Raw genomic sequence first — 72089 nt, 5'->3', positions numbered from 1 at the left:
TCCTGTTTTATTTCAAGACGCTGTCTTCTTGCCGTCTCCAAATTGTTCCCATCCAGGAGTTATTAATTACTCTTACAAGGCGGGAGATTCTTAACTAATAACAAAGTTGTAAATTACCACCTTCCCTCAAATATTTCTCATTTGTCAACCCTGATTGATTTGATTAATATTCCACCGGCTGAAATCATTTCAAGTTGCACTATGTAATCAGCAGCACCAGGCTGCTCAGCAGAGCTTCTGCTTTCGGAGAAGGTTTCTTTATAACCCCTAAGCTGAAGTGTATTTTGCATTGGCTCCAGAGGAGGTAAACGCGCACCTATGGCTTAAAGGACTTTAAGGAGCAGGGGCTTAATACGGTGTCGGGAAATAAAAGGAAGTAAGCGTGTCTGTTTGGTTTAAAAAAAAAAAAAAAAAAGAAAAGAAAAAACAAGGAAAGAAAATCAGAAAGGAAAAAGAAACGAATGATATAAACCCTTGTGTAAGCCTGGAGGAAAACCCTGGTTTCAGCTCTGCCTGAACTCTCCCACAGTCCCTCCTTGCCTGACATCCAGACTGTCACATCGCCCGGAATAAACACCCAGCACCTCGATTTATGCTTTGCTTGTGGCCTCAGACACACCGAAATAATAATAATAGCGCGTAAATTACACTCACCTTCCCCCTCCCCCCTTGAAATGATAGACAATAAACTTGGCTTCAGCCCCTCTCCCTCTACCGCCACTGGGTTTCTGGTTCAAACCCCATCATATTGGCTTAATTACGGGACTGTAAATAACAGTAAATCCTCTGCTTTTAAGGAAAAAAAAAATAATAAAGAGAGTCATCTGGGTGAGCTTCCTGCTCAGTGCCAGAGCGGAACCTAAGTGCACCGCTGCGCAGCCGCGTAGCCCGCGCCTATCGACATGTATGTGGGCTATAAGGTGGAAATCATATTGCATGTATATATATATGCATATGTGTGTGAGTGTGTGTATATATATATATATATATATATACACCCCGCCAGCTCGGGCACCCGACCCCTGCTGCTGCCCTCGCAAACCATCCCCAGCCGCTCCCTCCGCCACCACTCCAGTTTTAATCTTAATTATATTAAGTGGAGTAGCGGGCTTGCCATGGGATTGAACATGATGCATGACGGCTGCCCCTTAACCGATCGATTGCGAATATCGCCTTTCTCCTCTCTATCGATATTCGCAATACACCTTATCTGCGGCAGGGGAGGGGGGGGGGGGGGGCGGGAAGCGCTGGAGTTGGGGGTGTGTGGGGTGTGTTTATTGTTATTATTATTATATTTTATTGTGAAAACGTAAAAATGAGAGACCAGAGTGAAATAACATTCCGCCCAGTCACCTGCAATTCAATATGCACACAAGAGACGCCGATGTATATGAGACGATTTTAATTATGATTAGAAGACACACTCTGAGCAAGAAAAGAGATTTGGAGGGAGGGGAAGGGGGGGTCGGAGGAGCATTAATGAAATCTTTCCCCGCGATACTAAAAGAAACAAGTGGTTGATACAACGGAGGTGATTTGTCACCCAGCTCCAAAGGGGGGTGGGTGATCGGATCGGAGCATCAGTCCCCCCCCCCCCCCCCCCATCTTTTGAAGCACATGATATGCCATGATGCCTGTCTGACAGGCAGAGCCTCACACCACGCCTTTGCCGGGCTCATCCACCCCGGTGGTACCGGTGCAGCCACCACCCCGTCCCCGCTTCACCCCCCCGCCTCCCGGCTCCCGGGCGCGGAGCGGCGGCGGCAGCTCCGAGTAGCGCCGGGCTTGGGCCTGTAGCAGATTGTATTTGTGCACATGAAACCTTTTGTCTCGGGCGCAGATCGCCGGCCTTTTCAAACGCGGCCCAGAAACAGTTCAGGGTCACTGGCAATTTCCAGCCCCGCACGCAGGAGCTGGGGAGCGGAAGGGGGGGGACGACGACACAGGCGAAAGGTGGCCTTTGCCCAGTGGTCACCTTTGGAGGTGGTGGAGATGCGGGGCGGCTCGGGGGGGGGGAGCTCGGACAGGATCCCCCTTACCCCGGGTCTGCAGCCCACATAACCCTCTCCCCGCTGCTGGGCAATAGAGGCTATTTTTCTCAGGATGTGACTTCCAAGTGGCATAATCTGTAGGAGTGTGAATCTGTTCTCGTTATGTTTGTCCTCTTCGGTATTTCTACAGGCTCTTCTTTTTTTTTTTTTTTTTTCCCCTCCTTTCTTCCCCCCCCCCTTTTTTTTTCGGTATAAATTAACTCCGACTGAAACCACCAGATTGTTCCGAGGAGACTACCTCCCTAATGACTTCATCTCCAAAAGTTGACTGACACTCTAGCGAACTGCCAACACCTGTTTCCCAGCACCCAGACTCCAGAACCCACCAGACCTCGTAAAATTAGCTTCTCCCTTCTTTCCTCCCCCTCCTTCTCCCTTAATAGATGACGTGAATATCTAAAGGGAAAGGGGGAGGGGGAGATGGAACTAGGTCACATTTGAAAGTTTCTTATTTGTCATCTCTTCTAAGCGAAATCTGGAGATAAAAGGGCCGGACACCTCCCGCCGCTGCCCGTGCCTGCGGGGTGCCCGGGGCCGGTGGCAGCCCCGGGGTCGGGCTCAAGGCTGGGGTCTGTCCGCTGGTCTTGCATAGGCGGGGTTAGGTACAAAGCTCAGCCCTGGCCGGCAGGTCTCCTGGGCTGTAACCACGACCCCAAACCCTTTCCTTCCCCCGGTGTCTTTTCCCGAGGATGCTCGAGATCTCGGGATCCATGGTTCCCCCCCTGCAGGCTCCTCATGGCCTTCGGCACCCCGTGGCTCCTATCCGGCCTCGTTGCAGAGATGGTGCCAGGCCGGGCCTGGGGACACGGACGGGAACGGGCAGAGGCAGCACTGGGGAGGGCAGCCCTGGGATGGGAGGAGGATGAGGATGGCAGCGGGGGTCTCACCCGGAGCCTTCGGGGGGGGATGTACGCGGCTCCAGCCTGTGGGTACCGGGGCAGAGAAGGTCGCAATGCCCTGTTCCCCCCGTCTAGGCACTGCCCGGCCCCTCGCGACCCACATTGCTCCCCGCACGGGTTTCGGAGGCTCGTTTTCGGGATGAAAAAAGAGAAAACGCGAGCAAAGTGCCTTGTCAAAGGGACAAAATCGTTTCCAGCTGCGGCCTCAGCCTTGCCGGAGAGCCCTCTCAGAGAACGGGCCTGGCCGGACGCCTGGAGGTCGGCCAGGACCGGGCACCCGGAGCCCCGCAGCCTCGCTCTGCTCCAGGGCGGTCGCCCCCGGGGCCAGGGCTGATCCAGACCCCCGTTATCTCCCCTTACTCATCATGCAGAGGGCTCTGCCCCCTCCTTCGGCCCTATATCCCTCTTCCCCAAGCTCCTACTCTGCCCTGGGGAGCCTTCGTGGCCGGGCCTAGAGCCCAGCGCGGAAGGAGGACGAAGAAAGCCCCGCAGTGCCCTGCGGCATCTCGGCGGGATGCTCCTTAATCCCTGCATCATCTCCCCTTCCCATCTCCCTCCCCATCGCTCCAGGGGGGCTGCACACCCGGGAGGAACCAGCCCGCTGCCCGGAGCACCGAGGGTATGGGTTCTGTGTGTCCTGGGGAGAGGGGAGAGACTCAGGGGGCTCTGGGCTAAGGTGACTTTGCAGCGGTCTTCATCCTGACTGGAAACCCCCAGCTCTTGGAGGATCCAATTCCCCCTCCCTTTCATTTAAAGTTGGAAGTTGTCTTCTCTAGAAAAGAATCTCCTGGAAATTAATAGGCTGCAAACATAATTAACAGGTGGAATATGCAAAACGTTTGCGGTGTTTAAAAGGCTCATGGCAGATCCGCGTGTGTGTGCGAGATACCGAGATTTTGCAAGTGCTGGATATTAATGGGCAGGTTTTACGTAGCCTAAAAAAAAAAAAAAAAAAAAATTAAAAAAAAAAAAAAAAAAGAAAAGAAACCAGGTTTTCTTTCTCTCACTCCTCGCTCTCCCTCTCTCTAATCCAGGAATCATTAGCAACCCCCTCTGGCTACATGTTTTGCATCAGTGAAACATTATGACATAGTTGTAATACAAACTCCGCTGACTTGCTCTGCATCTTGTGGTAGGAAGTGCAATAGCAATAAAAGCATTAGGAAAGAAAAAAAGAGAAAAAAAAAAAAGAGAAAAAGGACTCCGGGCATGGAGTTGTCTACCTGAAATACCCCCTTTTTAACCCCCCAAAACGGGGGGGGGGGGGGAGGGGGGGGGGAAAGGAGTCGGACGGGCAAGGGGAAAATGAGGCAACTCCTTAGCGGGATGCGCTGCCCGCACAGGGGGAATTTCTTAGCGATCTTTCCTCCTTCTTGCCTTTCCCCCCTTTCTTCTTTTCCCCTAATTCGGAGTATTCGTCATAATTTCTGGGTGTTGCTGCATCCCCCTGCGCTGCCCTTCGCACCCCGGCTCTTTACAATCCCGGACCGGGGACATTATCTCCCCTTAATATTAATTGTCCAAAGCAGCTTTTGCTCAATTATCTCCCTTCCACCTGTCGCAGCTGTTGGGTTATATTGTTCCCGGTAGAAATTCTCGCCGGAATTCAAAAATAGAGCGATTTTTCTCCTCTTTTTTTTTGCTTCCTTTGAACGAATCCAATCGCGGTACCGCCGGCCGGGGGCCCGCACCTCTCTATTTTCTCCATTACTCATTAACTAATATTCGCTACTTTCTGGTAAAGTCAAATGGCTCCTAATAGCTCTTTATATTCTCGGAATAACATGTGGATGCTCTTAATCAATACTTAATGCACAGTTCATGCTAAATAACTGCCGTATGCGCTGGTGGGCAGTTCTCTGTAAGAAGGAGGGCTAGGAGGAACCGGGGGGTGTTTGTCCTCCCTTGTCACCCAAAGCCAGCTCTGAGAGATGGGGACTTGCTTCCCCATGGCCCCTTTCCTCCCTGCCCGTGCCTCTGCTCCCTTTTCAGCAGGAGCAGAAAGAAGGAATCCCCCCCCAAAACCCAATCCCCGCTCAGAGGTCCGTGGGGTGCTTAGGAATAGCCTGTGACACTGCTGTCCCCATGGTGAGCCTGGGGGGCTCTCTTTCTTTTTATTTCATTTATATTTTTAACAATAATTTCCCCAAAGAGTCCTCCAAGTGCTAAAACTATTCCAAGACTTCTCCTTCTTCTCCTTTGCATTTATTTATTCATTTCTTATTGCTCCCTTAAGCGATGCGGGAATTTCGGTCTATATCAGCTAAGGCTGGTGGGCTTCTTTCACCGTTTACGTTTGTTATTTTTTTCCTAGGGAAAACCAAGCTATTAAAACATTTCAAAGCATCCCGAGAAATGCCATAGTTGTACGTGCTAGATGTAGTTATAGAAATGACTCTGCCTTCTACAACCCATTTTGTACATCTAAAATAAAGTAGTTAAATACCTTTATTTTAATTTAACATAATTTTATTTCATTTTTGTGCGGAAATTCTGCCAGGAGCTCCCAGAGCCGGGAAGTGATCCCTGTTTTCCTGATTTTAACTGAATGAACTTCTCTGCAGCAGTTTTCGGTCCTACAAGGGCGCTCCTGGGGTCAGTGTCCCTGAAGGGTTAGGCACCACCGTCAAAAAAGCCGGGGAAGAAATAAAAGCAAAGCTTTTACAGGGAAGGAGAGGAAAACTCCCCGTTATTTGTTTACAGCTTCCCTGAAACCCCGCTGCTCGTGTTACCCGGTGAAGCTGAAACCACCAGGTCTCTGCCCGAACCCCCTCCACCTCCAGCGCGGCCCCGGCGCGGTCGGCCCCGCAGGTGCTGGCGGCGGTTACGCGCCTGCAGTTACGTCCTGCGCAGCGAGGTGGCGGTAGGGAGCGCGGCCCGGCCCGGCGGCAGTGCGGGGTCGGGTGCGCGGCGCGCCGCGGGTGCGCAGCGAGGAGCGACTACCACCAAATAAGCATCACAGTCAAAACCATATATATTTTATTAAACAAAGCCCGTCCAGACACAGCTATCCGCTCCCGGGACCGCCCCACCTCCCCATTCCTGTACTTATTAACCCACCTTCCGCACCAGCGGGCACTCCGCGATGCCTGCCCTCCCCACTTCGGCCCTACTCCCCCTTGCTCAGCCGCGGACCAGCTCCCTCCCGGGACCCCGGCTCCGTTTTTACGGGGCCATTGTTATTTTCAGCCATCACTCCCAGGGAAAGCAGAGGCAGGGGAACAACCCGTGTAGTTTATTGGGAGTAATCCCTCCTCCTCCCCAGCTTTTGCGCCCCTGAAAGCGAACCACTGGCGCTGCACTTGGGTGGCGAGTTTGTTAATAAACTCCCGTTATTGGCAATAGTTTGATAGAGGAAAACACCCTGAAGGCGCAGGCAGAAAAACTGCCACAAAGGTGAAAGCAGAGTGGCCGGGTTTTATTTTGCCAGGGAACTTCCTGAACGCTGGGACGAGAGCTGTCATTTCGGATTGCATTTGTGAGAGTTATGGTTACCTTCTTAACTGCTCTAAAAAATAATAATAACAATAAAACAGATCCTTTATGGGTCTATCCTTTCCCTACAATACCCTCAACCTTCTCTGAAATGATCAGTTGGAGAGATGAAAATAAATAATGCCTTAACGGTGCATGAAAAATACATTAAATGGATCCGAGACACCTTTTCATTTTAAAATTACGATTTCATTTTTATTTCCCCCATATTTTAAGCAGCTGTAATAGGAATGCGAGATAAAAACGGAGACGAGAGTGATTTACTATTAACCCAGTGCTAACTTCCACCTCTGTAGGGGTGGGTCGAACACGTATGGTCAGACATGGTGCTATGGCAGTGTGTGTGCTGCATCCCTGCCCTGGTCTTCTTCCGTCCCCTCTGCCACTTTTTCACCTTGCCTGTAACTTTTGGAGCCTGGTGTGTTGATTTTCTTTTCATTATTGTTTTTAATCGCCGCGTTAGGCGCACAGGTTCCCCGCACAGGTCAGGTCATTAGGAATGTTAACGTCGAGACAAAGAATTATAAACACGATCTCCAAGTCTCTCTCAATTCATTTCTTCAACCGTTTTATTCGGTTTAAGTGATGAAAAGTGACAGTTCTGAAATAGACAGCTTTTAAAAGTAATGAAGTCAGATGACGCTTTAACCTGTCGATTGCTATAAATCAACTTTGAAAAAGATGAATGAACAATATTATTTGCTGGCTTAACTAGGAGTTAATACAGTGTCGGGGCAGGAGCTGCGGGGAGCGGAGCCGGTTGTGGGTGCTCAGCCCTTCCCTGAGCCTCCAAAACCACCCTTAAAGCAGCAAATATTCCACCTTGTGCAGAAAGCAGTGTCATTTTCACCCCTTTTATTATAGACCCTCGAAGGGGAAAAAGGGATATTTAAACGATCCCAAACATCCATCTGGGGAAGCGAAGGCAAGTGATATTTCCCCCTTTAAATTTACTTTATTATCATTAATAATTTTTAATTTTAGAGGCCTTCTGAGCTAAGCGCTTCGCAGCGTTACCGGTTTTTAAGGCCAAACTGATCCGAGTACTGAACTCACCACCTCTGCCAGGCAGTGCAGGAACGTTCTTAAAATAAATATGGGCCGTTCCTTCTCTTTTACCTGATCATTTTATTACCTGCGGGCTTAACAGTCACCGTGTGGGGAAGGGGGGGAAATAAAAAGGAGAAAGAAAGAAAAGGCAAGAAATCAGTCGGGAGCACTAACAGAGGTAAAGGTCGATTATTTTCGGGGGGAAAAAAAGAGGCAATTTTCCCTGGCGAAGCTTCTTTCCTTCCAAATCCAAGTGTGGGCAGGACAACGCCGGTCCCTTCCCGGGCTCGCCTGCAACCCGAAAAGTATTGCAGAGGAAGTAATTAACGCTTCTTTCTAATGAATTATTATGACTGAATTAATGCCTGTGATTACATGTGCGGAGGGCTCACTCCCGCAGGCTCCCCCGGCGCCCGCCCCCTACCCAGGGCTCTCGGGACGGGACCGGGCCGGTACAGAGCGTTGGTCTTTGCTCCTGGAAAATAGAAACGCTTCCCGAGGTTTTCTCGCCTAAACATTTTTATTTGAGGTTGTCAAATGGTTTTAAACTAAGTTGTAAATAGCGAAGCGAGCGGCGGGAGCCCCGTCTGTGATAGAGGGCCGGGAAAGATTTTTCTTATTGTTGTTTTCCCCTGTTTTCTCTTTCCTGCAGACAGCACAAATCAAAGGGCTGCTCTTCGGTTCCCAGCACTATTAACTTCCCTTGATTTTCCCAGTCCTGGCTATTTCCCCCCCCCCCCCCCCCCCCCCCAAGGTGGAGAGGGGCAGAGGTGCGATCGATGTTAGGGAAGTCTCGGCGTCCTCATCACACCCCTACCCCGAGAAATGTAAGAGCAGAGCAGGGAGAGAGAAGCCTCTGCTTCACTCTAAAGGTGACCTTTGGGAAAGTTTCTGCACTTTCTCTTTTACCGCTCAAGGACTTTATTCGAAGTTTCTTGTCTGACTCCGCTCTCTCCAAAGCTGGACTTGTCTCTTGCTCTCCTCAAGTCCTATTTAACCTAGAAAAAGATTGAGAAGCAAATACATTTTTTCTTCCCTTTTTTGTTTTTGCAAACGCAATTGATCCCCCTGCATGAAGCTCTTTATCTCTCGGAAAATTAATAACCTCCCTCTTTAGGGAAGAGCTTGAGAATCAGGTGAAACACTTCCGTACCTGTTGCAAGTATCTGGGTGCACATTCCCTCACTAATTCCCCCCAGTTTGAAGCGCTGTCTGTCCCCTACTTCATCCCCCTTCCGTGTCTATTTTCCAGGGGCTCCGGGGAGATTTTTCCGAGGTTTATTCGCACTGGAGATGCGGATACAGCGACAGGAGAAAATCTATTATTACGATAGGAGTTTGTAGGGGCGACCCCGGCCCAGCTTCCCCTGAAAGCCGCCCCGGGACCAACACCAACCCAGAGCTGCCCTCGCTTGGGGCTGCGGCGGGAGCGCGTCCCATTGCCTGGCAGCCCCGGGGTGCCCCGACGCCGGGGAAAAGGCCACGGAAACTTTCCCCTCTATGATTGTGTTACCTTTGGCTGAACGTGTAATGAAAATCCTCGGAAAATGTTACACAACACGAGGATACCCTTTTGGAGCAAAGTTTCCAGAAAAGCCTGACCGCTTTCCCCCGGGAGCGAGGGACGATGCTGGGGGCGACGTGATCTCCTGGGAAGCGCCAGCGCATCCTCCGCTGCTTCCCCCCTTCCAGCCACAGAAACGCGAGCCCGAAAATAATATAACCCGTCTGCGGCCGCAAACATATCTCTCGCCCTTACAGTGTTACAAAAAGCATTTAAATTAATCAGGGCGCTCCCCACAGCTGCTAATTACGGAGGGAGGGAAAGGAGGGAGGGCGGGAGGTATCGCGGCCGCGGGTTTTGCGCCTGGAAAAGATCGGGGGTTGTACCCCCTACCTCCCCGGGGGTACGGAAAGGCCGGGGCCGGGGCTTTGCCCCCGACCGGGCAATGCGTTGTGCTGCCGGCACCGGCGGGCGCTGCCTACGGGAGCGGAGGGATGCGGGGGGAGAAGGGACACACACACGCACGGGGACACGCAGCTGCCCCCGAGCTGTCCGGCGGGATTAGCGAGGACATTACAGCCGGGGAGCTGCCTCATCCCCTTTCCCACCCCCGCATACACTAAATCCAACTCCACCGAGAGCTGAAGGGTGGGTTTATTTTATTTTATTTCATTTTATTTTAATTGCCCAGATCTCGCGATAAAGCAAACCTGGCGAGAGCTCTCTCTCCCCTTCCTCCCCCCCCCCCCCCCCCCCCCCCCCCCCTTCCCCCTTCCTCTCTCGCCACCAAAGTTGTGATGAAAAAAGCAGGATAAGTAAGTCTCTTCCACTCCATCACCACCCGGTACTGTGGAGACATCTTGCCCGGAGTGGGGAGGGGGGAGCCGGGCCAGGTGTGGGGGGCTCATCCCTAAATCTCCTCCATCTCCTGGTCTGGGTAGGATGCTGGAGGGAGACGAGGAGTCCCCGGGATACCCCTTGTCCCTAAATCCCGAACTGGATATTGCAAGGATTGCAATTCCCCCCACCCCACCCCGTTTCCCCGCTCCTCACAGGAAGCAGCTCTACTGTTCCCGTTCGCAACCAGCCGGGCACCACGCCCGGCACAAATCCAGCCAGGGATGCACCTTGTTTCTTGCTACGAGAGCTATTATTATTATTATTATTATTATTACTATTATTATTATTATTATTATTGTACCGCTGCTCCGCTGCTGCCAGGCGGCACAGGCGAAGGGCTGTAGGTTTGATTTTGGTGGCTTGGGTTATCTTTTGCGGGGGACCACAGCAAAAGGAAGAGCCATGGGGGGAGGCTTTAGGGGGATCAGGTGTGGGGCCGGGGCCCCGCTCCTCCCGCCGCTCCCCCGCCCCGCCGCGCCGGTGGCTCCGCGCTGCGCCGGGTGGGTGGGAAGCGGGGCGGGGGCTTGGAAACCCGTCCAATTTTCCCGTGAAAGAAAGGAAAATAATCAAGGGGATGGGGGGGGGGGAGGGACTGCGGTGAATTGGTGTGAAGGAAGTGGGATTATTGCCTTAATTTTGGACAATGATAAGCGAATGAGGTAAAAACAAAACTCGCTTCATTATACACAACAAAATGTAATTTATACCCAGGGATGCTTGTCCGCTGAGATTTACATCATTTGCTGATAGCGATCACACTTATTACTTTCCTTCAAAGACTTTTTTTTTCCCCTCCCTTAAAAAAAAAAAAGAAAAAAAAAAGAAAAAGAAAAAAAGAGGGCATTTGTGCTAAATTGCCCAATGCTAGTGTGATAACTGTCAAAAGTTTGACATCAAAGGGAACTAATATTATTCAGTTACCAGAGGAGCTGTCTGTCCAAATAAGAATATCTTAATTACTGAATCACAACGGTAGAAAAGGGAACAGATCTGAAAAGGAGAGGGGCTGTCGGTGGGGGTGTTTTGGGGGGGGGGGGGGGGGGAAGAGCTTTCAGTCTGTTCCTTTTTCATGAACCATCTATATTAGGCCACTGTGAGATTCTTAATCATGTTTAGTGGTTTATAGCCTTTCTCTCTCCCCACCGGTCCTCTGAACTTTATAACTATATGTAAACACGTTGTCAGTTTGAAAATAATCTTCTCTGGGTTCTTGTTAGAAGAAATTTCAATCTTCTTCAGTTCTAGATTAGGCAGTCTAGTTTTCTCTATCAGTGAATGGACTGGGGTTTCTTGGACAATAATGTGCCAATTGTTGATGGTTTGTGACCCATAAAATGTGAGGGTGACTATTCTGGCTTTGGTATGTAATTATGCAAAACACTTTCTATAAAGGCTTGCCATCTGATCTAATGACAGTCCCTGCGGTCTATTTCAAAAAGGGAGGGTCTCTATATACAGCTCCTGAGAGAAAGAAAAGTAACATTTTGTTTTAATACATGTTTTATGGGAAAAAATGGATAAATACGGAAACGTCTGACCACGTAGGCAATCGCTTTCGGGACAAACTGAACTGAGGATAAGGTATTTTAATAAGTGAATCATAGCAACACCCCGGCTCCATAGCGGAGGGGTAGGGATGGAAATCCCTGTACAAAATAAAACTTATCTCCCAGTTCTCAGCACCTTGGCAGCGAGGGAGGTCGGGGGTGGCCGCCGGGTTCCCGCACCAGCCTCCCACCTCCTTGGGCTCCCCCGATCCCATCAGGGACATTCATTCACTCCTCCTTTTTAAGCTGCAGAGCAAGCCCGGATCCTACCTTAGCAAGCCTGTGCAAATAAGCTGGGCACTTGGGATGACACCTATCATGCTATTAAAGGGTCGGCTATTTCACCTGAGAAATTAACGCCAACAAAACAATATAATATAAAATAAGTAGTGTCTGCATAACCAGCTCCATCTCTCTCCAAAGGGTCTGGAGCAACAGAGGGTTTATTTTATACAGGAGAGAAGGAGGACAGGAAGGAGACATATGTTCCCTTAAAGAAAATGGGGAAAAGTTAGAGATGTTTTGGGGTTTTAACAATTATCCTTATTTTTTCCCCTTTCCTCCCCTCCTGCTTTCCTGAAGGAGGGATGCTAAAGGGCTCCGGCTGCTTTGGTTGCTACCAAATGACATTGCTGCTACGTCACGGGACAAAACATAAACACTGCTGCCAATTTAAATTGATGTATAAAGATTAATGGGAGTTGAAGCATACTAACAACCTGGATTATAATTGCAGGAATAGTTATTATTTCTCCAGAGCACATACGTCTATATGGGGAGCCATAGGGAGCGCACACTCGTCGCTAGAATTTTATCTCTCCACATAGGCATGATGTGTGTCCACCGTGACATTTTTAATTCCCCCGTGGACTCAACTAATATGATTAAAAAAAGACAGAAAGAAAGCAAGAAAGGCCGATTAAAAGGGAGAATCACCAAAATATCAACATGCCACAGAGAGGAAGGAGGAATAGATAATTAGAAGCAAAAGAGGAGCAGGTAATTATGATCTGAAATTAAATATGATGTTGAAGACGTCTCCTTTGTACTGCAGTGAAGATTTCAGATTCATACACATAATAAACACTCAGGTTGTCATCTGGAGGTGCAAATCTGAAAGATATTCCAACAAATGAAGTGCTGGCAGAGAGAGGTATAAAGAGATCTCCGCCTGTCAGGGGTCAGACAGCCTGAGATTGCTTCTAGAGATCTTTTGAAAATTTCACACGATTGAAGGCTTAGGGGCTTTGCTGCGTTCGCATTTCAAACTCAGATCAGCGGGATCACAATCAAAAATAGAGGTCTGGAAAATTTTGATGCAAAGATGGCCACAGGCTTCACTGATTCTTCCCCCCCCCCCCTTCTTCTTCTCCCAGACAGACACTCTGACATGACTATGATCCCTGGGATGACAGAGTTGTCAGAAAAGAAAGAGAAAATAGCATCTTGTCTTGTAACTTCCTATCAGTCAAAAGGAATTTAGGATCCTCTTTCCAATAAAAGAGAGGGAGAGGGAGCAAGAGGGGGAGCGGGGGAAGATGAGGCTTTCTTACCAAGCAAAGTGAAGAGAGTTCCGTGGTTTATAATTAATATTCCACACCTAAACGTTTCTGATCTCTTCCCTTTACAGTCCTCCCACCCCATCACCTTCTTCTCCTCTACAATTTCAATTTTAGATCAATTCATGTCTTCCGAAACAGTGTGCATAAGTGATAGAATATTTGCTACATGTATATTCATGCCTAATACCGTCTCATTCATCGTATATGCTTACATGAAATGTATACCATTTTACTCGCACTTCATAGATAGTTTTTGCTTCAAATGTCTCACACCATTATTGTAATATTTAAATTATTAAACCGTTCTAAGGAAGTTTGTTTAAAGTCTAAAAAACAAGTCGGGAAAAAGGCAGGGAATTGAAAATTTAAAAGTGTCCTAAAAGCCGAGGGACAGCAGAAGACGCATGAAACCAAGCGGGAATTGTGTTAAAACGTATAGTCAGTATATTCTATTTATAACTCTTTCGGAAAGGTCAGGTGCAATAGGAAGTGTTTTATCATCTCAGCTATTTCAAATTAATTGCTATTGATTTGTTGACCAGGAAGAAGAGTAGTTAACTCCGCTCAGGTCTAATTATTGTGGTTTCTAAAAGAAACGATGAGGGTAACTTTCCGAAAAGAACGAGCCGGGTTGGGAATAAGAACTTTCCGGGATGCTCCTTCCTAATTAGCTCCGAGACGGGAGTTTGGGCACCTCGGTTCACGGGAAAGTTGCCCCCTTTGCATTTTACAGCCAGGTGCTCTGCAAGACAAACAGTGGGAATAGTAAAATATCCCCCGTACTTCACATCCTGCTTGGGTTTTTTTCTTGTTTGGTTCGCTTTATATATATATATATATATATATATATATATTATGCTTGTATATATTTTCAGCTAACTTCTTGGTGCCTAATGCGCTTCCTCAGATAAAGAGAGGACAGGGAAGGAGAGAAAAATCTTTTTGGCAATTGACTTTAAATATATATATTCTACAAAATAAAATAAAATAATTAACAAGAAAGATGGACCTATTTTCCCTTGGAAGGGATGAAAAAGGATTCAGACTCCACTGAGTAACCGGAGTTTCACTATCTCTCTCGAAATACAAACTAACCACTCTGCAGCTGGGGTGCAGAAAATAACCTCTGCAAAATGCTCCCAATGATGAGATTTGCACTGTTGAAGTTAGGATAAGAAACTCTGTATTTAAACCCGCCAAAGTTTCCCGTTTCCCTCACTGCCCGAACCTGACAGTGGTAACTCTGGCGAGTGACATCTCAATAATGAACAAAATATTCACTCCCCCCCCCCCTTTTGCTATCTTAACCGATCAGTTCATTATCGAACAAACCCCCATTGAAAGTGGACCCCACTTTTCCTGTCTGAAGGATGAGAATTTTCAGGAGAAAGATTAGGGATCCACTGCAGAGTGGGAACACAAAAACTTTTGCAAGATGCGTTTGGGGTGTATTTTCCTCTGCTGGGAATATTTCTGCGCTGTGTCACAGAACGGAACCTATGTGATAGCAGAAGCGATTTCCCGACGATAATAAAAAAGACTGATTTAAAACAAAGTAATTCGAACACGCAGAGATGGGTTGATTTAAAGAATGGCCAAATCGTATTTTGGGGGGATAATTATTTAATATTTTCCCTTCAGAAAAGATAAACCAGAATTAGGAGGATTCTGGCTTTTGTGCCTCGATCTAGTGATGTGTTTGCAATCCAGGTTTTCAGATGCAAATTTACGAATAGGAAAATAAAGATAAAAAACCTCACAAACCGATTTAGAAACACGCAATACTAAAGGCATTCGAGGGGCAGCGGGGAGAAATAGAAATAAATCAATTTCTAAGAACTATTTCCCTTTTTGAGGGGAATTTTGCACTTGTACAACGTAAATTTCAGCTTCTGTCGAATTTCCCGCTTTGAGCGAAACAAAAAAAGGGGAAAAAAGTAGGAAAACGGCTGCCTTTGCCATGCAGCTGCCCTGGGAAGCAGCACGTTTGTGTTCTTCTTGGGTTGATAGTTTTAAATCTCTGCGAATGTCCCGTCCCACTGCGGGGAGCTGGTACCTGGTCGGAGGGGTGGGAGGGGAAGAGGCAGCAAACGAACTTGGCAGGGTGGGATCGTTGCTATTCGGGGCAGGAGTTTAGGTCCAAGTTTTCCTTGGGAAGAGTCGAAAGAACGCAATATGAACGAGTTGGGATGCGAGGAGGGCGGTGGGAGCCGGGCTGAGGTGGGGATCCCCCTCCCGCGGTTGGAAAGGAGTCAGGGGTTTGTATTCCTTCCAGCCAGAGATGGACAAGATTTTCCTGACAACTGCAAAACGTAGGGGCTCGGATCTTTGTTCTGGGGCTGGCGATTGCAATTTGGAGGTGGCTATTTCTTTTCTTCCCTTTGAAAAGAAAGCGGGACAGTCGGTGACTGGAGCTTATTTTCTGCTCAATAAAGTTTCCACAGATCAAGGGGGGGTGTGTGTGTTTAAAAATTATTATTATTTATTTGTTTGTTTGTTTTGAAACGTGGCCAACAGCTCGCTAGCAAACGTGGAAATTCATGGGAAAGCTCCTGGTGACTCCAGCCGCTTGGCGAGCCCTTCCCCAGCCCGGGGCAGGATCAGGGGAAAGGGCTCGATCCTGCCTCCCTTTCTCAGGGAAATCCACCTGGCTCTCATCCCGGTCTCTATATTTTTTGGGGTGTATATTACTTTTAATTCCCCAAATCGCGATGCCCAAATAGTGATACCCCATCGCATCTCCCCCTTCCCAGCATCCAGCCTTCCAGGATCATCTCAGTTTCAGCGTAGGGATCAAACCCTTGCTAGCTCTGAGCGCTAGATGTGACTCCCGGGGCCAGATCCTGACATTTCCCCCCCCCCCCCGCCGCCTCTACACCCTTTTGCACCCCGGTGCGGGGTCCGCCGGCTGCGGCTACTGCACGTCGGGATGCAAACAGCATCAGTTACGCGTGTCGAACCGAAAATAACTCCCCTTCGGCACACAACGCCTTTCGTACACCCCCGAGTAAATGAAATCCTCCTCAAATCTTCTCAGTTGCAACTGGAGACGGCAGCTAATATTACCGTTAATTGAGATGAGAGCTGCGCCTGACTTATGGGGAGTTTCACGGCTTTTTTTTAACACGAGTGATTTAGGGTTTCTCAGCTCCCCGCGAGCACCTTGCATCCCCGACGTGAAGCATCACCTTCGCGCACACTTTGTGCCGGGCTGGGAGCGGGTGTTTAACAGGGATCTATACATACGGCCTGCGATATATAGATTGCTCCGTGCGCGTTTGCTATGGAAGAGTGATTTGGTGACACGACGGTGTGTCGTCTCTCGGTGCGTGTCCCCACGGGGCACATCCACCCTCCGTGGGTACCAGGACGCGAGTGTGTTCCCTAAGGGGGAGGTCTGCAAAGGACTCGGTGCCTCCGCCTGGTTTGAGTGCACCCAGGGACGGCGGGGCTTGGCCGAGGTGGGGGGACACCACCGGCATTATTCCCAGGCACCAAATACCGCTGTGGAGGTTTCAAATGATCTAATTCCACGTTTTATACTTTATGATTTCTTGCCAGCATCTCAGTGTGTTTCTGTTTAGATATACTAAGCTCCTTGAAATTCATTAACCTGTGGTCAGCAACCCAAAAAAAAAAAAAAAAGAGAAGGGAAATACTGGTTAAGCTATATTCCTTTACAACGTTTGGTCACAGTTAGTTACAGAATTTTCCAGCTGTGAAGATGATGTACACTATTTACTGTAATTGAATTGCCGTTATAACACCTTTCAAGAGGAAAAGTGATACATGACAAAAGTTGAGCTGATGCAGAGGCCCCCCTTTTTCTTTTTCCCCATGCTTATCTGGAATAAAAACTTCACCTCAGAGAGCGGACCCGTGTCTGCCCACAGCCCCGGGCAAACTCCCCGCATCCCGCCGGGAATTCCAGGCTGAAACCGGGCGCCAGGCTCAGCCCCGGTGCTGCTCGATTGCATCCTAGTATCAGCCCAGCGCAGCCTGCGAGGAGAGGGAGAGGCTGCTCGTTTGTAGCTTAAAGCGCCGAAAACAGCCATTCTCATGTTTGGATTTATTGGATTTATTCCCTTCCAACTCGTAATAGATTCTCTAGAGCATCAGAGAGATTATTTTATAAAGTAAATTCAGAGCAGGCTGTTCATTAGATCCCATTATTATTAAAAGGGGACGATCAGTTGAAAAAAAATCCATCTAATTTGGAGGAAAAAAAGCGACACATTTTAAATAATTTCTGTAACTTTTGCTACCTTTGGCGTTTTTGGCAAGAGAACAAATAAAAACCCGGAGGAGTTGGATGTGTTTTTCCCTCTCTCTCTCTCTCTCTCTGTACTTTTTTTCCCTTCTCAGTGCCACATAACAGCCTTTCCTCCTTCAACTTCAAAGAGGACTGAAAGGACAAACATTCTGATACAGCTAATAATACACGGAGAGAAAGAATTTGCATTCCTTAGCAAATATAAGTGCTCATTAATAGAATCGTGTATTTGGCTCTGAACATCTTGCCAGTACCGCTGGGAGATAGAAAAGTGTTCATGTGGGGAGGGTTTGAGGAAGAGTTTTGATTGACGTTCTAGGAGCCACATCTTCCCCTTTCCCCCCAGTCATGTGTATTAGGTCAACGATTACTATTAAAAAAAGGGGGGGCGGAAAAAGGAAAAGTGAAGTAATAATCATAAAGGAACAGATGGGGACAGAGCTCCCTGCGACTTCTGAAAGGCACAGCAAGGACTTGCTGCCTATAAACTCATCAAGATAATGCTAATTGCCCTCTTAGGCCGTGTCGCAGCTCCCAGCCGGCCGCTTTGCCAGAGGGTCCCGCATCCGCACCGCATCCTCATCCATATCCGCGCCCCCCGGGGTGCCGCTTCCCCCCATTTACCTCCTCCTGAGGGTTTAGAGAAGAGGAGTCACCCCCTTACCGGGCTCCGGCTGCGCGGAGGGGCGCGGACGGGTGCGGAGGGGCACGGGGCTCTCTTCCGCGCACTTTCTCGCCTTCCGTCTTCCGCGGGCCCTTCGCCCGTGCTGTGCCCGTAGGGCACGAACCTGATCTATAGGTGCCCATAGGTGCCCTGAACTCCTCCATTGGCAGGGCACCCATTCTGAGGCCATCGGTCTGGGGTGCAGCATCCCTATGGACCACCCCGGGAGCTCTCTTTTTCCAGCCAACACCTTCCCAGTCTCTAAGCTGAGGTGATTCTATAGGTGGTAATAATAGGGATATAGTTGGGAATAACGGGGATAATAGGTGGGAAATGGTAAACAAAATTAAAGTTGTTTTGTGATTAAAACTTTGTCCATCTGCCTGAGCTAAAGGCAACTGCAGTGATTACTCAAAGCTTATTTTACCATCATGTGAACTCTATTTTTATTCCCAGTTACCATACTATAAATGTGGACATCTTCTTCCCCATAGAGAAGTCTTCTCCAAGAGGGAATAAATCAACTCTGTGTGAACCCCAGGAAAGTTTACTGACACCTGTTTTCAGCACAATAAATTCTATAAAAGGATAAAATCTTTGAGAAATTAAAAAGCAACTTTGCCTTTTAAGGTGATTATTTGGGGTTCTCTCTTCTGGCTTATGCCCACAGTGACTGTTTCACATCTTGCTACACAGAAAGGATATCCAAATATCTGGGCAGCACAGACTGAGTAGGGGTGTCTGCAAGGTGACTCACAGAGAAGATATGCTGGATCAGAACTGCAGCTAGACATAGGGACTACAATTTGGTCACCTGGGTTTCCATCATGTGGTTTAAGCATTTTAAAGGTGAGCAATGTATCTTGAACTGCTATTTTGAAGGGCCTGTTGAGTTTATTATTACTTCAGTCTTTAACATCAGGTTTGGATATCTTTTTAGAAGCTAACCCTTCATTCAACTGCAAGGTTGAGAGCTCGATATAAACTCTGAGCAAGGATACAAACCTCTGCTGAGTTTTACTACACCAAATTTTGTTGCTGATGGTTCCTTTTTGCCTTTCACTCTTTCAGACTTATTCAAAGAAGTTGTCTTTGCCTGGTAGTTTCTTTAGTTTTCGTTAGATTTGGGAGCAGCTTTTATGCATAAATGTGAGTGTATTTATATTACTCAAACGCAGTGAACATAATTCGCCTATGACTTCAGTAGGACCATATTTCATCAGAGATGCACGTGAATGCCAGAGGAACAGTGCTAGGAAAGCATCACTTGTGGTTCTCTGGGATGGTTTGTGTACGGCAAGAGCAGAAACATGCTTTGCCTTCAAAGAAGTCCTGTGTTTTATTAGCATAATCTGTAGAAATTGTCACTCGGGGGCTTGCTGTTGGCTTAGGCCCAGCGGTCACTGGTCTGGTAACCTCCTGACTAGGTCTGGGATTAAAAAGTCAAAAGTTTTTAGTTCATTCAGAAGTGGGAGCCTCCGTCTGCTCACACTGACGTCTGCGTTGACTCTTTGTTCTGTCCCAGTGGTCCCCAGCCCACGCTGGCCTCAGAATAATAATATCAAGCAAGGAATGCACTGTCTGTTTTGTTTTTCTGCTCCCCTCTCCTCCTTTTTAACTGCTGGGGCTGTGAGCAGCCTCGGAGGGTCCATAAGGTTAACAAATTGGGAATTTCAACCCCCTTTGTTTCAGCCTCCCCTGAAACACGCCTGTTGGCTTTGCTCCGGGGCCGTGAACCCGGGAATCCTTCCCGACATACAGCATCAAGGCCCCCCAAGCTCACAGGGCCCTAAGCTGCTGGGCCAGCCTCAGCAGGGGACTGCCCCAGGGTGAGGAGCATGGATCTTCAGGGATGAAACAAACTGTTTCAGATGCAATGAATTGGACATCTGTTTCATCAGAGAGGAAAAGAAAAAATTCATCAGCTGTAATGAGAGATGCTAAGATATTTTGGTATGTTGATAGGCTGCCTCCTGCTCCTCACAGCTGGAACAAACAAACTACCTAATCTATTGGCCCCTAGGAATGATTTTTTTTTCCCTTGGGTAATACCTTTTCTTCACATCAGAGCACTGGATTATCGGTAGCATGCACTCGATGCTTTTCAGTGCACTCTTTAGTGGTATTGGGTCATTGCCAGTCTTCAATTTACCTGCAAGTTCTCTTATCTTTAGTCTGTGGATCCACTCTATGCTGGATTTCTTAAATACATGATGTCCTCCTGTACAAGCTATTGTTTTTTAATCCAGCAGCTCTACGAGTGCTAAAAGTCTAGTTTGTTTATTAATAAGGGATCTGCTTGTCCTGTAAGATTCACCTCCTCCAAATGCTTCCCTACCCTTTACATGTGCTGGACCAGGCAGGCAGGACTTGTTCCTACATTAAGAACATCTCAGTATTGCCCATCACCTGCAGTAGTCTGTTGCTCAGTGCTGGGTGCACTCCCATGTGCTTTTTTGTTTTATAAAGAGCTCATAGAATCATAGAATCATTTGGGTTGGAAGGGACCTTCAAAGCTCATTTAGTTCCAACCCACTGCAATGAGCAGGGACATCTTCAACTAGATCAGGTTGCCCAGAATCCTTTGGTTCATGGGATTTTTATTAGCAGCTTTGTGTGGACTCTGAAAGGTTTCCTGGTGTGTTCCTGAACCTGATTACATTTCCCCCTTTCCTGACTACATTACAGGCTGGTTTTGTGCACAGGTTTGGCAAACTGAGCTCTTCAGTTGTTTGTGCTAACTTATTTTTCCTGTAAATACAGTATTCTTTTTGCAGCCTGCTCTGGAAGGAATCCTTCTCCATCTCTTATTGACACCATTCCCAGCTGCTGTGTTTCTCAGGTGCAGCTCTTTTGCTTTTATGAGTACTTTCCTCCTTGCAAGCAGCTGACCTCTACCCAACCCATCTCACACACAGCAGGCTGAAGAGCGCCGTGAAAGATGTTTCTGCTTCTAACACAAAGTATGTGCTTTTCTTTTGAAAACCAGTGACCAGAGATGGTGCAAGTATAGCTGGGATTTTAGCCAGGCACTTGCAGACCAACTTCCTTGCACTCCCTAAGAGAGGACTATTGCATCCCGGTGGGCAACTGCCTTTTCTAAGCTCCTTGCAGCTGCCCCAGCAGTGGCCCATTTCCAGAGTGCTGGCACCCACGCTTGTTCAATACTTGTTGTATTATAGTCTCTTCTGGAAGCAGGATCCTGTCTGAAGCTACTGATAACAGCTTGCTGTGCTGTTGACACGGTTGCAGATCCTGTGACTCCCTATATTTCTTTTTTTAGCAGCAGCATTCCTGCTCTCTATCTTTTTTTTAAGTCTTCCTTTCATTAAATTGTGCTGATACTACAGAAAATTGTCAGCTGTCCATTCCTTCTCTAGACATGGAATATATCTATATGTATATATATGTATATATGTATGTATAATCACAGCAAGGGGAGGAAAGGGTCAGGTGTTGCTATGGAAAGAGACGATTAATCTGGGACAGAACTGGTAGTAGGGGAGGTGAGAGCCTTCCCCTGCACAAAATAAGCCTTTAAAAGGAAGCTCACAAAGAGCTCAGCTCTTCTCCAGGGAACACCTGCACCAAGTTCAGTAATTTGGTAATTTGCTCCTCTTCTTGCTTGCCTTTGATGATGGCTCTTCAACCAGATTTTCACTGATCTAAATACAGCCTAGTCTCAACTAGTCTGGGTTAAATTAGAAAGAAGATTTGCATGAGGCATTGGCTTGAACACTTTACAAAGAGTTTGATGGTGAGGTCCTGAAGATTATCATATGTTTCTCAAAAATCCTGTGATGGTTCACGCCAGCCAAGCATCTACTTATATGCATAAAACACCTTTCGCTTTTTACAGATGTATCCAAAAGGAAAGAAGAGGAAGTTGGAGGCAAGGTGAGAGATTATCCCCTTTCTTGTCTATCCTGTTATGCTCCTTGCAGATCAAAGCTGCATAACACTCTCTGGTCCATCATGGTCTTGGGTATCATCAGGGATTGCTACACCAACCAGCCTGTGGCAGAGGAAATCAGCTCTGCTCTTACACATTAACTCCATTGCTGACCAGGAGGAGGGAGTGCAGGAGAATCCACTGGTGCGTTTGCAGAACTGGTTTCTCTTTGCTCCAGATGCACACAAGTGGCTTCAACTTCCAGAGGCTCCCAGTGAGGATGGGATCCAAGCAGCCACTCCAACCCACCAACTGGTCTTTACCTAAGTGCCCCACAAAACAGAGGTGACACATTATTGACTGTGACATCTGGATTGCATTTAAAACTGATAGGATGAAAGGTAGATTTGCCAGTTGAATTTCTGATCTATAAAGCTTAGGTTGCACTCTGGGTGTTTTTACATCATCAGAAGAATTACATCTCTGGGTATGTTTTTAGCAGCCTGTCCGATAGCTTCATCCTGGTCTGGCTCAGCACTGGAGCTAGGAGTAAAGAGTTAAATTAGTTTCTTCCCATAAAGCAGGATTTTGCAATCCATTTCACTTTTCCAGCCCCTTCTGTTTTTGTCACTGACTGCAGACCTGCCAGCTGATGTTACCTCTCCCGGTCACTTGGAGGTTGCCTCATGGACCATAAGGTCTCTCCTGGCCAAAAGCTGAAAACTACTGCTTGGAGGAACGTGAAGGAGCAGAATGAGCCTCTCTCAGGGTCACTGGCCTGGCACGATGCTCACACGCACCATGTAATGTGCTACAAGGAACATTTTAGTTTTTGCTTAGCCTGTCAGTCTCAATTTCAACTCTTTTAAACTTTTCCTTTGCCACAGGAAAAACCAGAGGACTGCGGAAGGCGACCATCAGCTTATATAGCGTAAAGAAGAGTTGGCTTAGATATTACAGTATTAACATTTCCACGGGTCTCTCTTATCTCTAGCATTTTTCGATTTTCATCAGAAGTAGTTTGATTGATTCTGGCATTTTTGTGTTGCTCTGGACCCTTAAAGCCTGGTAAGAAATCATCATCTCTGGCTTTTAAACCTTCACAATCTGAATGTGTCTCCTTGCAGGTGCATGTGCCTGTGTGCAGACACACAGTTGTATTTCAATACACAGAGAAAGGAGTTTATGTACTTCTCTGGAAATCAAATCTGGGAAACAGGGGTGACTTTTACTTCTAAGCATTTAGAAACATTCCATGACCCCTCTCTGCATTTGCAGAGCAGATTTTGCAGCAGAACCAGCACTTAAGAAAACGGGTTTTGGCCCCAGCTGCTGTGTTAGGGTAGTTTCTCCCTCTCCAGCAGTAACTTTTGAACATGGCAAACGGTACTTTAAGTACTTGCAAGTACTTAAAGCGGTTTTGCTGATCAGGGTTCAGAGCTCCAGTTAGTCATTATTTCATAGCACAGAAGAAATACAGCCTGTCTTCTCTTAGTGACAGGCACACCCAGTGCATGGTACCACTAATATACAGTGATGAGAGTTAAAAAAGGAATTAACTAAAACTGGCCTATTCAAAACTTCAGGATAAGGATCAAGACGTTACCTGATGTGATTATCAGTGGTCACTGATGACAAGAACACTGGGGAGATGGGGGGGGAGATGAAAAGCAAAAGCTTATGGTGTGCCTCGGGCAGCCATAAGAAGAGTCAGTAAGAAACATATTTTCCAGAGCACAGAGATTAATTAGCAAGGAGGGCTGGTTTTGCAGCACAGAGCAGGTTTTCTGCACAAATGGGATTGAATAGCACCACTATAGAGATGGGGTTGTGTTTCTTCTCTTGGGAATCCATGGTTTGTTTGCTAGTGAGGGAAGAGGGACTCTTTAGTTCTACCAGTAAATCTATCCCCAGTGAAAGCAAATCTTAGTAAATAGGGAAGTTGGTTTGTTTGGGGCTTTTTTTTTGCTTGGGTGGGCTGGTTTTTTTGCATGTTCACATGTGCCTTGTTAAATAGTGGTGTCCATCCACTTCCCTGCAAGTGCTCCTTGAAGCCAAGAGTATTTGCAGGGTAAAGCAATGAAGGAAAGGGAGCATCCCCACCACCTTACACTATTGTCACATACTTTGCATCCAGTGGCCTTTTTAAAGTAAACCACAACTTATGAACAGATTGTCTGCTACATTTGACCTATTTGTCATGATCTCAACAATTTCTGTTAAGGTTTCCACTTCAGGAACGTTTCTTAAGTGACAGGGAAGTGGGACTATTTGGCCGCTCTTCTGCTGAAGGAGTGCCATGAAAGGAGGATAGGGAAAACGGATGGAAAAAAGGCAGCTGCATAAGATGTGGCTAACCAGATGATTCAATCTGGCATCACTGGGGAGAAAGGAACTGAGATATAGGAAGAATTACATATATATATACATATATATATATATATATATATATAGGAAGCATATGGGCATCTGGAAGGTGAGGTTAAGAAGTATGACCTTGCTGTATGATGGAAAAAAGGAGTGTAAAGGATGACTGGAAGAGAAGCACAGGATGCTGAGAAAAGTGATTTATCACTTGGTTTTTGGGTTGGGTGACAGATGGGAGGCTGTGGAGAGGAAGGAGACACAGAAAGGAGGAGAAAGGGGCACACAGCAGACTAGGCTGGACCTCAGAAGGGTGGTGAAGGGAAGGTGACAGGCGGTGCAGGTTGGGGGGAGCCGGGGATGGTTGCCAACCTGCGTGGTGATGGGGTGGCATTGTCAGTGATGACACTGTCAGGGATGGCAGGCGACGAGAGGAGGATAGGGGGGATATAGGAGAAGAAAGAACTCTCAGCGCTGACATGGGAGGGGTGAGCTCAGTTCTGATCTCTCAGTGCATTTCCTCGAAATCTGGGGCCATCTGGACACAGTCCTGTCCCTCATACAAGCTGTCAGCAGCACTGAGGGATTGCTCTGGCAGCCAGGACTTCCTGGCACATCCAAGAGCCTCCGTGCTGATGGCCAGGAGGGCAGATGGCACCGGATGCACTACAGTGGCTTTGCACCACCTGGTGCCCCCTGTTCTGGGGGAGTCCTGCAGAGCCAGGTGAGCCCCTGGCTTCAGGCACTGCAGTGTCACTCAGCTCGATGGTGTAGAGCCACATCGCAGTGATCAGACGCCCAAACACCTTCAAGGATATGAGCAAACCTTCAGGGTGGCCACATTTGGTATTGTTTGGTTGTGTTGTGTCAGGCATCACCAAAGCAACAGCCTGAGGTGGGTGACAAAGCAGGAGAGTGAGAACTTGGCTGACACAGATGTCTGAAAAGGAATAGATATTTGTAGTAACTGGTTTCTTCAACCCCATCTTCCTTTGCTCAGAGTAGTCCTGATGAGTAAATTCAGATTTGGGCTGGTGTTTTGAGTTTCTCCACCCATAGGTATGAGTAAGAGTCTCTGCAAAGGTTGACCATTCCTCTTCATGAGCACCTATACATTAAAGATTATTTTACTCCAGAAATATTTTATTGGCTTTTAACCATCCCAATAGCAACACTAGTTTATTATAGCGTATCTGGAGGATGTGGTATATCTGGACACCATATCCTCATAGCATAGCATAATGGGGATCTGAAAAGTAAAAGATTTGGGGAAAGAAAGTGATGGTATGTGTTTATTACTGAGCTTAGAGGTGTGAAAAATAAAGCAAGTGATTACAGCTCCTCAATGAAAAAAACCAAGGCTTCAAAAAATACAGTATAAAATTGTGTGTTAGAAGAGATGACATGGGACGCAAATAGTGACTGCGTATTGGTGAAAGGGTCAGTTCACCCTGGCTGAGGAGCACTGGCTGCTCCTCCTCTCACCTCAGGCACTGCTTACTTGCAGATACTTGAGAGAAGGAAGAGGTAGTAGTCAGCTTGTCCAAACCAGATCCCTAACAAACTCTTCTGGTAGAGGAGACCCCGAGACTTTTTAGCTTGCATCCCATATGTGCATGTATTGCTTCCACGGGAAAATGTGAATGTTTAAAAATAAATTACATCTATTTCAGTTAAACTAAGACTTCTCAAATCTATGTATGACCTTCTGGTCAAAACCAATAAGGATAACATTGACCCACAGTGAAGATATTCACAGAGTGAAATAGGAAGATAAATAGGAGGTCTGAGCTTTCTCTGCATCATAACCACATTCCCTAAGCATTAATTTGTTAGTCATCTAGTAAAGGGAAGACAGGAGGAGAAAAAAAGAGAAAATAATCCAAATTGATAAATTTACAACTGTTTTAATTGTATTTTATCACAATGTGTGAAAATAGATGTAATGAATTCCTATGCGAGCAAATATGAAATACCTATAAACGCACAAATAACTGTGTACCCATACTGGGCTCATAGAAATCAGAGACAAGCCTCATTAATTTACCTTAAACTATGTTAGACTGCACAGCAATGTCATTGTACCCCAGAAGAGCATCTCGCCCAGCATCCACTGTATGGTTACACACTCTGCTTTGGGACTGCACTAGCATGGCAGCTAAGGAAGTAGACTTAAATGAATGACCTGAATAGTATGGCACAAGACCATCCCAGTCTCCTTTTTCAGATAGGGAGAAAAGATGAAAACCACTGACACCATATCCTTGACACTTGAAAGAATGCTGTATGTACGGTGAATGTTGTTCGGGGAAGGGACATATTAGCTGTAAATATTATTAAAGCAGATACTGATTTAAAAATGCATGAACTGTAGAAGAAAGGGAACCATGGCACAACCTGTTAGCAATAAAATTGGAAAGAGAAACATTGCTTACCCAGCTGGTTAAATCATGGAGAGTAAAACCAAGTGAAAAATAAACACCAGATTCAGATGCACACTCAATATATCTGGCTGCCTGCAAAAGCTGGTGCTACTAAGGAGGAGAAGTCTATAATCACACCAAAACTGTCCAAGTCTGTTCAGATCTCTACACTGCAGAGTCTCTCAGCCACTTCCACTCACACAGCAAGCAAGCAGTGACCCGGCTCTACCTATGCTCACTCTGCTAACACAGAGGACTGGACTTAGAACAGATTAATCTTCATAGAATCATAGAATCATGGAATCATACAATCACGTGGAATCATTGAAACACAGAATCATAGGTTGGAAGAGACCTTAACGATCACCTACTTCCAACCCCCTGCTGTGAGCAGGGACACCTTCCACTAGAGCAGCTTGCCCCAAGCCCCTGTGTCCAACCTGGCCTTGAACACTGCCAGGGATGGGGCAGCCACAGCTTCTCTGGGCACCCTGTGCCAGCGCCTCAGCATCCTCACAGGGAAGAGCTTCTGCCTAATATCTGATCTAAATCTACCCTCTTTCATTTTGAGACCATTACCCCCCATTCTATCACTACACTCCCTGATATCTTGGACATCTATATTCCCCCAAAGGATCCAGAGACAGCTTTACAATCTTAAACGGAATGAATTTCAGGAGTATGAAATTAATACCCATTGGGCGACTTCGGTGCTAAACATCCACTGATTTCAAAAGAGAAGTTTTTAAAACTTCTTTTGTTTCCTGATTAGCTCCTATGAACACAGCTTCTGGGTGTCCAAGCTCTCATGAAAAATCAAAGGAAGCCTGCATGCAAACTGAGAGTGCAGTTGTCACTTTAGTTTACCCATGCTTGTCCTGGAAAATGAAAAGAGGCTTTTCTCACTTTGTGTTTTTTTTCCATGCACTCGTGCAACACAGTTGTCTTTGGAGTTAAACTTCTCATTGTCGTGTTGGAAACCCAAACTGTGAATACAAATCCCCTGATGGCTTAGTCCCGCGTTTCTGAGCCTCATTGCAGAGACATCTTTGAAAATTTGGCCCCATTTTGTAGTGATAACGTGACAGATTCCTCTTGTGCTGAAATTCTGGTGAGCAGTGTGCCTGGAGGCTTGGCTCCTTTGCTAGGATTAAAGTCTGGGGTTTAAAGACAGTAGCTTATTTCCCCCCCTCCACACCCCTCCAACAGCCATCAAAATAGAGATAGCTGCTTTGAGAGGAAAACAAATCCACAGATACAGAATTGCAGTTATCCCAACTGGCTGGTGTTTGAAATCTCCCAACTAAGCCTGTGCTCCCTGGTTAAATTCCTCTGCCTGAACCTGGAGCTGGTTTTCACTGTTCTTCCATTGCTTTGAGCAGGCAGGATTTCTAGAGAAGCTCGCTTTCACCCTGTTGTCTTCAGAAATGGAACTGGATTTCTGCCTCTTACTGACCCTGCGCATATAACTTATGTGACTTCTCATCTTAGGTTCCCATTAAAGGACCTGGTAAGTCGGGGGGGTGTCTCTCCTTCCCCACTTCCTGAACTTGCATTGTTTGTCACACAAAAGGGCACCTTTGTGCCAGGATCAAGTCCTCCAGCTCCTTCACTTGTTCAAAGAGATCTTTTTATGATAGAAATTTTTCTCAAGCCCTTGCCAATTAAGTTCAGTTTAATAACCCTGACCATTTATGTGACACATTTCATCTTGGAAGAGATAATAAAAACACAAATTACTGTTCAGAGTGCTCCCAAGAGGCAGATTATCATTATCACACCCTCATTCCATTGTTAGGGAAACTGAGGCAACGTGATTTGCATAGGACAACAGACTGGAACCCTTGCCAAACCACCCAGGTGAGTTCAGTGCTGCACGGTTTCCCATGTGGGGCAAAATCTACTTCTGTTGGGTATAAATGGAGGAAAATATCCAGTTTTAATTCCAGGGTTCAGCAAAAGAAGCCACCAAGAGCACAGAGCTGTCAAGTCTTTGAGTCGCTACTTCCTCCTCATGTTCTGATTAAGCTCCCTGCTGTTGCCTCAACTCCCTTGGCAAAAGTGGAGGTTCCTCTCAAAGACAGCAAGCTCTTTTGGGTACAAAAGACATGCAGCAGTCTCACAATGGCTTCCAGGGGTGTTTTGTATTGGGGTTCAGTGAATTCATCCAAGGATCTCTGTTGAGATGAATTATCCATGCAATCATGACTATGCTGCTACACCAGATCTCTGTAACTATCACCAGCTCTGAGTCATTTGAGGGAAGATGTGAAGGTGAGTGGAGGGAGCCAGACCATGAAAATGATGTCTGTGCATCTTCCAGTTCTTTTCTGGGCATTAAACTTATAATGCCAGGGCAATGTGTCTCAATTTGAGAAATTTAATGCCTTCAAAGCACCACCAAAGCACAATTAGCAGATAGAAAAGAAAAATAAACAACACCCCGATCCAATGGAAGTCAAGCAGGAGACTCTGTATGTAGTTCTGACATCAAAGGAATATTACTTGTGCTTTCATCTCCCTTTCCCCTTGTGAGTTAAAAGTACAATGTATCACCGCATATTTAAAGCATTTTCCATTTTGAAAGCTTAAATGTCAGTGTAATTCCCCCAATGCTAATTTCTGTTGTGCTGTTCCAGGCTGGTACTTCAACAGAACATCTCCCACTTTCCACATGATTATCTCCATCTCTGCCTTTGATAGGTTTGCATCCAATTGCTTCAAGTATTCACTCTGGATTTGAACCAGTTGGTATTCCTTGACAATTTGCTTTGAACACTGTCAAATAAGGTATGGTACTGCCTTTTATGGGGTGGTTTTGATGTCCTACTTTCCCCCGGTTCCTCTGTCCTTTTCTCTCTCTAATGTGGGATCGTGTGGTTGCACCTAGACTCACTTGCTCTCTGGAAGAATCTATAATAGAACCACCTGCAAAAGAACATATCTTTATTTTTACTTTTCTATGTTTCTTTCTTTAGAATGAACTTTGCATTGGAGGATTATTGACAAATATGTTTTAAAAAGACATGTGAATTAAAACCTTTATGGTCCACCTTGTGGTAAAAAGCGGGTATTTCTTTGCTCATTTGAATGTTGGTAGATTATTTATGCTGGTGCAATGTTTTGAAGAGATAAAATACTCCCCACTGTGCTACATGCAAATCTCTGCGATGTAAACATAAATAGTTGTTGCACATGCATAATCAAAGATATTTTTTGTAATTATTGTTGGGTAGTTCAGTCCTCTAATGGCATCATCTGGTGTAAATCAGTGTAGCTCTACTGAAGCCTGCAAAGCCCCTACCAGTCTGTACCAGATGGGACTCAAACTCTTCACTCTAAGTTTAGACCTGGAAAAAAAAAAAGAGAAAAAGGCAAAAGCCTGATAGTCCTTGAAAATGGAGCTCTTTGTTAATTCATGGAAAGCTAGTAGAGCAAGAGTGGCAGGGACTTTTCTTGATCCATTGTGTGTCTCAGCCCTTATGTAGGGAGAACATTTTTGCGACGAGGGAAAGCATGGGTCTCTGTGCCAAGTTAGTTCCTGGCCCCTCTGCTCAGATGACTGCAAAGATTTGCCAGATAATGTCATTTACAATGTGAGCTCCTTTCTGCCAAGATTTGGACTAAGACCACCAGCTCTTTAGCACAGGCCAGCAGACTGCTGCCAGGTGCTAAGAATTTTCAGTCGTTCACAACCTGTGCTGCATTTTTAGATACCTAAAGGTGAAGGGTTTGAAATCTGGTTTTCTGTCCCCAGAGCAATCTTGTTTCACTGTCATTCAGCATTATCTTTTCTCCAGCATTGTACACAGCAGAAAGAACTTGCTAAAGCTACTTTGACACCTGATTCTACGCCAGCTGAAGACAACAACCTCAGTCTTATCCTTTTGGTATTCTGTAGACAAACTTTGCTCTGAGTTTATATAAAATACAATATTCAGTAGCATTCATTTTCACAATTTAGACGACATCATTGGAATAGCTACTCACAGAGACAGCCCATAGAATCATAGAATAATTAGGGTTGGAAAGGACCTTAAGATCATCTAGTTCCAACCCCCCTGCCGTGGGCAGGGACAACTTACACTAAATCATATCACCCAAGGCCTTGCCTAACCTGGTCTTCAACACTGCCATGCTGGTTTTAACGCTATAAATACACATTTATTTCCAAATTAGCAATGCTGTTAACTGGCATACATAGTATTTAACTGGCATACATACATCCAACAGACATGAAGCTAGCTTTGCATAAAAAGAGGTGGGCAACTTTTGAATGCTGATAGCAAAAATATCTACTAAATACTAAGTTATTGCTTATTATAAGATAATAGAATGTTCACCTAAACTTCATGGAGGAGCAAGGTTTTACAGAAGTGAAGAGTACACACATACACACACACAATAAATGCATCCAGCTTTCAGACAACTAAAAGTTCTCATTACTATGATCAGCTCTTTTAGGTTTGCCTATGAGAGTTTTTACCTCTTTTCCTCATTTTCAACAAGATCCTCCAAAAGAGTTGTTATTCTTCTATAAATAAGCTTGATGTGGACACAAAGTTTTTTGCAAGAAGTCTGAGCTACTGTTAGCAGCTACTGAAGAGCTCTAAGTCCGATGTGGGTTTAATTTGTGATGAGTGCCATGGCAGAACAGTCTAACAATATAAGCCTGTTGGACATGTCGTCTGGGCTGTCACGTTTAATTTGCACATGACCTCCTGGCCAAAAAATGGGAAAGAAGTGGTAGAATGTGGGACTGAAAGCTTATATTATTGCTTTGACAGCTTCACTCATCTAGAAGTAATGCAAAATGCAATTTATATTTATACTCTCTGACCTTCTGTACAGAGAGGGAAACTATCTAATGATGGGCCATGGTAGCAGAGAAAGAAACAGATCTCAATACAGCTGGAATTTGTCTACATTTTTTGCTTTTCAACCATTCAATTACAGTCAAAAGATAAATGAGACATGAAGAGTGCCTTGGTTAGGTAGTGACACAATTATTTTATAGTGAGTAGGTTCTGGCTTTGAGCCTTGGCAAAGGTTGCCATGCACGCCTTGTTTCACTAGATACAGATAATCTGCCTGCTCCCACCGGCCAAATCCCCTCTGCTTGGAGGTGTGTCATTATGCCCATCACAGGAGGAGAAGAAAGACACCAGCAACTCGGTATCGCTCTTCCTGTGCATTTGAATATCCTTGAGAGAGGCTGATGCTCTAATCCTATTAACTACGATAAATCAAGTCAGGCCTAATTGTAAACCGGGACATTACTCATTTTTGTGGAAAACAGGCAGATAGGAAGAACGTGTCTTCTCAGGGAAAAGAAGTAAACAAACCAGGCTTTGATTCTGACAGAACTGCTGAAGTAAATACTAGGTAACACCTGAAGATCCTTAACAACATGTCTCAGAGCAGATATCCTGCTGCCACAGCTCAGCATCCTTCAGAGGGCTTCACTGCAGCCACGACGGTTTACAACAGCATGATTTGGCTCAAAAATTCAGCCTCCAGCTGTATCTGTTTCTCTCTTTTCATCCAAAAGAGACACAGCATTTGAAGGAAAAGTTACTTGCAGGAATGAGCATTCAGAGAAGACAACAGGTAAAGAAAATGGGAAGTACAGGTTTTTCATATCCCGGTGTATTTTAGACAACTACACTAGTTTGAATTCTTCTCTTCGTTCCCATTGATCCATTCTGCCTTGAAAAGGAGTTGACAAAAGTCCATTGACCTCAACAGTGAGGTTTCTTTTCTGTTTTAACTGTTTTATGTGGGACTGCCACATTTCAATGAGTGTTTTTTTGCTTTTAAAGATTCGATAATTAAAACCCATGTTATTGAACAACAATTTCAACTGATAACCAACTTTCTTTGTGGGATTCCTTTTTTAAAAGATAGGGGATGACAATAATAATGCAACTTATGGTCAATATACAGTTAATATGTCAGAAAAGAACAAAAATGCACAAACAAAGGCTACAGAAAGGTGATGTTTAATAAATAAATGCAATAAGATGAGACAACTAAGACAAAATAGTGCAATGATAAGAGGCTGAGTGAAGATTAATATGCAATTTATCTTTCTTTTGGTTTGTTTCCCAGCAAGAGTACTTTTTCCAAACTATTAGTTATCCTACAGGTTAAAAACTTCTTACTTCTGCACCTTTTTGAGCAGAATATAACTATAGTTTTGAAATTATAAAGGAACTTGGAATCTAATTGATTTATGTAGCTTCTTCCTCTGGTCCCTGCAGGCTGGTGCAAGGTCATAGCTTTCCAGCCTCTAATGTTCAGTACATGGGTTTAAGAGATGAAGACTGAGATCTCTGGGGTGACTCTTCAGAGGTGAGGGGCAGGGCTGAGGGTGAGCATGGCCTGTGAGGGGCACTCAGCAGTGTGAACCTCGCAGTTGGTGCACATGGTTAAATCAATACTCACCTCCCCTAAGGCTCCTCCAGCCAAGGAGCAACACATCCTGACCAGGGAGTGATCTAACAGGGAGGTCTGCTCCTTTTCCTTTCCTCTTGTTTCCAAGTGGGCAGCTAGCATAGAAAGAATAAGTTAAAGCAACCGCAAAAAACCCACAACAAACATGCCTAGGTCCAAAAACTTGCCTAGGTCTGACTCCTGCTGGTGTCACCACAGGCTTAGCCCTTGGCAGCAGGAGGAAAGATGAGGCCTTTGATTCGGGTGGGAGGGAGAGGAACACCCCTGGGTAATTGCAAGGTTGCTTTTACAACCTCTTGCCCAGCAGCTGGTACAGTAAGCAGTGCTCCTCTTAACATGCTTCATAGGTCTTTTCCAGCTGAGTCACTGTGGAAAAATGGAGCAGTTGAGCTGGCATTTTAGAGCTTTGATTTGGAGGGGGGGGAGAGGAAAAAATCTCCCTCCTTTGTCTGTACTTTTTTTTCCACCGAGTTGCTGGAGTGAAGCAGTTAATAGTGATTCCTCCCCCCCCCCCATCATTTTTAATCCACATCCCTGCCCTGTACCTGCCCTTATAATCCTCTAGCATGTGCTGGTGACATCACATGGCCATCAGCTCCCAGCTCCATCCCTGTGACTGTCATTAACTGTTGCAAGCAAATGAAAAATGACTGGGAGACTCTTTGGCTCCCACCAGTGACCTTGGGTATTATTAGAATGACCTCGCTTTGGCTTGACCATAAAAAAAACAGAAAAACCTTTCTTGATATCATCACAAGGAGCTGGGGCTGAACTGAGGCTGTTTGCGGCAAGGAGCGGGGAAAAGAGTGGAGGAAACCATTAAAGAAAGCAAAGTAAATGTTATGCAAAGATACAGTGGCTGTAAATACTTGATCAGAGGCACAGCCCCGTCACCAGCCCTGCAGCCTGACCCCTTGCCAGGACACTGTGGGTAGTGCTGCGGTTACAGCGCACCTTGTCACGGGTAATTTCAACCCACCTCCTGTTTGTTGTTTGTTTGCTTTGTCTTTACAAAGATGTAAAATCACAGGTAACCACTTCAGGGCTCGTTGGCCTCTCACACCTTATGTTCTGGTGTACTGCTCCAGTCCAATGCACACCTCTGTCAATGCAGGAGGCACCAGACAGGGTGCAGGATGCGCAGACAGGGCAGGATGCACATATTTTTGTGTAGTATAACACGTGGAAAAGCTGTCTTATATATCTATCTACACATACCTACTCTATGTGCAAACACACATATATATAGACAGTATATGTTTATAAATGTATGTATATAAACATATACAGCACACATTTATAAATGTTCATATTGTGCATTATTCTCAATGCATATGAATAGGATATAAAAAGAGCACATGTTCATCACACGTGTCTTATGTTGCCTTCAATATAATATATAATAGCATATACCAGTCACATGTCTTCCTGTGTAGTCTAATCATATTACTAATAGAAATAGAAATAGTAATAAAGAATAAGAATACAAGTAATAATAATAATAGTAAGTATTAATAATAGTAAGAATAATAGTAAGAGTAAGAATAAGAGTAATTTGCACAGCTGGGCTGGGCCATGGGGACATGAGGATGCTCTGGTTTTAATGCCCTCCCTGACAGGGACCTAGGGGCTCCACTGGAGCAGGGGCTGCCCAGGACCTTCAGCCCCAGGACCCCCAGCCTTGGTCCCAGTGTGGTGCTGGTGCACCCCGGAAGTTTGCAATGCAGACCGGGGAAGGCTGGGAGTGGAGGAACCAAGCAGGACACCGGGGTCCTGCTGCCCTCGGGGAGCCTCGCTGTGCAACGCTTAAAGCCCTGGAGACAGACAAAAGTGATCATCCTCCCATAGCCCTTCCTTGCTTCTCTGCTGTCGGCTGGAAATGGATCCGGTGCCCTCTGGACTTTTAACTCCCGATGAAAAGGGCATTTTATTACAGGTTATGACATGTTGCAGAGAGACTTGGAGAACTCAAGGAGAAACATCGAGGGGGTGGGTGGGGAGAGGGGAGAGAGGAAGGGAGGGATACTCCAGATGTTTCGAGGACAGCGCTCAGATGGCTTCAGATGACCGGCGTGAGCAGAAACCCCGATGAACAGCGGCAGCCGGGCAGCGCATCCTGCGCCGGGGATGCAGGGAGCGGGGGCTCCTGCCCGCCGGAGCCCCGGTACCGACACCACCTCCTCCTCGGAAAACAAGGACCAGCAGCACCAGATCTCCTTTTTCTGCTATTAAATGGGGGCTGTATGAATGTTTAGAGAGCTTCTCTCCTGCTTTGCGTGGCGCAGGGTGGTCTGTGTGTGACTGAGGCAGGAGGAACCACCTGCAATTGAGCTCCCCCCGCCCAAATCCAATCAGGTTCCTCACCCAAGTCCTTCATCTCTTCCCTTTTTAGGGCCCGGGGAGCATCTCTGCCCGCCTGCAGAGACGGGCTGACACTCAGCCGGTGCCGGGAGAGGCTCTCCACGGGGCCGCGCTCCCGCCTCTTAGCCCTTGGACCCGTCACGTCGTTAGAAGGATGCCAAGGACTTTATGGAGTCTGTCAAGCACTCAGTACTTCTGTCTTTAGTGGCATCCTCACAGACAAACTTCGCAGGTGTTAAAAAAAAAAAAAGAGAGAAAGAAATATGCCGGAAAAGAATAATAATATTAATAAAACCCCAACAAGCTTAACAGCTGCTCAGGGACACTGTAAACCATCTGATTTTGCAGGATAGGGCTACCATCCTAATTCTCCCTGGCAGCTTTTCAAGTGTGTTTCATTGCTGGTTGCCAATGGAGGACGGCTCAGTCTCTCCCTTCCAGCCCTGCTCGGCGCCTGCCGGGTGTCTCTGGGAGAGGTTTGGCACTGGGGAAATAAACTCACATCTCGGGAGCCGGGAGGAGGAGGGGGAAGAGTCGTGTCTGCGAAAATAAAGAAGTTTTGAAGTGTCAGAGTGTAAATTTAAGAATTTCAGCCTGAGTAATGTTATGCCTTATGGCAGGTGAACGCTGCCCTGGAGCCCCTCATCCTCCTCGGGGCGGGGAGAACGCGACAATACAAAGACATTATGAGGATACGCGTGCACCCACGGGTGACCTCTGTGCCAGCCTGACACCCCTGCCCAAGCCGTGAGACACACGGTGTTTCATCGGGAGAACGCGAGGCAGATGCCTTGGTCACAAACCACAGCACGCAGCATCTCTGCATCGCTTTGCCCTCCCGGTGCTGCCTTCCCAGGTCACTGCCAGCCTCTGGAGCCTGCTATTTCCCTCTGGCTCTTGGGTCTTATTTAGTTTTGTAGTGTTGACACCCCAGTAACATGAGGGGTTTCCTCCGAAGTTAAAACCAAGCCCCAACGAAATCCCAGAGCAATCTGCACCGTGAATCGGAGCTGCCTGTTTCTGGAAACGGTGCTTGCAGGAAGGGTGAAAGTCATGAGCCTCTAACCAAAACTGTAACAAGCCCTGGCCAGTATCACAAGGGCAAACATCCCATGGGCCTCAGGGTTTGCTCTTATCCTTACTTACACTGATAAGTCCTTTTGCTAAATCCCCAAAGTTGCTTGCTCTTCCGTTTCATGTATAAAGTTACCGAAATCTGACAGATAAGACAGATTTACTGTTTCTGGATAAGACATATAAGAGACTACACTGCAAAAAGATCAGTTAAAACGTGTTGCTGCTTCAATGAAAGACTGTTGGAAAAATAAAAAGGTTTACTTTAAACCATAGCATGAGGAAAATCGTAATATAGTAAGGGGAGAAAAGAGGCAGCTCCCGGGAGAGTAAAGCCATTCTCTGCTATGCTGTCACCCTCGTTTTCACCTGGATCAGCTCAGGGAGACGCTTCGCCTTTTCTTATATTTTATGTCAAACTGCAGCGGACGCCTTCACAGGTACATGACATTATTCCGCTCTCACACTAGAGGAGAGGGGTGAAGGAGTGTGGCTGAAGTATGCGGTAAGGATGGGGCGAGAAAACTAGGAAATCATGGAAGTTTTTCTAGAAGTGATTTGAATAGACCAAATTAGCGGGGACTCCTGGGACTATAACGGGCCATTTTTTGTACTCTTTATCGTGTAAGGAAGGGTGACAAATTTCGGAACACCCAAGTGTTTGCATCTTCCACTTTAGCGACGAGTTCTTCCTGGTATTTCGTCGCGCTGCTGCTTTGGAGGGACACAGCCCAGCCCCAGCTTCCCGATAAATCCCAGCTTCCCTTTGGTTACCCAAAACTTTTGGAATTTGAGCTGGCGAGCCCCGAAACTTTCAGAAACGTGAACAGAAATCTATCCCGTGTGAAAGAGTGTTGTAATTCAGGGAGAGGTGTCACACTGAATTGGTTGAAAGAATAACATCAACTAAAAATACAGTCTGGGATCTCGCTGAGGTGTATTCGTACGTTGCCTTTTATGGTAGTAAAAGAGGAGAAGGGACGATTAGCAGCTTTAAAGGTAAACAGGAGAGGAGAAGGGGGAAGAGGAAAGCCAGGCGGGAAAGCTTCTGATGGGAAAAGAATTTCCCTTTGGGAAGTCGCTGGGAAATGGGGAGCAGATGGCAATCCAGGAGCCAGGCAGCGGGATTTGCCCCTCTTCTAGAGGAAGGGAGGGTATCGCCCTTCCCTGGGTCCCCAGGATAATAAACTCCAGTGTCTGCCCGTTGCAGCCCTGCCCATCTTCTTTAGCCAACTTGACAAAGTGGAAGAAATATGACATGTGAATTATTAAAGAGGAGGCAGTTGACTCCTAACCTCTGTTGCTTTTTCTCAGAACCCATTACCTGAGAATTTATCTTGCAGGAATTACAGTGTCTGAAAGCTTCGGGAGGAGCAGCGAGGAGGGAGGGGGGCGTTTGAAGAAGAGTTTTGAAGGAATACCGCTGAAAAGCACTGGGTTTCACCTCAGCATTTGCACCACTCAAGAGGTGGATAACGTGTTAGAGAAAACAAGCCGCTCCTCCTCAGAAGTGGATCAGTTCGCCACGGGGAGCCGGGGAATAAAACCCGGGCTGAATTTAAAACGGCTATCACCGCTTAAATACATTTTAAAAGTAGGAAGGGGGAAATGGAGAGCTTTTCCGTGGTTAAAGTTTGTCCTTTAGCCCCGGTCTTCAAGTTAATGGGGACATTTGATCAATAATCCCCGCTTCGCCCCGTGTGAAGCCGGGGCTGGTCGGGTTTAGCCCCATCACCCCCAGGCAGGATTTACCTCCTGCCAGGGATGCAGAGCCCGTAGCCCTGGGGGGGGGGGGGGGAAAGGCACAAACTCGGAGAGCAGGCTTCAAAGTTCAGAGGAGCCATCATAATCTTCCCTACAAGTGTCACAGTGCAGGAACTCTGAGGCCGATCAAAGAAGGGCTGTTTTTTTTCCCAGCAACTTGTAGCAAAGGGGCATATTGAGTGGCACGGACACTTAGTTTTCTTTTTACCCTCCCCCCCCCTTTATTTATTTTATTTAATGTATTTATTTATTTTTAATTTTGGAAGGAGAAAAACCCACTCGGGAAGAGAGGGGAGTGTGTGATTTTTTTCAAGTCCTTTGGGCATAGATTTGTATCTACCGCTGCCAAGCTGAAGGTAATAATTGAATCTCTCCCAAATCTTGGTGATAGAGCAGTCAGAAATGACTCCATCTGACAGCAGAGCCATGAGGCAAGTGATGGATACTATTGTCCAAGCCTGACCCTCCATTAACACCACCTATCAGCATCTGTATTCTGTCACCAATTCCCATGCCGGAGCCAAGAGGGGTGACTCTAATATTCTGAGCACATTGAAGGCTTCCATGCTGAGTTCAACCCTGCATCAACTAAATGGGTGGAGAGGATGACCTAAACCTTGCTCTCTCTATCTCCACTCGCCTTATTACCCCTCTCCAATCCCATTGTTTTGCAGGTGCCTGCAATTTGCTCCTTATCTCCTCACTGTTTATGAGGGCTCCTTTTTATTAATACAAAGGGAGAAATGTTATTAATATTAATTAACAAAATAAAAAATGAAGCAGTTTTGGGAATCCACCAAATGAATAATCTCATCCCCTAATTGGAGATGAAGTGGGGGGGGGGGGGGGAAGGAGGTGTAAGAGAAACAGATGACCTACTGGGTGACAGGCACAGGTTGGAAGGGTGACATTTTATTGTAAGCCTCCTTATGAAAGGAAGAAAAGGAAAGGACCAGTCAATTTAATGCAGGGACCAAGAGTGCAAGAGTGTTGCTAAGAGACAGAGATGCTGCTAAAGTTCTGTGAGAAGCTGTACCCTGACCTTATGCAAATGGAGGCTTCCAACTCTTTGTGGAAAGGCTGCAAATTCCACCCACTGTGTCACCAATACCTGGCATCAAGCCTTTTATTCAAATGTTCTCTAAAAACACACACGCAGAGGATGTGACAAAGCATGACACATTTAGGGCTGGAAGGGGGGAGCTCAAGGGGGAGAGGGCCAGGGGGAAGGACAGATCTCATGGTGGAAATGTCACCCATCCATACCTCCTAGAGCCTGTCATCATCCTGAGTTGAACGGCGACCCTCAGGATTCCTAAATTACCTTAATCCAGATCTATTAAGAGTCATAAATAGCCTCTATTCCTAGTGCGTGGGGGAAGCTTTGGGAAAACAGAGGAGCCATCACGATCTGCTGGCTAACAGATAGAGCTCTACCCACGTCTGCAGCACCTCTGGCTGCCCTCTGGCTACCTCTGGTTTTGATTTCTCCCCATGGCCAAAATATGCCAGGGGAAAAAAATCAACCCTAGGCACAACTTAGCCAGGGCGCAGACCTAGAGAAAACCGTTCAATCTGGCAGAGCAGGGAGGTGAAACGCTCCCAGAGAAGTTCAAACACAACCTTCACCGAAGATCCAAGGTGAAGAGAGTGACTCTCCAGCGGCTTTTACTTACTGCAATCAGCAGAAAGTAAATACCCCTGCAGATCAATACAATCCAGCTCCTGATGGAAAACAAGAGGGGGTTTAAAAAGGAATCTGAGTTGCAGAGCGGCACCAGAGTAATTAAAGATTTCTCCCTGGGGAAAAAATAGTATAGGAGTCCAACTTTGTTCCTAATATATTAAATACCTGCGGGGACTTGCATAGCGAGCCATGGGCCATCCCAGCCGGTGCTGCACCCCCGCTGCTCCCCAAACTTCCCTTCTTCCTCTCCCTGCACTTTGCTCACACATAAATGGTAAATTCCTGTTTTCCCAAGAATGTGCAGATTTGTGTGCATCGAAAGGAAGGCTGTTTGCATTCAGAATTGTAAAAATACAATAAAAATAATGGAGCAGAATAATCCCGGACAACTCTCCCAAATGAAGCACAGTAAGTACTGCATCAGAGGGTCTAGGTTTGCACCGGTTAAATTCAATACTTTTATCGGTTTACTTTCATTTCATTTGATCCTCGTGGCACTTTTGGGACTCTCGTGGCCAATTTTCCTTTCACAGGAGAGAAGATTTCCCTGACCGCCCTGAGCAGCAGCTGAGAACTGAAGTCTGTGAAGTAAGTTAGCTCCCGATTACTCCTCTTTTAGACCCACAGGTTTTGCTTGTGCATCAAAATCGAGCTGGGGGAAGCAGCCAAAACAGCTACAACCCCTCTGTCCCCATTGGACCCACCTGATCCCCCCTACCCTGGCCTCATCCCTTTGCGGGGAAAGCCGCTTTGGGCATCTCCCGTCCTCAGGATGCCCCAGACCAGATGGAAAACGTGACCCTTCCAAACCAAACGGCTCATGTCCATGGATGGAGGTCGCTTTGCGAGGAACATGCTGCTTCCTGCGGTGCCACCAGAGCTCCGGGGCTGCTCCCCGCCCCCCCGCGTAACCTTGTTTGCGGGTGCCCTGGTCCAGGTGGACACAGTAAATGAATTTACCAGTGCAAATTGCCCAGTATATCTGTATATTTTTTTAACAGTAAGACTTTTCATAATGTGCACAATACTATTAATATTTCATATTAGCAGTGTGTGTATGGTGAACTTTGTAATGGGAAATTCAATCGCCGCTGTAAATATTAATGGAATATGAAATGAAGCCACAGCTTCCATGTAGCACTGACAGTAAAACGGAGTGAACATGTGGTGGCCCTGGGGCAAGATAGGCCTTTCCTCTTGTCTCTCTCGCTTTATTACATTAGCCCCAGCCTCTCCTTACAGTTCTGGGCTCAGAAGCTGAAGTTCACAGGTCAGCCATGACAAATGTCCCTACGTCTAGCCAAACAAGACCCCCTGGCCTTGCCATTACATCTGCCCAACAAGCCCCCGGAGAGTGCTTAAGGGTGTCTGTTGCAGGTAAAGAGCTCTTTAGAGCAACTTTCCAAACCGATTAGCGGAGCGGAGGCGCCCGCAGCCCCTCCAGAGCTGACTGCGGGACACCCCCCACCTCGGGGGGCACCGGACCGAACCCCCATCCCGTGCCCCGCGTCCACGCGTGGCTGCCCGCGTCCCGAGCCGCGCTTTCCTGGAGCTTCCCTTCCCCTTCCCTCCCACCCCGGTGTGCTCCGACGGCGCCCGCGGGGCTTGGAGCATCCCACTCGGAGGCGGGAGCGCGGGTGTCCCCAGCGGAGAGGGATGGGGCGTCGATCACCTTTTCGGCTCATCAGCGCCTGGGCTGGGATTAGCACAGGAATGACACCCTCCCGGGCTCTATTCCAGTCCCCCCACGTTCTTTCCCCTATTTCCAGTACTTTTTCTTGTATAAACACCACTTCCAAGCGCTGCCTTTTTGCAGTGGGCATTAATCTTCATTGGTTAGGGAAAGCATGTCAGAATTTCCTCTTGCCTTTCCCCTCAGAGGTTTTGGCTGCCCGGTGATTTATGCCTTCTCTCCCCTGGCTCGGGGCTGGCTTCTCCCCTGCCTGGAGTCGCTCCGGGCAGGCGGGAGCAGGGCTTGGTGCCCAGGAGGAGGCGTTGAACTCCGCACCGCTGCCCGCACCATGAGAAGGGTAGAGCCGGGCCTGCCCAGGGTATCAGTGGCACAAGGCACTGTGATGGTAATTAAAAAGAAAAGTGCATATATAAGTGTGTGGGAAGCGGGAAGGTAACGAATGGGCTAGAATCCCAAAGCGTACTTGGGAGACAGCCCTTTTTATCTCACTAAGCAAAACTTCTTCCACTCTCCTTTACCTGAGAAGGGGGCAACCTCTTCTCACCCCAATAGCCCCTACTCATTCCTACCGACTACTCCCCAAAGAAATCCAACCAACCCCCCCAGCCATCAGCTACTGACATCAGCATTTTGTTTCGAGAAATACCCGGGAGAACTGATTTCTTTTCGGAACATCTCATCTTTTATTACTATTTCTCTGACAAGCCCTATTAACGTTAAAACACCTAAGTCTGCCCTGCCTCTTCAGCCACTCTAACTGTCCAGCACCAGCGATAAATGCCGAACTGGGAGGGAAGAGCCCCGGGTGCTTCCTCCTTGGAGGTGCTAGTCCCTAATTGCACGCCAAGAAGAAACAGTTCTCAGGAGTCTTTCAGCCACTCGGGTTGTGAAATCCTGAATGAAAAGGAAATAAACCCTAATACGCAGCCTGAAATCGGCCCTGGCTACTTCTACACCGACTTGTTCTTTTAACAGCTTCTGTATTTTTCCAGCATCGTGGCTCACGTACTTTGTACCGTGTCTGTGGCTTCATTAAAAGCTTTCTATTATATCCCCCCAGGAAAATGCAACTGTCACCTCTCCTTGCCTTTTAAGAAGAGTTCCACTTTCAAAGAATTTTTTTTTCTCCCCTTTTACTAAAAGAAACAGCACTGGATTCAGGTTTTGTAAGTGTTAAATAACTTTCCCAGCGTGTATTAAAGGAAGATTGTATTTTATCAACAGCTGATTGATGCGGCCATGTAATCCTCTCGGTTTGTCTATAGTATCATATTTATTTAACCTGCTGGGGGACTGTGTTCAGGGGCCGCTTGCTCCCGCTGGCAAGAGCACACACATTACACACTACCCCAGGTATTCTGATTGATTGTTCCCACCCCACAGCCTTTGGATCATAATTTAACACAGCAGGTCCTACAGCACAGACGAGGTTTTCGGGAGGTTTCTATGAACTAGTACCGCGCAGCTACTAGGCTTTTCTGAACTAAAAATACGTGGAGAGGTGGAGGAGTGCTCACACGATCCCGGTGTGAACGGTCGCATCAACAAACCCCTTTAGCCTCTTAGTTTAATCCAAGCCCTTTATTTTTAACAAGTTCTTCCTGCAAATGAGCATTTTCGGAGATTCTCAAAGCACCCGAGTCCAGCACCTGCAGCCACCTCCAATGCTTAATAGCGGCGGTCAATTATATTCAAGCATATTTAAAATGCGGGGGGAATCAGGCGTCAGTTTTCTCCTCACTTTCCCCAGATGAAACAGTTCAGAAAGTCTTTTGGCTGCCAGCTGCTGTTTGCCCCCAGGAGAGGAGTTAAAAACAAAACACCCCTCCAAAATCCCCTTAACCCCCCCCCACCATCCCCGCCCTGCAAATTGTTTAACAAGCTCTGTGATGAATTCATTTGCGCAAGGAGCGCTGGTTCCCGGTGGCTGTTGCCAGCGGCGGGATGCTGGTCCTTTCCTGGGCAGCCCCGGTGGGTGTTCGGGTCCGGGCTGCTCCCCAGTGCCGCGCATTCGGGGCAGGTTTAATTAAGGTACCATTATTAATTTTGTTTTTTCGTGGTTTTTTTTTTTTTCTTTTTTTCGCTACAGGAAATAACTTTTTTTTCCCCAACTGCTCTTTAAAATAACAATTATTTATTATTATTGTTTTTATTTTCCCCTCTTTGCCCGGGGCTGTGCCCCGGAGCAAGCCCTCACTCCCCGCAGACCGCTCTCTTCTCTCTTTTCCTCTTTGCCCTGGGAGGGGGCAGCTCACTTATTCACTCACCAGACGCTGCAGGAGCCCCCAAACCCAGCCTAAGCCCCTACTCTCGGTGGAGGCCGAGCCCGGTGGGGTGTGTGCCCAGCCCCGGGAGGTGCCTGGCTGGGCCGGTGGCCCGGGCGCAGCCTGGCACCCGGTAGTGTTTGCCCATGACTCAGGGCCAGGCGAGAGGTGCAGGGGCTTAGCAAGGTGAGGGAGATGGCAGAGGAGGTGCCAGGTAATAGATCGGCTCCAGTCCCGCGGGCCAAAGGCGTATTGACAGATCACGTTAATCAGTAATTCTGTTTTTGTATTTTCTTTTTCTTTCTCTCGCTTTTTTTTTTTCCTTTTTTTTCTATTTATTTATTTTTTTTCCTGGTGGGTGTCAGTGAAAACAGCTTCAGTCGCAGGGCTCTTAACCCCCTCTCCTTTCCCACCCTCCCAGCACCCCTGGGAAGACCCCCCGAGGGAGGCCGGCTTGCTTGCCCCGGCATTTCCCAGGGCATTTCTCCTTTCCATCTTCTTTTTTCTTGGGAAGAATCTTGCCATTTAGGACCACCTGCGGCGAGATCGCTGCAGCTGTCCGGGAAAGGTGATTTTATGGTCCAAACGCCTCTTTTGGAGGAGGGTACGGTGCGCACTTTCACAGGGACTTCCCGCATTTACCTGTTCTGTTGACAAAGTAAAGTAAATCCCACTTAAAAACATGATTCCTAGGCTCTGTAAGAATGAAGCATATATGTTTTTAGGGCTTGTTAGTGCCAGGTCATATTGACTGATTCCTGAATAGTTGCCATTGTGCCGCGCTTGCAAAAGAAACCCGAGCAAACACCACCCGAGAAAGGCTTGTGGTTTTCCTTCCCCAGCGGCTGCAGGCTCGCACCCAGCCCTGCACCCGCACCCCGCCTCTCCTCCCCTTCCTAATCTCTTCCTTTAAAATTTGTTTAGAAAAGGAGGAAAAAAAAAAAGATAATTCCTGGGTAGGGAGAAGGGACCAAGCAGCGAGGGGGGTTAATGCACCTCTTGGGCAGCCCCTTTGCCATCAGTAAGAGGGATGATGGAGCGCGGTCGGGCTTTCTCATCGCTTATCTCGATGGGGTTCTACCTGCCTAGGGAGGGGGTCAGGCTCCCCGCCGGTGCTCTGTGAGGCTGGGAGCGGAGCTCGCCTTTGGCTAGGGCCGGTACCGGTACCTCCAGGTCCCTCTCGGCCCCTCCCGGGGAGCGCTGGGAGGAAAACAACAACGTTTGTTCATTCCAAACCTCGGCAAACAGCTAAACTAGTTTACACAGTTGGTTTTGACGAACGAATAAATTGTTTTCTTTAAGTACACCGTCCTAAGCAAGCACACACTTTAAACTAGTTTTCCTATGAGACAGCTTTTTACTAGATTGCTTTTTCATTGCGTGGCTATCGAAATGAGATAATGACCAAAGAGGTGGAACCTAATCAGCCTTTTAGTTGAGTTTAAAGAGTCTAGAGGTAGTTTAAAGGTAGCTTTGGTCATGTTTGCTGGCCAGCTGCGATGTTTGCACTACCACGTTATGATGGGGAGAGTAATGTGTTTGATAGATAAGGGAAAGAGGCTAGCCAAAAAGCAAGGTCAGGTGTGATAAGACTTGACACTTTTACTCATTTTTCACACACATGAAAGGAAACTTTAAAATATGAAGCAAAAAGGAGAACCTCGACATGCTAACATCTATCATAAATCCCATACATTAACAAACCTCACTTCTTATTTAATTAGCCCAAAACCTTATCAGAGTTTGGAGCATGTCATGCCATGAAAAAAGTTCTGTTTTTGTTAGCAACTCGGTATGTTCTAAAAATAAAACCTCACCGTTCATGGGGCAATCACACAATTCCATTTTTGCTTCTACGTGTTTGATCTTGGCTTTAAAAATAGTGAATAAAATAAGTTATAAGCTGAAGATAAGAGTCTGTAAGTGTAATCAATAGTGAAGGGGAGGCACAGGGTTTTAATAGAGGACAGAAATCCTGGAGAAGAAGGAAAAAAACGTCACTCTGGAGTTTAAATGTGCGTAAAACAAAACCACCAGGTACCAATGAAGAAATATAAAGTGAAACGTAACCAAACAATCAATGGCGAAACTCTCATTAACTTAAATAAGACCTGCCGTGACTTGAATGGTATTTCAGAAATACTCATGTCCAGGAGCACAGATACATATTATTGATCCTACATTCTATAAAAATGAATTGATTTTTGCTATAGACGCAAGAATTTTAAACGAGAACTTAGGACATTTTTCTTGCAGAAAACGTTTCTGCCATCTTCAGTTGAAATCTAAGCTGCACACTGAAGATCAATCACTCGTCAACATACACCTTCCACAAGCAAATGATTTTGGTCTGCATTCAACAAAGTAATAGTAAGATAATATTTGCAGAGCCATCTAAAACCAATTTTCAAAGGCAACTTAGGCTAGGTGTACAAAGGCACTTACACACCTATGTCCAAAATGTGGCTTCTCAACATGCCTAAGCAGCTGCTGGTCAAAAGAAACCCAGTTTGCAGGCACTGCAGCTTTTCTCCCTGATGCCTGGCAAATGCTTAGAATTTGCCTCTGGGCAGGTCTAGGGTTCTCTGTCCCTTGGCAGTGCTGAACAGCTTGGTGTTCTCTGCTTTTTCCCCCAGCCCTTCATAAATGAGGCCTTTGTGCTTGTCCAAAGGCTCTCATCGAGGGGGTTCTCAGGGGCTTAAAGGAGAAAATGGACCGGCTGAAGGAAAAGGACTAACCTGCTGTCTTTTCCCTCCTGGAAGGTGTGATTTCCCTGCCCTTCTGCCAGCCCTGAAGGGGTTAGTTAGACTAGCCATACAGGGATGTGATCTATGCTCAATGTCTGAGAAGATATAAGCTCCTGCTCCCTCTCTGCTGGGATCTGAAGGAGAGAAAAGGGCCACATTTTCATCAGTTCCTCCCGAAACAGTTCCACTTTGCAGAAGAATTGGGCCAGAGGAAATGAGCAAGAATGGGTATGGCTCTGTATATCAGTGGCTAGAGCAGGCAGAGGGAAGCAGAGGTGGAAATGTAGTTCTTGGGTGAACCTACTAACTCTGGGATCCCCTGTGGTGTCAGGCACCTAAAGCATTGCTGCTGCAAATCCCAGCCCTGAAACTTCTCAGCTCCTCACACTATTCAAGCCTTTGAAGGAAGGAAACTGGATGTTGAATGGTCCCTTGATTCCCACTCCATACTAGGCTCCAGTGTAGATCCCGGAGTATGGACTGGAAATTCACCTGGAGGAGCCTGATCTTGGCATTGCTTTCCTGCCAGAGCCCAGTGTAGTGCTTGAGGTCCCTGTGCAAACAAGAGCTCATGTCCCATGGTTGGTACTGTCACGCTAGCAGGGCCCTGTGCCAGCAAACAGCTCCTAATCAGGTGTGGCTCAAATACCTGCATTGTTCCCAGGGCAAGTGCATTTGATGTGCTCTCACACGTACAAGCATAGGAGGCACTTGAACACACATATAAGGTTTATGAGATTTAGATACCTACAATGCTTTGGAAAATAAGTCTGACACACCTGAGTCATTTGGGCATTTTTATAGTACTACTCTTAAGCACCTGCTTAATTGATGGCACATGAGGGATCCGATAGACTTCATTGAGATATCTTGTGTCTAAAATAAAATGGGAGGTTCAGGGCTTTGCCCTACAGGGAAGGGATCACTCACCCACTTAGAGATCATACAGTGTCTTAACATGCTGCTGAATCATAGCCAAGGCAACAAAAGTACAAAAAGCCTGCATGGATAAAGGGGGCAAAAGGAAGTTTGTCAAGCTTAGCAGTAGTCCTGAAAATAATACAGCCCAGTATCCTGTGCAGAATCCGCCACTTCCAGCAAGGACTAGTGTAAGAATGACTCTTTGCCGCATCACCATTGCAGGGGGCAGATTTCCATCTCTGTAGTGCCTTTCTGCTCCTAATTCCAACAGGGAAATGACTGGTGGGTGCAAACATTCCTCAGAGTAATGGGCAGGCAACTGTGGCTCCAGCTGGATTACATTTTCCATAAAAAAACAAAGGAAACCTAGGTCTTCAGTAATGATTTTCTTCCTATAGGGGCCACCTTGTACACTTCTTTTTTTGTCTCATTTTAATAATCTATATCAGTGAGTGTTGTTTTTTAGCTGATTTTAATGTCAACTGGGGATTAATGTGCATTAATTAAATTGACTGTATTTTCTTTAATGAGCACAAAAGGATTTTATGTTAATACTGATGATCCTAATAAGGATTCTGTCTACTTATCTGTATTTTCTCAACATCCTGAAATATTTTATTAAGAAACAAATTAATTTAGTTACTACATGGGGTAGAAACAAAAGCTACCAGGTACCTGCTAACTGGATCTGGCATTAGCAAGCTATACAATGGTTAAGCTGAAAGAACTGCTTTTAGTTGCAGAACTGTTGGTTGCAATGCACTACTTTAAACTGAATTTATGCCTTTTTTTACTTCTTGTTTGGCATTGACTGACTCTTTTTCTGTATTGAAAACAGTATTAAATGAATACCTGAGCAGCCCTAAAAGAGCTGCTGGAAGTGAAGTCTGAGTTAGGGCTCATAGCCCTTTCCTCAGAGCTAACAAGTAGGAAACAGAGGATTAGCTGAGACCAGATGCTACAGAGAGATTACAAATAGGTAGACAGGTATTAATGCATGACTCCCCTTTCTGCAGTTCAGGTTGATAATGCAGATTAGTTTCGAACTTGTTAAAAACCTATAAAATAAAAACAATCATTGACAACAAATGAAAGAAATACATTTATTTGCATGCATGAATATATCTGTGTCAATATATTTTTATCCATTCACAGCTGTTCCGAGCTTGAAAGACACTTGACTTGCTGAGCAAGCATTTAATAAAAAGCCCATGGAAATGTTAATTAATGGTATTTGGTACTAAATGCTCACTTTGATGCTAAAATGTTACGCTGCACAGATTTAAAATTCATTTGGCATTTTTTGCCCTTGTTACCATCTGCAAATTTCTGCCCCACACCCCATTCTCACATCAGGTTGCTGAAATAATTTGATAGTATTATAGCATATGCCAGTAATGAACACTAGGGATGGCTTCTGATCCCACTACACCTGTTTTAACATCATGGCTTACAATTGCATGATTTTTGTCTGCTGTTTGCCACATTCACCATGGTTCAGGGGACTATCCCAACCCAAAATGTGCTTGGTTCTGCACAAGCATGTAGGGAGAGGCAATGTTTCTCAAAGAACTCCCAAGAACTTCAGCAGCTGTCAGCTGCTAAATAAAAGAGCAACGGCAAGGAATTCAGGAAAAAATACTCTGTTGAGCAAAGTTACTCAGGCATAAAACAGTCTGTAAGATCCAGTAGCAAGTAGAGATGTAAGAAACCTGATGGCAGGTCTAAGGTATGCTTGGAGAAGGGGGATCTGAAGGCTTTCAGGGTCTAGGAGTTCTCTTTGCCCAGACCAAGCATGAAAGAGACCTCAGTGAATCCTACTGAAGGTAATTGTTGTTTCCTAAGCCTTAAGGTATTGGGAAATTCAGCCAAGAGTGGTAAATATACTTTCTGGGGCTGATAACAGAGCAAATTGCCAAATCTTGAAAAGTATCTATGAGTAAAAGAAAAAAGATTGCTTACATTTCAAAGACTTTAAACTGTGTTTATAAAATGTTACTGACGTGATTACAGAACTACTTTTAATTTACGTTTGTCCTCAATGAGAACAATTCTCCATGTAAATGAAAGCACAATAATAATTTAAACATAATTAGAAATAATTCCTTTGGTTGAAATACTGTGAAAAGGAATTTCCTCTAAGAGACCAGAAAATTATTATTTTTTAGATTAAAATTCCCCCTGAAACAGAAATAAAAATTGCAGTTGTCTCCTTTATAATGAGAGAAAAACAACAATAAGGAATCCATCTGTTTTATGAACTTGCGATAGATACATGAGTGTGTATACTTAGATGTATAGGCATTTATTCCTTCATACCATTTCTTTATGTTTAGTTCAAGTTTTATTCAATGTTTATATGGAGTTTTAATAACATTTCTATTTACCTTGTTTCCTTCTTGATGAATTAACCTTTTTCAACTATAATTATGAAGTACATAATCATATTACAACATTAATAAATAAATTAAAGACATTGGTAGGTAACCTATAATTAATATAAAATAATGACTTAAATTATTGTTGTTTTTGACAATCTGGGGCTGAAATTCTATTTGTAATATCTCATGCCAGTATTCCTTAGTGTGATTACAGTGTATGTTACAGTAAAATATCCCATTATCATTTTAGCAGTGTGTACAGGAGAATTAATTTTTATGCCAGTTATCCCCAATGTGTCTAGGCATCAACTTCTACCAAATGGACTGAGGACCTAATTGTGAGCAATGTATTTTGTGTAGGCCACCAAAGAGTTCCAAACTATAAAAGCATAATAAACATCATCCACCACATGACAGATCTCCATTAAACCCGGCTGAAGAGCGGGGTCGTGCTCATTCTCTCACTGCTTTGAGATTACAGTGCTCACAAGTGGCAAGTGAGGCTGTGAGATTGCTGTGTTTTCTGTTGAGTACATGTAGCAATCTTGCATGTTTGAATTAAAGCCATGTAAAATACAGCATCAGACAAAAGTGAGCTGCCATATATTGTTACAAAAAATGGTTTTTGGAAAATGAAAAGTCCATTTCCTGTTGGGGTACTTTAAAAATCCTGAGCATGCTGAAATGTATTCAACTGTTCCATTTTCCTTCTTTAATCTGACGTAGTTTTGAGATTAACCCCTGGGAAAAGTTATTAAAGAAATTCAAAGGTAACTTGACAAATTAGCCAAAAAATTGTTAAATTCTGATGTAAAAAAGTGTTTTGTGAGGCAGATAATGACTTATCTCATCCTATCTAACAACTGGACTTGAAAGGTAAGAATGCACCAGCCGTAGACGTGAGGGATGTTGTTTAAGTCTCCACTCTGGATGTTTTCTACACGTGACAACTAGATCATAAGCTAATTAGAGTCCATCTTCCTTTAGTTATTCTTCTAATGGCTTTCTATATCACCCTTTCCTATATATTCTTCCTCATTTAATGAAATACAGAACTGAATACACTGAATAAACCTTTGCTGTTTCTGTCTCCAGAGACTGACTCTAAATTCTCACTCTGAAACCCAAGGTGAAACCTTCCTGACAAAAAGAGGAAAATCATTCTTCAGACTCTGAATTGTGGTCCCTCTCCTTCCTTAATGAATTGGGAGATTCATTCACCCCACAGTCTGAAGGTAAAACTTTCCCTATTAGGCTTGCACAAGAAGTAGACTCATTTGCAAATATTTAGTAGGGCTCTGTAGCCCTCCCCAGGGACACCTTGGGCAGAAATGTCAGCCTGAGAACTTTCAAGAGAGTAAAACCGCAAAGCTCTGATCTGACTATAAATGTTACATTGCATTTCATTATTGGTTTGGCACACGTTATGGCAGATGAATAGACTGCTTCATCTGTACGTTTGAATCTCTGTACACATAGCTGTCAAGAGTGGTATTTTTGAAGGTTGCTGTCTTGGTTAGATGAAGACAATAACATTTATTTGTGCAGGGATTGCACTAAATATTGGCATGTGCATAAATGGAGGCTGTAGTCAGAACATACAATCCATGAAGATTTAGGGGATGTCTTTCAAAGCACATAAATCTGTGCCTTGTTCACGTGCATATATAAATACCTGCATAAGCAAATTGAGGCATCAGTGTCCAGTCTAGATCATGGCCTTATAAAAGCAGCTCCTGTGCAACAGTCCACTTTACAATTTCTTCTGCACTAACCACCTGCTTTCATTGCAAACTTAATGACTGCTTTCAAGTGCACGACAAAAATGAGATGAGAGAGTTTGGGGAAACCTCCTTGTCAGGGAAAACCAACACCTTGAATTAAAGGCGTCAAACATTTGAGCCTTTGCAGTCAAAGCTGTGTTTTCAGAATATAAAACTAATAACGTGCATTGAAGTACTGAAATAATATAAAGGAGAAAAGTCCAGTAAACACAGCCCCTAAAACTGCAAAGAGATGCTTGCTTTTGATCTGCAGGAGTCTCTGCTTCTTTATACTGTGTAGGAAGAACCACTCAGCTTAACCTGTGGGTGCTGCCTCCAGCAATGTTTTAGGAATTTGATATTAAAAAACCTCCAAACTACCATTTCTTGGGACTTTTATCATTCACTTTTCTCTGTATTATTTTTGTGTGTTATTAATCTAAAGAACAATGTTGCTTTTTCTTCCTCTTGTTTTGTCCATAAATTGATTTATGTTACAGTGGGTAGCTGCATTACACACCCTTGTGTAAAACATGCTGAACACTAAAGAATAAATGGTTATCTACCACTTGAAGATTAATCTCCTCTTTGTTTCAGTATCTGAGACTACAGAGCACTCACAGGTGGAAAAGAGCATTCCAGCTACAGGTTTGTGTTTTTAATAGCATATGAAAGCTGTTGTCAGGTTTTTTGCTGTAGTATTTATTTATCATCATCATCACCAGAGTAATTCATTGTAATTCTACTGTACATTTCATCCAAAACCCTCGGAGTGCTTTACAGGCATTAATTATCCCAGCCAACTCATGCAACATGTAAATGATGCATAGGGATAATTTAACAACTAAAAGGAGCTAGTTGTGAGGTAGCTCTATAGAGGTTGTAAATTAGTAGTACAGGCTATCCAAGTAAGTCAGTTGTAGCTTTGCCGAGCTGAAAAGTACACTACCAAATCAAAATAGCAATGGGGCATTAGAAGGCAGAGTATAATTATGATTTGACCAAGTCATAGGATGTGTAAGAGTATTCCTTCAGTGCCATGTGTACTAGCATTTCTGTGTTCTCAGTTCACTGGGTATGATGTGCATTGCTGCAGACTACAGAAGAAAAACATTTTTTATCTAGGCAGGCCAAACCTATGACTTTTGGCCCAAAACTTCAAGGAATAAAGAGGAGTTTTCTTTAATAAATAAACAAATAAAATGAAACCATTCCTCATAGATTGTATTTGTAAAGCTGTTAGTTCTCGGTTGCATCTCTAAGACATCCCCAACAGCACAGGGAATGCCACTGCTGTGCTGGTGTATGGGTCACTTTAACTGAGACTAGAAATGCCAGTACTAAAACATCATCTGGTGATGATGTGACAGGATCACACAACGAGGCAGTAAGGATGAATGCACGTATAGATGCAAATATTGCTCCTCCAATACAGGAGCCAGAGCAGATGTTTCCTGAATTACTAAGCTCTTGGTGGGCTCCTCACCTCCAAATGGAAGGAACTTAAAACTTGTATTTCCAATGCTTTATGGAAACTTTAATTAAGAAGCAGAGATCATCTTAGCCTTGAAGGGAATGCTGCTATTTTATAATTTCACTGAAACCACAGTTTATGGAATATTCATGGTTTTAAGCCACATTTGCAGTAACAATGTTAATTTTCCTCCTTTTCCCAGGATTTATTAAAAGGTAATTGGCCATCACTACTTCCCGTCAGCTGCTCACCTCAAAACGGTTGCTGTCTCTGATATCAGTCAGCTGTTGCCATGGGAAAGATTAGGTTGTCTTAATTGCACATGTTGTCAGTTAAAAACATCAGAGGAAGAAAAGAAAGCCACAGCCAAAAGCTATGACCACAGAATATCTAGGCGTGCTTGTAACAAAAGCTAGAATAAATACACAAGGAATAGAAACTATTGCTCATTTTAAGGTCAGCAAGATCAGTTTTCAAACAGCAGTGCTGAAGGTGAGGTTTAGGGATGCATCTCCTCTCATCTCTCCTACAGCAACTCATACCTGCTTATTTCAGGGTAAAGACACAGCCTTTTACCAGATGTGGATGTGGCCCCTGCATCGTACTCAGATGCCACGTGAGTGCCTCTGTCCCCTGTGCTTCGAAGAGATGTGGAGTGGTAACCTGTACAAATATGTGGGTATCCTAGCAAAAGGTTTGTCAACAGCATTCAAGGTCAATATATATCAAAAAATGAGGCCTGGTTAATTTACTGTCATTTATGCACTTGGAGTTAAGCAGCAACGAAGGGGTTAACCATAAAGTATTTCACCTTGAACCTTGCACTCTCTTTATCTAGCACACCATAATAAAAGATCAAGAGTTCCTGCTTATTATCTTATTTTTCCTCCTTGTTCCACTAGGCTAGGGCCCAGACTAGTTATGGATTAACACTGTGATCAATAGTAAGCTTGCTGTCTCACTCTCGGCAGGGGAAAATGAACTCAAAATGCAGTCAAACTCTTATTGATCAAGGATATAGGTCTCACTTTCATTACCTCTGTCTCCTGATAACCCACATATAATGTGATGAGTTGCTAATCTCTCTGATTTTCAATGGACCCTTCACCCCTCCTGTCTGCACAGTAGAGCTTTTATTTTTGCCTCTTCTGTGTAATTCTTGTAGCATTAACTCTCACTCTATTGCCATCAGACCCGGTCAATCAGGATTCATAAAAAGACTTTTAGATAGAATTGGGCCAACGGTGTTAAGTTTATATTTGGGTATCTCCAAGCAAGTGAGTTACCCTTCAATAATAAAGCAGATTGGACAGGTAGAGGAGAAAACTGCTTCACCTACTGCCCAGACAAAGATTAGGTAGTAGAGGACGACTCAAACCCTTCTCAGAAGATAATGTTTATGTGGATACTCGCATTAAAAACAGACTGTAATATAGTACTTTCATAACTTTAAATTTCCTTCTTCTGTCTATTGTGGATAAAGACCTATTTCAAGTCCATCTATTTTTATCCATCATTTTGGTTACTCGCAAAGAAATACTTGCTAGTTCCTTAGAATAAACTTTGTTTGGTGTACACAAGTGAGGGCACTTCATATGCAAAGCTAGCATTTCCTCATAGCCCCCAAAACAAATAGCACCAAAAGAAGGGCAGAAAAGCAGTTTATTGACAGTGGTACCAATAACCAGAGAAGTGCTGAGTATTTGGTCATCTTCTGTGAATTTTTAGCAGGCTCAGAAACAACCCCGTGTTTAAAATGTTCAAATGAAGAAATTTCCTTCTGGAATACAATGATTTGCTTGACTGAAAAAAGGTTTGTATTGATGTCTTAATTGAATTTTTAACCCAAAATTATAAAAATGTTTCTTTTTGATGAAATCTATGTTTTCTTTATTTATTTTCCATTGATTTTAACAGGTGTAATGATAAAACTGAATGGAAATTAAATTCTAGTAACAAGTATGAAGGTGAAAAAGAAGTTCCTAAAATCATGAAATCTGGAAGGCTTTTTGTCTGATTTGGAGATAAACAAATTTTGAAATATTGGAATTCTCAGCAAGATAAGATTCCCAGTGTCAGCTAACCCCACTATCTTGAAAACAGATAATTTGCTGGTGAGCTAAGCCACTGGATTAAAGTGATCAGAACTGTGTTAGACTGTGTTAATCAATGTCCCCAAGCAGTGCTTTTCCCAGTTTGTCTCAAACAAATACTCTATGTGCTTCTATCAGGTAATTGAACCAGGTCCCCTCACATACTGTGTCACAGGAATTCAAACGACAGTTCTTGTAGATCCAGTCCTTGTAGATCCTACAAAGCGAGTTGTTATTAGCATAATTATTTGTGTGATCTTCAATCAAAGATGTCATCACATTTTCTTAAACTTAATATAGATTAAAAATAAGACGTTATTGATTGGTTCTGAAAGAGAAAGATCTCAAGTTTCATGTGCAGTGTTTGCCTTCGGTGGTAGTTTTCTTATACATTAGATAACACTCATAACCTTGTAGCCATTGTGAATACTGAGCTTTCTTTTGAAGCTTACATCAATCATATAATTAAGACATCTTAGTAGTACTTTTGCAATCTAGCCAGATTGCGATCTGTGCTCCCTGGGCCTGTTTCTGAAACTTCAATTCATGTTGGTTCTTTTTTGTATGTGTGCATGTGTCACGTAATTACCGCTCTTCTTTCTTTATGCTTCTTCCAGGTACTCTTTGCGGTTGGTCCAAATTTCTTTAGATTAGCCTTCCTGTTAGCTCTAAGTCTTTCCATTTTATTACAAAGAAAAATTAATTGGGTTCTAATAATGAGGTAGGCATGCAGGGCACTCACCAATGAAATACAATTGTTTGTGCATAATAGAATCTCTATGGTGGCATCTGCTTGAACAGCTAAATCAAAGACCAACCAAAATCACTGGTTAGAGATAATTATCTTTGCTGTAAAACACGCTCAGATCTATATGGTAAGATAAAAGCTCACCTATGGTATCACTAGCCAATACCTTTTTTTTTTGTGTGTGTGTGTGAGGCACTAATGCATTAGTTAAAAAAGCAAAAAAAAGTAAAGCCATAGATGATGTCTGAGATCAAAATATTCACATGCTCCAACATTAAGCAGCTGATCTTTCATTTTATCATCTTAATAAAAAGGGGTCTCAGCTTCAAAGGGGTTGTTGACACTTCATGCTACCCTTACTGCTATGTCTCTTTTTTGTTTCTTCTCAGACATGTCTTTTGATACCCAGCGTTCTCTGCTAAATGTGACATAGCATCAATTTGTGTATTAGAGTTGAAGTTTCTTAAAAATTGCTCATTTAAAGGCATTGGACCTCCCCATATGATTTTCTTCATTAATTCAGTTCTGTATTGAATAGGCACAAACAGAGAATTAAAAAAGGCAGATGTGAAGAGGAAAAGCTATTTTATAGTGGAAACTATTTTTATAGAAATGATGAAGCCATCACAAGGAAGAAAAGAGAGCTGAATTTTTGATGTATAAATCTGTGATACAGTCCTGCATGTGTCAAATGGGTATGTCAGAAAAAGTGACAGTGGTATTTTTTCACTTTATGACCCAATCTGTTTCTTATCAAAGTCAGATCTGGCCCATAAGGATAATGGACATCGGCTACTCAACAGACCTAATAAGGTGGGTTTAGTCTTATTTAGTCCCAAACGCATTCTTCTATTGAAGACTTAAAGAACACTTAAAATTTTGCATATAAAGCAATGTAAGCCCAGGGTATCATTTGATAAGGCATGCTAATGCTGGCAAGATCCCCAGTATGCAGACAATTTAGCAGATACATTCACAATATATAGGTTTGGTGGAATAGCTGTAGTGCTAAAATGAAACCAGTTAACCTTTAAATACAGAGAAGGCTTGAGTTCAATACCAAATTTGTGCTGCTTTTTCACTCAACTCTAGGCCCAACATTTAGTTATTCCCTCTTTCTCTAGAGAGACAAACAGGGACAGGCCATCACCACGTGAATTAATGAACTGCTGGCAATAATTACAATTATAGTTGACAGTCACACTGCAGTGCTTTACCTACGAGTCGTGACACAATGAACAATACCTGAGAGGCAGAATGAAATTCTCCAGAATGGAAAGAATGGGTTAAAAAGGCATATGGAAATTTACACTGGGGATAATTTAAAGCAACTGCTTAAAGATGAGGAAAAAAACCCCAACGTATAATCACAAAATGTCCACCAATTAAGCCTCAAGAAAATTTCCCTTTTTTTTCCCCTACTTTCTTGTTTCGAGATGGAGTTCACCCTAGAGCGCTGAATTTCCATTCATGAGCATAGTACATACATAATTAATGCAATCTGCTGTCTGTTATGACTAGAGATGACAGAAATTTATGTGACAGCTACCAAATATGTATATATTTGGTTGTTGTGTATATGGCTGTTAATAGGTTTGACTGTATCTGGCATTGATAATATGCCACCAATGTGGTGAAGTTAAACCTATCCCACGTCTTTCAGACCTGGTGTGTGGTAGGGCTACGCAATTTGAATAGGTCCTTTATGCTCTTTTTCAAACCAAACGTTTTTATTTTTGTCAATAAACTGTGTCATTTATTATAGTTAAGAAAACTCATGTTGTTTGAGGTCTTTATCAGAGTTCCTACAAATCAGGTTAATTGGTGATCAACAGAGCTTTTCTGCCTTTAATGAGGCCTGGTAGCCCAAGGCAAGGCCCAGCTCTTGATAAGGGACTTTCCCTTTCCTTATTCAGGACTCTTTGATCACTTTTTTTTAACTGGGAGAACAACCGCCGGGAATGTCATTGTTTTTTAATTGCCTGATTACCAAATGTTGGAGATAAAAGATAGATGTTCTCAATTAATAACATTTACATAGATTAGCATCACTAACAAGCCTCATTAGTAGCTGCTGACTTTTGTTTAGACTGCGTCCCATGTCAGTTGTGCTCTGATAGTGCACTGGTAAGTATGCTCTCTGTATTAAAATATATTTCTTTCTAATCTATTTCCATTAATCAAGCTACATATATGACATTTTAAAGCACAAACGGGCTCTCATTAAAGTTAACTCTTACTTCTCGGGGCGTTCAGTGCAAAGTTGAGTAATATTAGGAGGCTTTGCATCAAAAAGCCTTGCCTTCAGGAGCATTTCTCAGTCCTGAGGTAGGGTAATGTATTTAGCATAATAAACAAGCCATTGCAGCCAGTTGTTTAGTGTTCCCCTGCAACTTACGCTCCTGATCTAGTTATTAATTTTGAACCACCGGATCGTTTGTTTTTGCTGTGCCTCAGTCTACTCATCTGTAATCTATATATAGTGAGACCTGTTTTCCTTAAAAGTGCTTTGAATGCAAGGGCAGAAAATGTATTGGTGGTCCTCACAACATATTTAATAAATATCTGTATTGAGTCAATAAATCTCTTTTACACCATTCTGTTAGTGCAAGTGTTATCCTTGAAATCTGACCTCCTGCTGAGGCCATTCCTCAGGAAAGCACGTTGTCCTAATGATTAAATCATAGATGTCAAGAGCCTTCAGGTTTGCAGCACAGAGAGAGGAAAGGGGAGTTGGAGTCTTCTTGGTCCTCACCCTGAGACTGACTTTTCTGCTGGTCAATGCACTTGCAAGTGCTTTTGGGGAAGCAGCAGAAACCTCCCTCTCCCCTTCAAGAAAACCATCAAGAAAGTCATCAAGTTGGCTGTACTTTAAACACTCTTGATTTTTTTGGCAATAAAAATCTATTTGAGAACTTGTACTTTTCTGCTTTGAGAACAAAACAAAACATGTCCCAAACAAAAGACAGAAAACAGCACAACAGCACTGTTAAAGAAAAAAAAAAGCTTAACATGTAGCTTGCCACAAGGGAAGGGGAAATGGTATTCTGGCTGAACTGTCAATGGAATCAAGCTAAAAGCCGAGAGATATATGGAATGCCAAGTATTTCAGGAGATAGAGATACACTTCTGCACGTCTTCCTATGTGTGCGTACAATTGAAGATACAAACATGTATGGACTTCTGCAGATTAAAAAATGCTTCTATCTATTATTTTGATCAATGGTCCTGTTTTTTGTATTTTCAACACCTACTGCACTGATACACACAAACCCAATATATTTTATTCCATCTGCTTGAAAATCTCTAGTGTCATGGCCTTTGTTTCAGTGTTGAAGCTGATTTCAGGGTTGTATAAAAAAAGTAAGCTCTATAGTTCAGTCAAGCATCAACAGTAAAGTGCTAAAGCAGAAGCTTTTGTGTCATCGGTGGGTGGATTAAATAAATAAATCAATCAACAGTGGATATAAACTTTTCTAATCTCTCTTTCTAGTACAAAAATGAAGGTGTAGATTCTTCCACCCTTACTCTTTAAGACAGGAATAGCTTTGTTGACTTCCACTAGAACCTGTGGTGTAAGATATTTCTCCCTTGTCAGCAAGGGATATCAGGATGTAAAATGAAATAGAACTGAGGAGGGATAATGCATTTTTATTTGTCACAATTTGCAGCTTTTTGGTCAAGTATGTTTTATTTTTATGTTTTTTAAAGAGGGGGGAAATAATCTCCAATCTTCATTTTATTGATGCATGTGTTTCATAGGGCAATACAAAGCATGGAACAGAAAACACAGACAAGAATGATACAGGAACTGGATGTTCCATTTGTGGCTTTGCATCATAAGATGGCAGAACTGTGATTACAGGTATGTGCACGTATTTATTTTTTTAATTATTTGTTTTAGAAGAGAAAAGATAGTACTAAAAATCTCCATGTGCACAGTACCAAGACTGCTAAGCACCATTATGCTTGGTGTCAGAGCCCTAACATGACAGATGTGTTCAGAGAGTGAAATTCATCTTTGTTTATAGGGCCAATGCAGAGCATGTGAACAACTTAAAATGCCCTTATGAGGGAAGAGCATGGCCCACAGACTCACTGTACTTGGGCCCTTGAACAGCCTAAGGGTGGCCATTGCTTCAGAGTCTGTCTGGGTTCAAGCTGTTTTCCCAAGGGGAATGCTTCCGGGCTGTTATCTGTCTTCTGGACTATCCACCACTCCACAAACAGAAGTTGTTATTTACATTTTAGTTCTTCCCTTTTTAAACTATCACCTTTGTTTGTGACCAACACAAAAGAAAAGTAAGTAATAAGTAGAGAGAAAGATGTTTCTAAATAAGCAAGCTGGGTCCTTTTCTATACTTACTTTCCAAGTCCAGGTAATTCCAGCATTCTGGTCCTCCAAATTCTTTGATTCATGTTCAGCCAACCAGAATATTTTCCCTCTTGACAAGGTATAATTTCAATGGAGCTGTGTTTTGTCTCTGTATGATGCACTTCATATTTTTCATGATTTTGTATCCCTCATACAACACTCTGTCAATTAAAATGATAGCTACTTATGTGGGACAATAAGTGACTATGAGGGAAAGGATTTGTGGAGGCAATTTACAACCTTTAATTCAGCTCCAGGGATGTGCTCCAGCACAGCTACCCTGCAACGGCTGTGCCAGGTAATTTGCTGGAGCACTCCACTGAGGCATCAGCCTGTTGATTGCCTGATGTACAAAAGACCTCAGACGAGGTCATAGTCACCAATTAGTTTTAGTAAAAAAATTGGGAATATTCCTTTCAACATTTATTTCAAGATACATTATATGCTTCCATATCATAAGGGTTAAAAGAGGCAGACAGAAGGAAGCTTTAATAAAATACTAAAGAAATTAAATCACTGTTTTAGTTGAAGCAAAACATTGCAAATCAACCCAAGATCATTTTATTTGTCACATCGCAATAAACCTTTACATCTGTACTTAAGAACTGACGCAAATACTACTTGGATCTTTATGTTCAGCCGCAGAATAAAAAAGCCCCAAACAACTATTTATCACCTAGATCTAATCTTGACCACATTTCCTTCTTAGCTAGTAGATTATTCTAAAAAGAAACAGATGGTTTTAACCATCTTTCCAGTACCAAAATAAAAAACTGGTTTAATTAGTGTGTAAGCAGTCACGGCCACGCACTGCATGTGCAGCTCTCCGCAGCAGATCTTCTCTCCTCCACTGCTGAAATTCTCCCATTCCCATTACTCCTATAAACCTTGAGGCCAGCTCTTCGATCAGTATAAATCAAAGCAGCTCCATGGAGTTGGATGGAGTTGTGCCAATTTATGGAAGTTGAGGTTCCGTGCTCGTGTCCTAATTTTTGTTTATTTTTATCCCCTGCCAAATGTACTAAGAAAACAGGGAAATGTAGAGGAAATTCCAAATGCTGTTCTAGCATTCATTCATGGTTTGTCCGTTTCAACAAATGCAAACACATTGGTATGTTTTTTTTCCTGACTACTCTTCTTGTTTACATATACACTTCTGAATAAAACAGGAGATTTACTAATGAAATGGTGCAATTAGCATAATCTTACAGAATCTACCCAAAGGAGTACAGCAGAGAAGATAAGTTTGCCTAAAGTATCTTTTCTACTGCATAGGAAACAATTTTTGTAATTGTATTCCCCCCCCCCCAGTATTTTGTACCATTCAGATTGCTAGGGAAATTCTGATTTTTGACAAAAAGAGCCCATTCCCATTTAATCCACGTGCCGATTCAAGGCAGCTTAGTGGATAAGGCAGCCGGCATTCACCTTCGGGACCTCTGTTTGAACCAACTTCAGGTTATAACCTAATTGGCTTCTCTCTCTCAGCTCAGTGTCTCCAAGTCAGGCAATGGATTACTACCCAGGCATTAGGGAAACTTGCAGCAGAGTTGCATGTCCTGAAGATAGACAACTTCAGTCACAAGCTCTGCCTGTCCTGACCCTGATCCTTCGCTTGTACAAATATCCTCTGCCTGTGTAAAAGAAGAAAGAAAATCCACGCTTTCTCTAGATCAAAGCTGTTATTTGCCTTTGTTTCGCAAGGCATCTGGACAAGGAAAAGGGATAAAAAGATGGGTTTATTTGTTTGTTTGCTTTTAATTTGAATAAGGATCAGAACTCTGGGAAAAAGTCATAGAAGCTAAATGAAATTGGTGGAAAAACAACATTTATAATGTAGTGGCTTTGAAGCAATTGGACCCATGTGATCAAGGATTTATGACTTCTAGAAAAGAAATAAAAGGATAGGTCTAAGAAGTAGGAGAGATCCAGAGCCATCCCATTGTCACAGCTGGATGAGATAATTCTTATTGTTCAATTAAAACAAACAAATGAGAAAAGAGTGAATTCTTCAGCTTAAATTTTACTGTGGTTGGACTAGATCCATGGTGAAACTGAATTCAGAGGAGCATAAAATCCCTACCTTAACAGCGGAGCACTGAAATGAGGAGGCAGTCGAAAGGTGTCATTTGAGAGGGACAGTGATTGTTTTTGTGGAAAACCACATTTCTTTCATTACCTCCCCTGAAGAATCCTTCTTGCTTTATTCATTGTTTCTCCTAACTGAATAGTTATCTGATGAAACCTTTTCATGTTTCCTCATGGAAGGGCTCTCCCATTGGTTTTTACTGCTGAATATTAAATGAGTATATTAATTTCTTCAGCAAATCTTCCAGTAGATCACTTAAGCCTGATTATATTTTGGATTTATTAGACCCATTTTCTTTTGTTTTTGCCTCAAAATATCTGTTGAAAACTATTTTTAATTAAAAATATGCACTTATGAGTGAAGAGTTTTGCAGTCACAAAATAATTTATTTTCTATAGGAGTGTAAAACGTAGCTACAAAACAAACACTTTACATTGAAATTTTAAACTTCTCAAAGAGTGATTTTTAAGGAGATTTTGCAGTTTTATATTTGGGTGTGGAAGAAAATGCAAAAAAATAGTAAGGATTTATTTTTCCTTCTTTTTGTAACTTTTCTTCAAGTTTCTTTTGCTGCTTCAGAATTTTTAAGTATTTTCTGGCTTTTGGAAAAGGAGGAGACTGTCATTTGGTCAGAATCTGATTTTTCCAAACTGGAGGAAGATATTAAAGTTTATAGAGTGGACAAATAGGAATAAGAATACAATGAAGTGGAGCCACCCCTGTCCTTGCAAATAAACAAGGCCAAAACCACCAAATACAAACAAAACAAAAAGCCAAACCACAAATCATGTTGTTTCAAACTCTTTTAGAAGCAAGCAGATGCCACAAAGGGGAGGAGATGTTTTGGGTGGTATTTTTACAATAATAAAATGCAGGACTTTGAAGTATTTTTGAAAAATGAAATAAATTAAAATTAAACTACAAACAGTGCTCCCATTTCACACTTTTCATAAATCCTCTTTTTTCCCCTCCAGGGTCTTTTCCTTGCACCTCTTTTTCTTCGTCCTGTTTCTAATGGTGGTGATTAGTTTTACAGGGTCAGATGTACCACAGTTTAGCCAGTTTATACTGGGAGTCCTGTGTTTTACGTCTTGGGGCAGCTCCTATTGCAGAGCATTGAGATGGATGAGAGGCAGGAGGTGAAGCTATCGGTCCAGTTGTCACCCTCATCCCGGAAACTGGCACAGATGGAAATGAACGCTAATAATAATTTTTGGCTGCCTCAGCATCTCATGGAAGTTGTATTTGCTAGATCTCAGCACTGATCTCTGCACTAGTTGAGAGGTGAGTTGGGCCTTATAAATTCCTTGTTTTTCCTAGAAACTGAAAATGGAGAAAATTCTTGGATTGGTGGTTGTGGCAGAGGAATGACTGCTGTGGCTCTGTGTCATAAGAATCCTGATGGAGACCACCAACAGAACAATTCAAGTCAAGACTTGACTAACAGGTAGTGGGAGCCTCTTACAGTCTTGAATCCCATCATCTGCCAGGTTGGCAGGAAAGAACTCGCCATCTCAGCCCTGTGCCCTTGACACAGGCACACTGGGCATTACTAGGTGCATGTGCCACGGGCTGAGATTCATCTGCCATGGGCTCCCCTGGAATCACACTGAAATTATCTTTTGTTACATTTGAATATGCCATTTATTAAAGTCAGTCACATTTCTGGTCAGGGAATTTCCTGAGTTCTTGTTAGGAAGTTTTTTTTTGAGACATTTTGCATCATTTGCAATTTCTGATGAATTCAGCTACTACATTAGGTCTCCAGAGCAAAACCTCCCTGTCAATAGACTTCATTTGACAGCAGTCTGGGGAGGGAGCTTTAAAACTCGAACGCTAGTTTTGAATGCTGGAAAAAAGCTGCCCAAGTGATAAGAAAAAGGAGATAACTGATAGTTCCCTTAAAAGTGTTTCATGTCACCCTGAGAATCTCTTGAATATCTTATAATAGAAAAAAAGAATAAAAACATGGCAGAGTCAATTAAAATTAAACACCACAGAAAACATTTAATAGATAAATCAAAACGCCTCTATAAAATTCAAGATGCACCCCTCAGATGAATTTTTCCATTGCATGTTCTTCACTACATGAGTGGGTATAAAATGCTCCACAGATACTCCTGTCATCTTTCCCTATTACATTGCTAATATATTTATACTTGAGACTTACTGCCTTTTCCTACAGTGAAAATAAATAACGAATGTTCTTTTCTACTCCCCACGTTATGTGTTTTAGAAACTTCCAGAAATAAGTCAGAGCAGCAATATTTATATAGTTAGGCCTGGCATATTTGTGTATATTAGGTAAACATGGTTATTTGGAACCAAGCTGTGCCTGTATGGTTTCTTCATGCTGTTTTGTTGTCTAGAGGCACAACGAGGCCATTTTTTTAGAAGAAAAATGTGCCACATAATTGCCACTTTGTGATGCATTCAGCTAAAATTATGGAAAAAAAGAATCTCCTTCCCCCTTTGATGCATTGTGCTGTTGTTCCACTCTCGCATCTACAAGCTTTCCAATGCAACCGTCGCGCTCAGTAAGAGAAAATACCTGAATTACATACACAAGTGCACACATATACACACATACGCATGCTGATAAGGTTGGTTTAACCCCTGACTTGAGCACAGATCTCAAAAATTGCCATAGAGAAAAGGATATATTTGCTAGAAGGGGAAGAAAAGCAACACTGTTAAGAAAGGTGCAAGCCGACATGGTAAATAAAAGCAACACAAGCAAAGGCACAATTGAAGCAGGAAACAGTTGGGAGATGTGATTCAGCACTTAGGCTGGGAGATTATGTTTAACATGAAAATGGAAAATGAAAGGCAGCTCCTCCTGCTGCATATTCATTCTAATAAGTCAAATGGAAAAATGAGGGACCTAACTCATTTGAGACCAATGCCACAGAGGCAAATACGATGCAGCTCCAAATTTTCATGTATTGCCATTAAAACTGTGTGAAAACTAAAGGACAGTGTTACTGGAGCAGTGAATCACTCAATAAATCCACACGGTGTTCTGTGGCATCAAGATGATGTTTTAAAACGATGCAATTATGTTTTCTGCAGGGATGTTTGTCAGGACAAAGATGGCCCTTTGGAAAACACCTAGCATGGGTTTTTTTTTGACATTGTCACAACAAAAGTGCAATAACAAGTACCTCTTTCCACTGGCTGTAGACAGTTTATTTATGCAAGAAGAAAATAAGAGTAACATTAGAGTATTTGTGTTTAACATCAAAAGAAAGCTTGGTACAAACCAGCACACAGGAAAAATTGCTGAAATCCGTTCATCACAAGAGGTTATATCTCTAATGCTGCCAAAAGCAGTAAAACATCGCGTTACCTGTGATGTGATTGCCATCTGAGTGAAAGGACGGAGTTACCTTGCTCACACCAGTATTTCTGTAAAAACAGTTTGTGCATTTGTGGTGGTTTTGCCTTCTCATTTTTCCAGCTTCTTCACCATTCTCCCTTGCAGATCCCATACTGGGAAATGCATTCAATGTATCTGTAGTCTTCCCCAGAATAGCATTAAAGCTGCAATATATGCATTTATCTCCTGCAAGATGTTCAGAGTTGGAAGATAACCCACACCTGTGGACTGAAAGTTAAAGAATTGGGTGCAAACCTGGAATTTAAATGTCATTCAATTTTTGACATTTTGTTTCTTCCTGCTTTGGGGTGAAAATGCAAAATTTCAAATCTTTTGAAGAAGTCGACGCCTTGAAAACATTTAGCTTTGAAGGCATCAACATAACTGCTAGACAGCAAATGCTGAAACAAATCTTGCTCTATTGAAAGCGTCATCTACACGTTTTGTGTCTGAGAACAAAATATTCTTTTTGTTCAATATAGTTGAAAACTCCCTGTTGAAAATGTAACATTCTTGTTTCATCCCTTTCGAAATTTTTCATCCGAATATATTGATACAGCACCATCTCATTACAGTTTTAAAGGAAAAGAAATCTCTGCATGTGGCAACATGTGCCAGAGGATATGTAATTTAGACCCCAAATATTAAAATTTAATCAGAACAGTGAAGTCAAAGTGAAACAGGAAAATCTGATGGATGATACATAAATAAGAGCAAAATTCAGTAAAACTCCTTTTTATAACCAGCCATCAGCACCCTTGTCAGAGCAGGCAAAACTTGGAAGCTCTTTCAGCTGCAATGAAATGACATTCTTCGCATGCTTTTTCCCCTGAAATTCTGCAGTAAGTTAGACTAATTTAATTTCATATGAAAGTGAAATTCCCCTGAGTCCAGAATCCATCTCAAAGCACGTACTCATCTCTTGTCACGAGATGTCCAACTTGCAAATCATGTAGACATGAAAGACCATCAGGTTAGTTTCAACAACTGGAAATTTCTCCTCATGACTGGACTCTGACCATAAAGAAATATATCAATATACCTTTCTAAGGAAAGAATATTTCATAAACAGAGACTTTCTTTCTCTAATTACCTGCAGTTTTCCAAATGTGAGAAATGAGAACACCTTCTACTCCTTGCCATCGGACAGAAGTGGGAGGCATGTGTTAATTTTGTAGAGGCTTGAGCTGTCTGCCACTAGTCTCACAACCCACTTCAGATCAACCACATCAAGGAAAACCTATGCTGAAATTAGTTTTTCGTATTTCAAGAGACAAGGTTTATGATACCTCTTGTTCACAGGTGGTCAGTTCAAGGACTCATTAAAAGTTATACAAGTTTTCTATTGATAAATGTGTGGAAATTATAGTCAAACTGTCTTAAGAAGTCACAACCATTAAAGAACATGTGCAGCATTAAAGGGAAATAACAAATTATTATTTAATGAGATGACTAGTCTTGCTATTGTTGCTTTATTTTCAAGCAACACTGAAACAGACTCCCTGGTGTTTGTAGTTTCTGGCTATCTTTTTTTCCCCTCCTCATTATTAATTCTTTTTTTCTTCATGCTAATCAGCTACAGTGCTATGTGTTCGGAAGACTGATTTTCATACCTCTTTCCCTTTGGATTTAAGGGTTACTTGTAGGCCTAGCCAAAGGCTCTGGCAGCAGGTAAAGTCAAGGACATCCCTCATGACCACCGCAACGCACACACACGTGCAGAGTTTATGTGACTGCTACACCTCCAGGTTAAAGTTCATGGAGGATTTCCATAAATCCAATGGGTAATGTGCCAAATAAGATTAGGGAAGACTTCACATTATTGCACAATCCAATGAAAATATCATCTGCTAAGCTCCTTCTGGTGGTGACTGGAAGTAGGTAGCTAATATTAGCATGTATTTGTCTCAGAGGCAAAGTAAAGGCAGGAACACCTGCTTGCGCCCATGCAGAAAGTGGGAGCAGCTATTGTAACTTCTCCTGTGGCGATGTCTTCAGCAAAAATGCAATGCTTAAGAGCTGAAATTCTGATCATTCCCTGTTTTTCCATATTCTTTTCTTTACCTTTGATTACATTACATTTGATCTCACCCTTTATATTCCCAAATGTATATATAATCAAAATTCTGTTTAGATTTACCTAGCTGTACTTTCATATGCTACCTAATTCATGACATTATGTATTTTCGCATGCAGAATCGCATTAATAAATGAAGCAGGTGGATTTTTACATCTGATCTGTGCTTGTTTTATTTATACACATATTTTTCTTTCACACCTTGACCTGCAAGAAAACAAGAAGGGAGAGTGAATTCTGATACCTACATCCTGGCACTTACACAATAATCATTCAGAATGTTTGTATTTGAGAATAAAGCAAAATGATTTTTTTTGTTCCATGAGGCAATAGTGGAGGAAGCCTTAAAGAGGCAGGCACATTTGCATTCTGTATTTGCCCCCTTAATAAACGTGCTTAAGTAATTGCCTGTCTTTTGATCAGTTCTCAATCCAATTGTCCCTGAGCAGAAGCAGAATCAGATTCTGATACCATTACTGAACCTGGTGAGGACCTGACTCCATAGTCCTCCTCTTGAACTCAATTGTCCAGATTCCCAAACTGTATAAATCAGCATGGCCCATTTCTATAATAAAAAAACTAACCTGAGGAGATGATTTGTGGAATAAAATCCTACACGATGAGAGTAAGGAAATGTGGATCATAATGTTCTAAAATTTTATGAAACATCCTTATCCATAAAGTCTTCCAAAAAGTAAAGTAGGAATAAATACTTTTGGGACAATTAGCTGTGTTATTCCTAAATAACATGGCTTGGTACAATGTGGTCTGTAATTCTGCTTAGGAGTAGAAATAAATACATATGCAGAAGTTGATGCAATTAAAGCATTTAACCTATTTAAAGATTGTCCACTTTTCCCAATGTGGTCATTATTCACAACTGCTGGATAACAAACATAATCTTTGCTGTTACTTGTCAATAACCCTAAACATTACTTGGCGTCTGTAAATTGTTAATATTACATACTGACACTCCTATAACTGAGGTGTAATAATAATAAATAAATGATACTGCTACAGCAGCCTGCCTGGATGGATGCCACCTTTAGAAAATGCTGTGTTTGCATAAAAAAGGGTTTACTTCATAGCAGAACAGCCTGACCTCACACTGCCCAATGGCTGATGGCTTGTAACAGTCCCAGTCAGACAGTTGCAGTGACAATACTGAAAGCTGAATATAGCAGGTTGAATACAAGATCCTGCTAAAGGTGAGTGAAAGAAAAAAGTTGGAGTCGCAATAAAGGAACAGTGCCCAAGTCTTAATCCTCTGATGTCGACATGGAGGAATGATGAATTTCTAGAGTTGGTGTGCAAAAGTGATGTCCCCAACCATGGCCTTGGCAATCAGTCAGACCTCAGAGTAAACTAATGCAGTCTACAGCTGTTCTAAATTTTGCTAAAACAAAAAAAAAACCCATTAAAAACAAAAGCATATATCCCCTTTCTGGTGTGATTCTCATTTGCTCGTTCTCCTGGCTCAGTGCCATTTGCCTTCCAGTGACTTTGTTATAACAAGGAGGCACGGAAAACATCTCAACTTTTCCCAGAGCTTTAATAGCACAGCGGTTGGGGAACACGTGCAGTAAGTGAGAGATTGGATTTTAGTCCCTGCAGGCTGAGGAAGAAACAGACTTCATATCTCCCTTAGGAAGTGTCCAGAATACAGTTGCTGTCACTGGGGCCAGCAGTCTTCAGCTCCTACGTAGGGTACGGAGTTTCTAGGCAAGGAGCAAAGACACGGTAGTGCTCTCTCAAGTTACAGTCCCATGTCCCTGCAGAGGGGAATCCATTCCCTAGTGTTTGTAACTTACATAGTATACTACGCAATTCAGCTTTGTTGACTTCTCTGGAAACACAGTTAATCCAGTGCTGAGTGTTTGTAAAAGACCAACCTGATGCATGGTGAGGAAATGCTATAAAAATAGAGTTCTGCTCTTTACAGCTACTTCCAAAAGTACTATCCTATCAGTGAAAGTGGGAAAGGTCTGTTAAGGTAATTCATCCCACAGTGGCCAGAGATATAGGTCCATGAGGGATAGGATGAACTTTATAAAACACTTTTAATCTTTGGCCTTTAAGCAGCATAGCCAACAACAGGTTCACATCAGGATAGTGGCATTAGCCAAGACAAGTTTACAAATCCCTGAGTGTGCTTCCATCATCCTGAGCTTGAGATATCTGTCAGTCCATAGCAGATGCTGCTGTTGCTGTGCATGTGTCATGTTACTGAAACCCCTAGATAATGATTACGACCGATTATACAAGATGCCATGTTCCTTAATCATATCACTTACATTTCTGCTGAACAGCAGTGACAAGGTTTTGAAAGGAGAAGATCACAGCTGTCCAATAAAAAAAAAAATCAGATAAAACAGACAGTGTTTGCAGACAGAAGATTATGCTAACCTGAAAAGTAGCTTTAGTGCTGTTGATTTTTGCACTCTTCCTGACTGCGCTGAGCCCTGAGTTCATCCTCTCTGTTTGGCATCGCATCAGAAATGGAGGTGATTGATGCACGAGCAGAATATGTATTATTATTTTTTTTAAAATACATGTCTTATTTACAATTTTCTGTTCTCCAAATGAGCATTTGAGTGTTGGGTTTGGGGGTTTTCTTTGTGGTTTGTTTTTTTTTTCCCCCTTCTCTCACCAATATTACAGGTCTTGGAGTACCAGGAACTGAATACCAGTTCTGATGCAGACAGCTGGAGTGAGAAAATCCCCTCCTTGCCCTAGTGGTAACCTCAGCTCTAAGATGAAGACATTCCCCTCCCTTATATGCTGGCTCATTTTGGAGTCTCTCTTGTGCAGAGACTGCCAACTGTCCTGAATTAAATGCAATGCATTTTGATATGAGTTACTGCCTACTAATGACTCTGCAAAATCAGTGTATTCATTTAAGCAAAAAGTTCAAGCAGGGTTCCAGGAACGAAGAGATGTGTGCCCTACTAACAAAGCTATCCAGCTCAGTGCACAATCTGAACTATGCAAAAGAAAAAACCTTATACTTTTAAGCAGTTATAATACAGTACTACACCACTTAGAGTTTTTGGTGGAAAAGTCAGATGTAATTACTGTTTGACACAAAGGGTTTTTCTTTTCCTTAGCTCTGCTGACATTCTATTTTAAATAATTAAAAGTATAATTTAAAACTTAAATTGATCATTTCAATAGACCTGATCCTGTCCTCAGAGGCAGCCACTTGTGTCATTGTTAAACTGTTGATCTGCCCAGTGTCACTGTTTCTCCTTCATCAGAACATGTACTATCAGTTCTATAATTCTTTTTCGCTTATGATGGCAGAGCTCCAGCATGGGTGTAGTTTGACCCAGGTTAAGCAGATTTAACTAAATGCATAAATTGTTCATTTTCTGTCATGTGAAAGATATAGGCCTTGAGCCAATGTTGGGAATACAGCAGAAAGCTCACTCAGTGAAGAAGGTAATGTATATATGATGATTTGCTCCTTTTCCCTTTGGAATACCCTCAACTCTGGATACTAGACTTCACTAAAAATCAAGAATATGTATATAAATTAAGATATATAGCCCTATAATTGCTGCTTAAGTAAGTTATACCCTCCTAAATAAAGATGGTTGCCTAGGGTTTGCCTACACCCCCTAAGATGACATCTATGGCCCATATGTGACCACATGTGGTATAAATAAAATGGAAGTATAAAAGAGAAAGAGATAAACATATAATTAAAAACAGCATAACAAGCACTTGTGCTCATTCATTTTAATGACTGTATGCTCCAGTTTATAGAGCAGTTGCAGATCCATGCCGTAATAGCTGTGTTGACCACATGCCATCAAATACATCAGTGTAGGCTGGATCCAAATTATTCAATACTTGTAATAAATCCATCCCATTAACTGGATAAATATGCACAAACAACAGCTCTGGTGAGAATGCTGGAAAGTGGTATGCTGTTATTTTAGCATCAATGCTAGCTAGTGGGACCTGAGAAATAGTAATACTACCATCTTTTATTAAGAAACAAACAAACAAACAAAGATGAATTTAGCTTTTAAGATCTCATAACTATGTCTTTCCTTCCATTATCTCTAATTTGAACTGAAAAAGAGATTACGGCCTTGAAAGCTTCAATTCTGG

General features: G+C 43.7%; 1 long non-coding RNA gene across 1 annotated transcript; it reads left to right on the top strand.

Moving 5' to 3' along the window:
• Positions 1-22168: 22168 nt before the first annotated feature.
• Positions 22169-29676, top strand: LOC130603256 (uncharacterized). The gene is made up of 2 exons (XR_008973116.1): positions 22169-22238; positions 29264-29676. It is a non-coding gene; the product is annotated as an uncharacterized LOC130603256 (long non-coding RNA).
• The last annotated feature ends 42413 nt before the right edge of the window (positions 29677-72089 follow it).

Source organism: Pezoporus wallicus, unplaced genomic scaffold (genome assembly GCF_028554395.1).
Source record: "Pezoporus wallicus isolate ANWC-B61680 ecotype Strahan unplaced genomic scaffold, APGP_CSIRO_Pwel_v1 contig_3952, whole genome shotgun sequence".
Classification (NCBI taxonomy): Eukaryota; Metazoa; Chordata; class Aves; order Psittaciformes; family Psittacidae; genus Pezoporus; species Pezoporus wallicus.
This window is presented reverse-complemented; position numbering and strand designations above follow the sequence as displayed.